The sequence below is a fragment of the Heterocephalus glaber genome, unplaced genomic scaffold (genome assembly GCF_053883595.1).
Source record: "Heterocephalus glaber isolate CG9 unplaced genomic scaffold, H.glaber_assembly_v1.0 deba00001472, whole genome shotgun sequence".
In the NCBI taxonomy this organism is placed as follows: domain Eukaryota; kingdom Metazoa; phylum Chordata; class Mammalia; order Rodentia; family Bathyergidae; genus Heterocephalus; species Heterocephalus glaber.
The window spans coordinates 41790811-41861673 of NW_028258315.1; the positions used below are offsets into that span (position 1 = coordinate 41790811).

At 48.5% G+C, this 70863-nt stretch overlaps 1 protein-coding gene across 5 annotated transcripts; it reads right to left on the reverse strand.

Annotated features, from left to right (window-relative positions):
• Positions 1-28322: 28322 nt before the first annotated feature.
• Gata3 (GATA binding protein 3) lies at positions 28323-57853 on the reverse strand. 5 transcript variants are annotated; one of them, XM_087181967.1, is made up of 6 exons: positions 57634-57853; positions 47488-48070; positions 44582-45118; positions 39162-39304; positions 34155-34280; positions 28323-30426 (listed from the first exon to the last, which is right to left on the reverse strand). In XM_087181967.1, exons 2-6 carry the CDS (start codon positions 47726-47728, stop codon positions 30142-30144), a joined length of 1332 nt encoding a protein of 443 aa, XP_087038093.1. In that variant the 5' UTR covers positions 47729-48070; positions 57634-57853; the 3' UTR covers positions 28323-30141. The 5 variants fall into 5 exon arrangements, with proteins under 5 accessions (XP_087038093.1, XP_004854601.1, XP_012931267.1 ...); XM_004854544.4 differs by having other exon boundaries at positions 39162-39307; XM_013075813.3 differs by lacking the exon at positions 57634-57853 and adding an exon at positions 48436-48665.
• Between the last annotated feature and the right edge of the window lie 13010 nt (positions 57854-70863).

Consider the following 70863-nt stretch of genomic DNA (forward strand, 5'->3'; position numbering starts at 1 on the left):
AAGAAAGGAAGCAATGTAAGGAAAAGAATTTTATTGATTTTTAAATACGAATATTTTCTGTGATTCAGAATCATGGTGACCTTCATATCAGGTTTCTTGGGGGGAGGGGGAATCTGAGATAATAGTCAACAACCCCAATGGAAACCACAAGAAAGTATATATTTTTTGTGCTTAAAAAAAAAAAAGAAAGGTAGAGAGCAGGGTGTGGTGTTGCACACCTGTAATCCCAGAATTCAGGAGGCTGAGGCAGGAGGATTGCCTTGGGTACCAGGCCAGTCTGAGCTACATAGTTAGTTCCAGGCCAGCCTGAACTACATAGAAAGACTATTTCAAAAACCAGCGAGAGAGAGAGAGAGAGAGAGAGAGAGAGAGAGAGAGAAAAGATGAATATAATTTGTGCATCAAGGAAATCTTGCAAAGCGCAAGGACCTGTGTTCGATCCTCAGTACCAAAAAAAAAAGAAAATCTTGCAGCCAAGGACAGGGTAAAAATGACCGAAGTATGGTATGTACATGTACAGACCTGCCACAGTGAAACTCATTGATCTGTATAACCAAGAAAGAGAATAGGAAGAAGAAAATCTGGGCTGGTAGGGTAGCTCAATGGTAGAGTGTTTACCTAGCATGTATAAGGCCATGGGTTTGATCCCTAGGATTGCAAAAACAAAAAGCAAATAATTTTAAATGAACACTTTACTGTTAACATTGACAACTTACAAACAATTCAGTTTGCAACTCCTCACCCTGTGCACACTAGCAACATGGCCAGAGGCAGAGAACATACCCTAGAACAAAAGTAAGATTCTGCTATTAGAGGAAAACCTAACTTTGCTCCCAAAATAAACACCAGGAGCATCGGATCATAAACATTTAAGCCACGAAGTCCCTCCTTGGCCAGCTATGAGCATTGTTCATGCAGGCCAAGGAGCTGGGCTTAGGGTTTGTTTTGTTTTCCTTTTATTGAATTAATGATCAGAATTAAAGCAATTAAATGCTATTAGTTTAACAGTTCTTGATTATTCTAATAGTCCAGGCTTGAACCAGGTAGGTTCAAGTTGGATTTCAGATCCCATGCATGTTCAGGCCTTGAACTCTGTTGGGTTTCTTTTTTTTTTTGGTACCAGTGATCGAACTCAGGACCTTGCGCTTGTGAGGCAGCACCACTGAGCTAAATCCCCAGACCTCTGTCGGGTTTCTTGTGGAGTGAAAGAGGGGCTAGGAAATAAATAGCAGGTGGCATAAAATGAAAAGACGGAACTGCACCAGGCGAAGAGCTTAAACACAATTGTGCGCTTACAGTCCTTGTGCATGGCCGTGTTCATGGCAAAGTCCCTGAGCAGAGATAAAAGAGGCTGAGATAAGAGGTTTGAGAGGATGCCTCAGAAGAGAAATAGACAGGCAGCTCATGTTCCCTGAGTGTCCTCTAAGTGGCTGGGGACATAACACTAGAGGTCGATTGAGTATGGAAAATCAAACTTTCGTCCACTATAGCAAAGGCTACCAGATAAGATGTAGGATACCCAGTTGCCCTGGAATTTCAGATAAGTGTTCAAAACCCTTTAGTATGGGTATATCCCAAACACTCCAGGGGACACACTTGCGCTAAAGCAGTAGCATCATTTATTTGAAATCCACCTTTAACTGAGTATTCTGTATTTTTTTATTTGCTAAACCTGGCAACCCTAATCCTAGCAAAAAGTTCACAGTGTATGTAAGTGAAAAGTCAAGGGATGAGAAGAAAAGCACACTCTTCGGAGATACAAAAGTAACTCTCAGAAGAAACAGCTAAAAGGGTTTAACATGGTTTCTCTGGGAAGCAGGGATTGAGAGTGGAGTTAGTTCCAGGCGGGGGACTGCTGTTTTCCTTAAGCCTTAACAGTAATGTTAAAATTTTCATCCATTTATTTATGTAACTTTGACAAAAATTAAGATTTAGTTGGGTCGGGGATTTAGCTTAGTGGTTTCGCTACCTGCTGTGCAAGTGCAAGGACCCGAGTTCAATCCCTGGTACAAAAAAAAAAAAAAAAAAGATGTGGAAGATTTAGTTTTTTAAAAAGGAAACAGTCCCCAATGACTTATTTTAAGTAACAATGGAGCTGGTTTTGGTGGTGCACACCTGTAATCCTAGAACTTGGGAGGCTGAGGCAGGAGGATCATTATTTTGAAGACAGCCTCGGCAACTGAACAATTTACCAAGACTCTATCTCAAAAATACAAACAAACAAATGGTATGCTGAGTTGCCAAGTTTCAAGAGAATGTGAGGGAAAAGGAAAGAAAACATTAAAAATAAAAGAGAGAGTGATTCCAGGAGTAGTGATGCACATCTATAATCCCAGCACTCAGGAAGTGAGACAGGAGGCATCGCTGCAAGTTCAAGGCCAGCCTGGGCTACATAGCAAGACCCTGTCTCAAACACACACACACAATGCCACTGTGGAAACCAGCATGGAGATACCTCAAAGAACTAGAACTGGAAGTCTCACTTGACCTAGCTATTCCTCTGCTGGGTATCTTCCCCAAAGAATTAAAAGAATCATGCCACAGTGATATATGTGCACCCATGTTCATAGCAGCACAGTTTGTGATAGCTAAAACTTGGAAACAGCCCAAAGGCCCATCAGCTGGAGACTGGATAAAGAAAATGTGGGTTTTTTATAAAATGGAGTACTACTCAGCCATAAAAAATGGGAAATTAGGGCCGGGGATTTAGCTCAGTGGTTCTACTGCCTGCCTCGAAAGTGCAAGGACCTGAGTTTGATCCCTGGTACCACAAAAAAACAAAAATGAGAAATTAGAGATATTTATAGCTAAATGTAGACACATTGAGATGATACTCTTAGGTGAAATAAACAGGACACACGTGAAAATACCGAATAGCTTCTCTAGTGTGAGAAACTGAAAGTGTAAATAAGGACTAAAAGGTATAATAGATAATGTGAATAGGAAGAAAAGGGACAAAGGGGAAGGGGAAGTGGGAGGGGTAGGGGAAAGGCAAGAAGGGAATGGAATTAATATGAAAAAAGGAAAAAATGGAAATAGGGAGGGATGGAGGGGTTGAAGGGAGGGCAGGGGAATGGGGAAAAAGAAGAACCAGAGAGATTATGTAAAAGTGCAAATTTCCAGTGATGAATGTCATTATATTGTATACCTAAAATGTACCAATAAAATTAATTTTTAAAAATCAATTTTAAATTTATTTTTTTTTAAATAGAGAAAGTCACCTGCTCCTTCTTCTCCCTACCTAGTCCACCGCCTCGTTCCACTCAGCGTCTCCCCTCCAGTGGGAGGTGAATGCCAGCCTCCGGCTTGCAGGGCCCTCAGGGTGGCACTCAAGGGGGTGGACGAAGTGGGAGCTGGGGGCTGTGCTACCTTGCGAGTGGGGCCTGAGGGTTTAGTTGCTAATGGTTGAGCCCTTGCTAAATGCCAAGCACGGTGTGAAGAAGTGAGCCATGTGGCCACCTCCAGCCCTCCCCACGCTGGTGATGGGGACTCGCCGCCATCTGCATCTGCAGAGGGAGAGGTGGAGGCCCACTGAGGCCCAACGACTTGCCTGACTTCGCCGCGCTGTCTCCGACTCACTGTGCCCAACCAAAATATCCTTCCATTCCCCCGGTGATGTGGAGCTCTGGACTCCGACAGAGTCACAGCTGGAACTCAGGGTCTCGGAGTTCTGCGTGGTCACCAAAGCCTGGTGTCCTAGAAAGTGACCTGGCTGTCCCCACAGGGCACCTAAAGCTTCTGTGGTGACAGAGAAAGCAGTGGGGTTCGGGGACCTGGGCGCCGGCGCTTTGACTCTTAGGGCCCTTGATGAGCCCGTCCGGGAAGGAGGTGCGCGCGGGACACTTCTGCAAGGCTCTGCCTGAGCCACACCGCATGTGTCCCACGGTGACAGCGGGGTCTGGTGTCACTCGGAGGTTTGCCTCCCTGCGAGCCTCTCCGAGGATGTCCGGAAACAGCCCCAAGGAGGCCCACAGCCTGGGGTGTGCCCCTTCCCCTTACATTCCTGGCAGAGGGGGCCGGGAAAGGAGATAGGACGATCCCCGGGGACGGGGAAGGTGGGGGCTTTGGGGAGGCTACAGCTCACAGCCCGAAGGAGAGAAGGCCGAGCTCCTCGCCCCGCGCGTGGGTGGCTCCAGCGTGTGTTTCTAGAGAAAACAAGCTCAGGGCAGCAGAGCTGTGGAGACAACCCGGGCACCTAACAGCTGCCACTCAAATGAACAACTTTCATCTGGGCTCTGGTTCCTTCCCAGCCGCAGCTGAACAAGACGAGCAGATGAGTTATCACTCAGATCAGGGTTGGGGTGGAGTCGGAGTTCTGCTTCCTCCTGTGGTGTTGCAGGTCCAAGGCTAGGGAGAGGGCTTGGTGGGGCGGCACAGAGGCTACCACTGCTATTCGTGATGATTATTATTTGCAGAAAGCCCAGCTGCACAATCAGCAGGTTACACAGCCTAGACCTTCGTGCGGGATGCCCCCTGGTCATTCTCAGGAAGTCAGCTCGAGTTCCCCTTTGCCAGCATCAGATAATGGCGAGATGATAAGTTTCAGCTACCTGGGCTGGAGCCTCCTCCAGTATTTGATCCAGGGCATCTGATTCCCTTCTAATGTGAGTTCTCTTTGATGTCTGAGATTCTCCTGAGGATAAGGAGTCTTCGGAGGTGACTCCTTGCCCCTGCCCAGGTCTGTACCCTGCCTGGCTCCATCTTGACGCTGCTGCTCCCTCAGAAGTTTCTCCCCTCCTGGGGCCCCTGCGTCCAGCGGCCTCTTCCTCATGCACTGCAAGGAAGTTCACAAAGCCTGCTTCTAAAACACACATCAAGGAAAATCTTCTTTTTGTCTATGCTAAGGACACGAGTCTTCACAGGAGTCTGTTTTTGTAAAAAGCCAAAGGTGAAATGTTAAGACTGGTTTAGACGAGGATCCATGGCTTTGCCCACTTGTCTTGCTCTGAAGAGAATTTCTGTTCTATTGTTGGTGCCTCTCACTGACTGGTTTGGCATTGTGTGGCCTAGGAGATAAACTCAATACCCTACTTAATATTTAATCACAAATATTTATGAGTTGGCCAAACTGGAGGCCTCCATTTCCATCTCTGGCCGATAACTGGGAATTGGCTGGCCCTCTAGAAAAGGGTACTGGCTGGTGGGACTGGGCCTGCCCCGCTGCTTGCCGAGTTACTGAAAACCAACTTTGCAGCCTGAGTTAGAAACCATAAGAAATAAGCTCTTTAGGTAGCCAGCCCTTTCTTTCTTCATCTGGTCATGTACAACTGTTTGCAGCTGTTGTTGGGGGCAGGGGTGCTTATTCCAAGTTCTCGATTTCTGGACAAAAAAATCCATATTAATAAAATTCACACACACACACACCAAAACCCAGACACAGCTAAGAATAACTGGCAGGTCCTATGATGACAAGATGAGATGGGGGTCTGTCTGATAAGCCTAGGGGGAGTGAGTTGTAGAGGCCGGCATCAAACAGCTGCCGAGAGTCATCCTGCTGCTCTGAGCTGCGGGACTCCCATCAAACCAGGGACTCGATTCCTCCAACACTGGGATTCGGCTACCTGTGTGTGGGAAGGTCAGGGAGGTCAGATGGGCCAGCAGATGTCCTTTCCCCCTCCCACTAAGAATGAAGGTGGGGTGGGGAGAGAGAACAAGCTAGACCATAGAGCAAATTCCACCAGGCAAGAATCCAATGACCTTCTTCCCCATTCTGACCCATCTAAGTCAGGGACAACCCCAGTGGCCTAGAAAATTCTAGACAAGATTCTCCAGGGAACTAGCCAGCAGTCTGAGATCCGCTCCAGGCTTCTTGAAACCTTGGCAAACATCTCCCACTGCCAGCTCTCCCCTGGGGGTGGGCATGCAGCAGCTCGAGATAGCAGCTCCCTCCCTAGCTCCCTCCCTCTTCCCCAGGGAGGGAGGAGGCGGGCCCAGCAGGTGTCTCTGGCTTTTCTCCTGAGGCAAGAGGCAGATGCAGGTGCCTCCTGCCACTCCCTTTTTCCTAGGAGTGGGTGTGGGTGGCTAGGGAGGTGCCCAGCCACTCCCTCTGGCCCCCCAGGGCTAGTGGATCAGGGAGGGCCCTCTACTACCAACTCTCTTCTCCAGTTGAAGTCTGGAGTCCAGAAACCAAACCACACCCACCCTCGCTGCTTTCCCACCAACCATCCCATGAGCAGGCTCCTCTATAACCACCTCCAAGGAGCTCTAGAATTCTCCCCAAGAAGTGGCAGCTCTCCCTGACTGTTACAGACTCCTTGAATACTGCTTTTCTACCTCCATCAGCCTGATACCCATCCATGCCTCCAGTGCCCAGCAGGGAGGCAGGAGGCAGCCCTGAGCTCCAGAAGCTGTCCCAGGAGCTCACAGTTTGGGGAGCTAGATTTCACCCCACCCACTGCTCTGGCCTGATAAACACTCAGGAGTCTTATGCAGCCTGAACCAGAACAGGACTTTGGCAGAACAGACCTCCTCTCCCTCCTATCTGCTCTCTACACTGGGAGGATGAAGAAAGAGAATTCCCCATGAGTGTGCAGGTCAAAGGTAGAGGATGGCAAGCCAACGTTTCTCCAAAGCCCTCTACAAAGACTTCCAGTGTGGAGTCTTCTACACACACACACACACATGCATGTGCACACGCACACACGTGAAGTGTAATAGCAGAAAAATGAGGAAACAAAATATAGAGGCCCCTTCCAGGAAATAGCTGCTGTGTATGTGTGGGGACCCCTGGCCTCATTTCTGGATCATTCAAGGCCAGCCAGAGAAACCCCAGGCAGACTGAAGTAAACCTCCCACAGACGCTCAACTGCCCCAAACCCCAACCCTTCCACAAAGGATCTCCTGCTCCAGGACACTGTGGGTCACCTTACCAGGAAGCACCCTGACACACTAGCAGGAGCTACTCAAGAAGGCTGCCTTCGAAGGACCTGGAGGAAACCCTAAAGATCCAAGCACCCACACACACATTTGCCCTACAGGGAATCCTGGAGAGGAAGGGCAAATGGCAGAGAGAAAATGCTCCCTGGAAAGACAACCTGCGGGGTGGCAGTGACCTGGTAACAGGAAGGTGAGAAGGGGTCAGTAGTGATGGCAGAAGTACCCTTCAGGAAAGGACCTTAAGGCTTAAACGTAATTATAATTTTGGAAAGATCAAGAAAAGTCATTGTCCTAATCCAAGGACTAGTGACTTTTTTACCCCTCAATGCTGGGAGCAAAATTCAACCAAGCCTGTGTTCTGGCTGACCAGACATGCACACCGGAGCAAAGGAAAAAGAAGACACAGGAACAGGAAAGCAAGCCACAGACTAGAACAGGGCTGGAGCTGCAGCAGAAAATGGGACAGAGAAGGGAAATGGAGAAGCAGACAGCGTGCATGGGCTAGGCCCATTCCACTGTGGATGGAAATAAGCCCAACCCTCGGTCAGCTAGGCCCAGCTTGGGCAGAAACTCCAGGAGGCCTCAGCTCCTTTTTGCTAGAAATCCAATCACTAGACATGCAGGTCAAGGCGACATTTTCCCAGAAGCAGTCAAACTGGGATTTGGGGATTACTCTCGAAAATAATCTCTTAAAGCCACTGGCTGTATCTGGTTGTCCAAGATCTGTCTGTGCAACAGTTGAAATTACATTAGGAAAGCATCTCTTTTATTTATATATATATATATAAAATTTCATTCAATGAATCTTTCTTAGCCCAGAGCAGTTAATAATCATTTTCTACTTTCCACAAATGTTGCACGAGTCAAGTTGGCAATTGACAAATGCACCATGGTACAGACAAGGAAACTGAGGTACTGAATAGGGAAATGTTCCATCTTGAGTATAGTTGGAGTCCTAGCAAAGCAGAGTCCTCATTTTCAGGAACCTGTGTGCCCTGGAGTCTTCACAGACCTGTGTCTAGGGAATGATACCTTCCATTTCCTCCTAGTGCCTACAGAGAGAATGGGGGCATCTGGGATGTTCCAGCTCTCATCTGGGGACAATCAGGCTGAGTTTTCAATATCTCTCCTGACAGTATGTTGCTATGAAACACCACTCTCTTCTAGAAATGTGGGTTCTTAACTCTATAACTTCCCATGAAGTTACTTAAAAGCAATAGAACTACAATCAGATAAAGTAAAATTCCAAAAATCACTTGTGCAACTCCTAAGCGATTCCTAGCTTCTTAACCACACAGGGGCATGGGATCAAAGAATAAGTAAATAAGACCTAGAAGGGCCCTCAAGACTCTCCAGGCCATACTTCTAAGGCAAGAAATGAACAAAGGGTATCCCAGGTCTATTTGACACCCCCCCACCCCCCCCACCCCACCCCCGCCACACACACACACACACACACAGAATACTCCCTGGGGATGGAATGAGCCAATCTTAGGCTCCTGATTTCCAAGTCATAGAAGAAGAAATTAGCATCACAATAACTGGGTAGCCCCCTGATACTGGTTTATATGTTATAAAGCTGTTAGCACTCGCTCATTAGCTTAACCTCACAACCACAGTTTGAGTTATTTAGTATTGTCAGCAGCCAATCTTGGTAGTGCACCCTTGTAATCCCAGCAATCTGAAAGGCTGAGGCAGGAAGATCACAAGTTCAAGCCCAGCCTGGGCAACTTAAGAATACAACAAGACATTGTCTTAAATTTCTTAAAAATGTAAAAAGAGCCAAGAACTGTGTGAACTTAGGCAGGTAATTGAGCCTCTGTACACCTCCATGTTCTTATCTGTAAATGGTAACATTTCCCTCTTAAACCTGTTATGAAGATTCAGTGAGATGATACAGGTTCAGAACCTGGCACATAAACACTTCTTGAATGGTCCTTGTTAATCCCCAGCAACTCATTCTCAGACAGTCATTTGTTGGTGGCCAGCATACCTCTGATGACCTATGGTTTCCGCCTTCAAGGACTTTACAGTCTAGTGAGGGAGACAAAAGTTAAAAACAAACAATGATTACATCCACCATCAGGCCTGGGAGGCAGACGTTACAATCACCCCTGACAGATTACCTTGTGTCTCTTCCCAGTAATGCCACCAGGTAAATGTTACTGTGCCCACTTTGTAGGCGATGAGTCTGAGGTCTAGAGGTCACCTTGTGGACTTGAATCCAGGTCTTTTGAGTCCAGCTATATACTCTTAATTCACATTCACCAACTCCCTACCCCCATTTTTTTCTTTCATCCTCTCTTACAAGGGCCACCAAAGTTTCTGTGCCTTTTGACAGGTCACTCTGTAGACCTGATGCTGGGCACAGCTCTAAATCTGAACACAAGAGTACTCACTTATTAGGTACAGTTTCACCTCTGCCAGGTTGATGCAAAGGAACCTGTCATCAATCCTGGCTCCTGTGTCAGTGTTGTGCTATTCTTTGTCATTATAGCTTTGCAGCCCTGAATGCCACTCTGGGACATATGGCCCGGGGACTGTAAACTGCCACTAAGCCATTGCTGCTGTTGGCCACTCCTCATGGCCTGACAGTGATGATTAAACATTGCCTATTAAGAGAGCCATAAAGAAGCCAGACATCCTGCTCTGCTGAGTAGTGGGGAGCATGAACAATGGGCCAGATTTTTCTGTCCCCCAGGGGAGTCGTTCTGTCATCTTTCAGAGAGGTTAAAAAAATCATGCAAGGAGAATCTGGCAGGATAACCTTAAGAGGATGGCGGGACAGGTCAGGAAAGGTAGCCTGCACAGGAAGTTGGCTGCCATGTTCCTACCTCAAGCTAAGAAGTGGAAACCGATTTTACTTCTGAATTCCTAGCATCTTGCTGGTTTGCATTCTTGACTGCCCATGAAGGTGGAGATCCCTGCATCCCAGCCCTGCTGGCTGGGCATTCCAGACCAGTCCACACTCCCAGTCTATTTCCCCAACCTGCTGAGCCTCGCTGTACAAAGTTCCTCGCTTAACTCAGCCTGCCCTGCTGTGTGTCGAGCCTTTAGTCACCTTCTCCGGAGCCTCTCCTACATTCCCTGTGGAAGCTACACACAATTCCCAAGGGAATTCCTTGGCATCCCCAAACCCCTTCCTTCCTGAGGACAGCCTGGCTTCCCCTCTTCTTGAGAACATGGTTCCTGCCTTGACCTCTCTCAACGTCCCTGTCTGTCATCCACTCCAAGAACTGGCCAGGCCACCTTTGCATGGGGACACAATCTTTGCTACCCTCCTTTTCCAACTTCTGAATCTTTTCCCATCTCCCCAGTTCTACCTCTTTTCCCAAGGTCTTTGTTCCCAAGCCCCCTCTCTCATACACTCTCCACTCAGCCCTATCTGTCTTGCCCTTCTCTTTCTTCTTCTTCTTCTTCTTTTCTTTCCTTCTGTTGTTTTAACTGAGGACCAAAGCCCTGTATTGCCGAGCCACATCCCCATCCATTTTAATTTTTATTTTGAGACAGGGTCTCACTAAATTGTCCACACTGGCCTCAAATTTGCAATCCTCCTGCCTCAGTCTCCCAAGTCTTACACCTTTTCATCTTGTCTACTTTCAATTACACCTTCTCTTCTGCTTAGTGACCTGACTGGGTCTCTTCTAGCCTACCAGCCTGATTGTGACCCACTCCCTTTCCCAGTTTAATGCTGCTGGCTTCGCTCGGACAGACATCTCTGGGAAGAAGTCTGCAGCTCCCAGGGTTCTTCCCCTCCTCCAACCCATGCTTTCACCTCTGCCAACCCCACAGCCACCACAGCCATTAACTGAAACTCTTTCCAGGTCGCAAGGACTGCCCGACTCCAAGAGCTCATGATCTCTTCTCAGTCTTTAATCTCAATTTCTGCAACTCTTTCTTCCTTCTTTTCATCTTTCTTCTTTCTTCCATTTTGCTTCCTTCTTTTGTGAAACTGGGATTAAATCTAGGGCTTTCACACTGAGCTATCTTCCCAGTTTTTTGTTTGTTTGTTTGTTTGTTTGTTTTATATTTTGTATTTTGAGACAGACAGGGTCTCACTGAGTTGCCCGGTCTGAGCTCGAGCTTGTGATCCTCCTGCCTCAGCCTCCCAGAATGCCAGGATAACAGACATGTACTACCATGTCTGGCCCCTTCCTTTCTGGAAACATCTCCTCTCTTGGCTTCCAGGAGGCAGTTCTTCCCGCTCTCTCCTCCCTCTCAAACAGCCTTCTCTGCCTATCCACCTCCTGTTCCATCTTCCACCTTTTAAATGGGAGTGAACTTTAGTTTGGGCCCCATTCCAGAATGCGCAATCTTTCTTTATGATCTCTACCATACCATGATCGATAGGGGAGTTCTACACAGACACCCCCTGCCACATTTCATCTCTTCCTTTAATCTTGGCCCGTTGATCAACTTGCTCAAAACCCCACGATGACAGCTCAAAATCCTTGAAGCTAGGTTTGTCATCTTTTCTCCAATCACTGCCTCCTTGGAAACTGACATGAACTTCTAAGCAGCTTCTGGGATGTTTGGGAAAGCAGATCAAATGACTGCAGTGGAGTCATTCTCACCAGGTCCCGCTAATTCTTCCTTCAAAAGCTCTTGGGGCCGGGGACTTAGCTCAGTGGTTTCACCGCCTGCTGCGCAAGCGCAAGGACCCGAGTTCGATCCCTGGTACCAAAACAAAAAAAATTAAAGAATTGAAATTTCTCCTTTGGGGGCCGGGGATTTAGCTCAGTGGTTCTGGCGCCTGCCTTGCAAGCGCGAGGTCCCAAGTTCAATCCCCGGTACCAAAAAAAAAAGCTCTTGGTCAGATGCCATCTACTCGGGCTCCCCAATGGCTCCCCAACTGCTTTCTCTTCTTCCCATCTCTCTGTTTCCAAATTCTTCCTATCATCCTTATCAATGTACGGCTGTTACCTGTCTGCTAAAATACATTTCATGCCTTCATATTGAGCACTGAAGAAAGTCCCAACTCTTTGACCTGTGGTTCATGATGTACACCCAACTTCTCTTTCCAGCTTTTACACATTCTCCACCTTTGCAAACCTGGACCCACACCTGAAATCTCCTCTGCATGCCAAGCCCTTGCTTCCCTGCACCATTCTGCCTACTGCACTCCCCCCAAACTCCAAGTCAAATGACATTCGCTCTCCAGAAGCTTCCTCAGCCTCACTCCCAGTCTGCACCGCCCTTATCCTACAAAATAGTCTTGTTACTAGTGCATGATTCACTTTCCCTGGTGGATTTCAACCTTCTTGTGGGCAAGGGCCAGGGCTATGCTTCTCACGTCCCTCCTGGAAGGCAGCGCTATGCTCCCTTATGCTCATGCCCAGGACGTACGCTGATTCCACATCTGGAAAGGGTTCCCATCTTTAATTGTGTCCACAGAATCCTTGACTTAAACTTCTGGGTCACAGACATCTTTGCTCTGGAGAAATCTCCACAGCTGCATCGGTCTCAAAGGCTCTCAACTCCTACACTGATCGTTGGCCTTTCTAGTAGTAATTAATATAGGAGTTGTCATCTGCTGACTATCATATGCCATGCTCTGGGCTAAGTGTTACATAGAAACCTCCACTGGACACATGAGAAAATATACTTCCTACAATCTGAATATGTGTGATTCTGTGATTCTCCACCCCCGCTCTACCCTTCTGAGCTCACCTTAAGCTCTAGAAGTCCAGGGAGTTACATGGCAATTAGCCTCAGTGCCTAATTTTCAGAACGTCTGAGTTTATACAGCCACTAATTCTCTTTATGAAGAGCCACTGGTATGGAATTTGCCACTGCTATTAATCAGCACCAGTCAATCAGAGGCAGGAGAAGCCGTCAAACCTGTTTGCCTTCATGTGCCTGAATCACTTCTTTCTCAGAGTTGAAGTTTTATCCATCTTTCATACCATCAGGTCACCACTGAATGCACAGTGCAATATACAGACATCATGGACACTTAATACTTTCATTAAATTTCTTCTTCCTTTTTAGGATGGTATTGAATGTGCATATGGAACTATGATACATAACCACACAAGTTCACCTTACTCACATGGAAACATAACTTCCAAAAGGGCAGAAGATAAAGTATTTGCCTCCTCTTGCCCTCTTGGATTCGAAGACTTCCGTATTTGGGAGTCAGAGATCTGAGTCCTATACAACAGCTAATCACAGTGCTAGCCTGGATGCCTTAGGAAACTGGTTTAGGTGAGAGTTGAGGGGTTGATCAGCTCTTGCACAAAGTGTCAAGGACTCTTCCCATTCTCCCTGTGCTCCACACAAAGGATGAGGCAGCAACTCTGCAGAGAAGAAATCTGCCCACAACTCGGGCCGCACAGCCCCTGTGCAGCCCCAACGACAGAAAACAAGGCCCTGAGTCCTTCGAGTCCTTGTCCAAGCTGCTCCCCAGGCCAGACAGCATGGATCTGGCTGCCCTCTTTCTCCTCTACTTAAAGAGAATGCAACCCTAAAAAACATTCTTCTCTATCCAAATATTGAGCCTCTATTTTCTCTCATAGAAAAAAAGAAAAATACAGACACAGTATTTCAAGATCATGAATAAACCTACACTAATTTACATATGGATTTGGAATGTCAAGATGAATACACAAACATGTAAACACAAGCACATGTATTGAGAAAGATGTAGTCACCCATACTCTCAGATGTAAACACCCACTTTTGTAACCATCCTCCATAGAACTTGCCTCTGATCCTACTACTAGAGGCCAATCCCCGGCCCATATGAATGAAGCTTTGCTAACTTTTACCTCTTCTGAGGACATCCTGAATATACATGGGTTTTATTCCAGGCTGATGTCCATATCCTCAATGTTTTCCTCTGGATGCAAGTGTACATTTAGACATTGGGTTCAACTGCACATCATATTATAACATTTTTTAATGTTGTCCAACCATTTGATCTCATTCTGGGGTAGACTAACAACCCTTGGGGAGTAACAAAATAGGCTGAGATGGAGCTGACCACACTTTCTTATCTGAACACCATTCACCAAAGGACCCATTATTGCCATGCTGTTATTCCATGGTCCTGAATTAAGGAAACTGGGGCAAAGGAAGTGAGCCCCCAGACTGGTATCACATAACATGTGAAAGTGAGAATGAGGACTAAGAATCGCTAACACTCCGCATATTTTTCATCACTTTCTTCCATAACCCTAGTGCTTCCAAGAGGGAAAAGAATAGGAAGTTGAAGGATCAAGTCCAAGCCCTTGGCAGATATCCACTCTCTTCAGGCTGATCATTTCACTCTTACTTTTTATAGCACTGCCAAAAAAAAATACCAATGAAAACCTGAATTGTACTGCCCATTGCAGTGCCAAGCTTTAGCATTTTGGGGACTTAAAAACTTTCAAAAAAGGAATTTCAAACAATTGACTTTTGGGGGGAGGATTGAAACAGTGTCTCATTATGTAGTTAGGCTGGCCTTGAAGTCAAAATGTAGCACACACTGGTCTCAAACTCAGGGCAATCCTCCTGCCTCAGCCTCCCAAATGCTAGGATTACAGGAGTGTACTACCATACCCAGCAGTCAAACAGTTAACATTTTCAAATGTGCCTTTATTGGCCAATCCCTGGTATGTAGCAGCCTCCATATTCCTGCTGACTGCCTTTGGGCTGCTTTTTTCACTGGCCAACAACTGAGTCCTTTCAGAAGGCAAGTTGTTCTCATTTTCACATGGTTTAGGATTCTTATGAATGTCTCACTGTGTCCCACCATCCTCTGGTGGAGATTATGTATGGTAATACCAAGTGCAGCCCTCTGGGATTGCTCAATTTTGGAGGTGCTCTGCCTTCAAGAGTAATGCACAACACCAAATCATTATTACCCAGCCCTATCTCGCATTACACAAGTACTGTAGTAACTATTCTCCCTCACAACCCTGGGAAAGCACAATGGTTAGCCTCCTGAGAGGCAGAAGTCTGCTCTTTAATAGGGCTTCCTATGTGATTGGCGTGGATTTAACACACTTGGAAACGAGCGCACTCCCTGACTCTTCCCCAACAACTCCCCCCTGATTTAGCTGCCTTCTCAGAACTTCCTCCCAGCAAGATACCCACCCACCCTTCATGCTTTCATCTTCTATGTTGACTCTGGAAGCTTCTCCCAGTCTAGGATGTTTATTTCAAATGAATTTCTTGGACTCTTTCTCCAAAGAGTTGGATATGGGGCCGTTGAGCATCTCACCCTCCTCACTCCTACCATTGGTCAGGAACATGAGAGAGCAATTTCCACATCTGCCACTCAAGGACTTCAGAGGCCTCAAACAGAGGCCAAATGGCAGAGGTAGGGCCAGGTAAATATGCCATGGTGGCCCCCACTCTCCCTACCACAATGACCCTTGACCATTCAGGATATCTTTCCTGTGCCCTGCCTTTAACTGATGCTTGCTTGGTAATCCACTGGTAACTAAACTTCAAAAAGCCTGGAGTGAAATGGATAATAACAGCATTTCAATACTGTAGGCTGAATTGACACCTGGCATACATCTTCTTCCTCCCACCCCTAGTACTGGAGATTAAAACCAGGGCCTCTGCACAGAGCTACAGCTCTGGCCCATTTTTTATTTTTTAATCTGAGACTGTGTCTCACCAAGTTTTAGTTGCCCAGGCTGGACTTGAACTTGTGATCCTCCTTCCTCAGCTTCACAGAGTGCTGGGATTACAGCACCACACTCAACATGGTACTCAGCATAATTCTAAGGACATTGCATATACCGATAATATTTACTTAATCCCCACAGTAACCAAATCCATGGACTATCTCTTTATTTCAGAGGGTGAAACAAAGAAAGCCTAAACAGGTTAAATCCTTTGTTTTGAGGTGATGGAGCCAGAATTTGCATCCCGGCCTCCTGGTTCCAGAATGCTTGCTCTTTATCACAGCCAGAAAGGCGAGATGACAGGTGACTTCCTGTCCCAGGGCTGACCTTGGCTTTGGCAGCCCAGTTTGCACACCAAGGAGGTCTATTTGGGCCTCCCTATCCTGAGCTATCCCCAAATGTCCCATCTGGTAGTGACTCTGGAGAGTGCATCCCCCAAGCTCATGAAGATTAAAGAAAGGGAGCCTGACACACCACTTTGTGAAAATTAGCCACATGTGCCCCTCCCCACCCCCACCTTCCATCCCAAGGCAAAGCATGCACAATCTGGGCCCCTGAGAGCCCATTTCAACCACTAAAGCAACTCAGCTTCTTGGCCAAAGCCAAAAATTCACCCAACGGTGAAGCACACAGCCCCATAAGATGAAAACAGGCTTCTAAAATCCTGTCTTCCTATTAACACGGCAAGCCCCGGGACAGAGAGCTATGTAAAGCCCACTACCTTCACCACCTGTGCCCCCAGACAGACAGAGAACCGGACCCAAAATAAAAACAAAATCCCTGCTTTATTTCCCCCACCTGTTTATAGTTCCAACAGGGCCAAACCGCATTAACTGACAGTAGCCAGCCACTCTCAGATCTGCGATGAAAGGCAAGAGACCATGCAGAGTCTAGCACTATTAATATTATTGTTATAATTATATTTTATGACAGTTTCCCTAACCTCTATGCTAACCCTGGTTAATTTCCACACTATATAAAGAGGGTTCTTTTATTGGACTGTTTTGTGATTAGTTTGCTTGGGTTTTACCAGCCTAGACATAATTAATACGGCAAGTCTCCATGCAGTGCCTGCAAGCCCGTTATCTATCCCATGCTGAGCTGGTGAGCAATCTGAAGGGAAATGATCACTCACAGTTGTCCAATAAGAGAACAAATCCTCCTTCGGTCTGAGAAGGGGATTTTTTGTTTTTTTCTTCATTACTGGGGATCGAACCCAGAACCTCTACTTTGAGCTACTTGCCCAGCCCCTTGGTATTTTTCGTGTTGAAAGAGTCTCGTTAACTCACTAACATGCCCAGGCTGGACTCAAACTTTCAATCCTCTTGCCTCACCCTCCCAGAATGCTGGGAGTACAGGCATGTGCCACTACATCTGGCAGAGGGGGTTTTTAATCCAGAGCCTCAACATTAGAGATTATGCTGGGCTCCTTAAACTGTTAATGAGCACCAAGCAATCAAATCTAAACATAACCTCCCTCTGCCAAGAACATTCCCCCAAGGACACCTGGCCCTGAGTACTTAGGCTGTAAGTTTTCACCCCAACGTTGACCTCTGCCTGCCTCTTTGCCTGCTGTGAGATGTTGGGCAAGTAACTTAACCTTTTGAAAGGAAGGGTTAAATGGTCAGGCTGCCTTACAAGGGGAAAACTGCAAGACAAGCACTTGACAGAGAGAACCAATGGGAAGAGCGCTAAGAGAAACATTCAGGGCTGGAGGTGTGGCTCAGTGGTCAAGCTGTAGCCTGGCATTCACTGGGGAAAAAAAAAATTTAAAAATTAAAAATCCAGAAGCCAGAGGACATAAGGGCTCAAGATCCTTCCTTTGACTTCTATTTTTCATTGAAGAGGGAGGTGTCTCATGGAGCACAGAGGGTAGCAGCACAGTAGAGACAACTGAGTTAATTGATCAAGTTAGGTTCTCTAACGTGCTTTGTCCTCTCATATGTACAACAGGGAGCTGATAATCCCAGCTACTCAGAGGCTGAGACTAGCCTTTTTAACTTAGCAAGACCCAGTGGTAAAGAACATGGAATCGGGCATGTCGAGTATGCAGTAACACCATGGCATACTGCTGGTAGCAGTGAGGAGTTTTTAAGAACTCTAAAGAGAGCAGCACCCAAAGAAACTGATTGGTTGGGGGCCGGGCAATTAGCTCAGTGGTTTTGCTGCCTGCTGCGCAAGTGCAAGGACCCAAGTTCAATCCCCAGTACCAAAAAAAAAAAAAAAGAAAGAAAGAAGGAAACGGATTGGTTAAACCAGGCATGGTGGCACACGCCTGTAATCCCAGCACTTGGGAAGATGAGGCAGCAAGGACAGGCTTCAGTTTGAAGCCAACCTGGGCTACATAGTGAGTTCAAGGCCAGCCTGAATTACATAACGAGACCCTGTCTCCAAAAAAAAAAAAAAAAAAAAAGGGAAAGAAAAGAAAAAGAAAAACCTGATTGGTTATACCCAAGAACAGATGGCCTATTATTGCTGAAGCGACAGGTACAATGGATGGAAATTATCACAAAAACCTCATACAAGGAAAAACTGAAGTGCAGTTAATCAGACATGATCATCTCTAACCAAAACTTTGGTCATGAGCCACGGATGCTCAGCTGCAGGACCTCTGTTGGAGAACACTGTGCTCTCTTTGCCTGTCTGAAATTGGACTTGAACTTTCGTTCAGTGAGTGACCTGAACTCTTTAGTCTCATATTCATGTGAGTGACTGAGATTGGAACCTTGTACCTGTGTGTTCCTTATAGAGTGAGGGTTTGCTGTGGGAACTGACAAATGAATAAACGACTCATTAGAAAGACAGTATCTGTGTCGTTGTCTAATCTGTTCACACCCCTTACTATTATAAAGCATTCACAACACCAGTCTCAAAGTAAAAAACACACAAAGGGCTGGGGATGTAGCTCAGTGGAAGAGCGTCTTGGGGTTCCTTCCCCAGTACCACAAAAATGGGGTGTGAGCTGGGGTTGTAGCTTAGAGCTACAGTATTTGCTTGGCCTCTGTGAGGGCTTGGACTCAACTCCAGGACCGGAAAAAGTAAATAAATAACAAGGATGATGATATCTGTATCTTAGGGCTGCAAGTGCTCCACATTCAGGGTGGCACCCATGTCTAGAAACAGGAGAGGACATAAATGGTTTGTTGACATTAATTTCCTTACATGATAAAATAACTTCATGTTTCTGGACCTGTTGGGAACCCTGGGTATAAGCTGGTAAGAGTTATCCAACAAATGGCACCACGTTAAGTGTTCGGCCCCTCTCCCCAAAAGTACTCTATTTCCCTAGGTACCTAGAACTCCCACAGGATTCACCTGCTTAGTTCAAGTTCACAGGCATTAGGGCCTCTTTTACATGCAAAGCTCAACAAAGAAGGATAACATTAAGCCACTAAGAGTCATCAATACTTCAGCTCAGAGTGTCAGCCCAGACTTAGCTGGGGAGGACTCAGCACTGCTGGACTAGTTCTGAGAGAGAAGGAGCAGTTGACAGCATCCCAGAAGACAGCTGTGCTGGTGACAAGTTCTGCAGCTGAACAAGGACCCATGCCGGGGCTCAGCATCATGGCGACAAATGCCAAAAGGGAGCCTGAAAACTGAGGGTGGATCCGAAGTAAACGTTACCTTTACCTGTATGAGTCAGTCACCTCTTTAAAATCCAGGTCACATTCATGTGGGGTGGGGGGTCCTGGAGATTGAACCCAGGATTTTCATACTGAACTACATCCCCAACACTTTTCATCTTTTATTCTGAGGTGAGGTCTTGGTAAATCACTAAATTGCCCAGGCTGGGATTGAAATCAAGGTCCTCTCTTGCCTCAGCCTCTCAGAGTAGTGGGATTATAAGCATATGCCATCATGCCCACCGTCTCACAAAATAAACACTTAGCATTTCCCATCAACCGGCATGGCGGTCTGTTTTGACCTGGCCTTCGAAATCTCTTGGTGAGATTTCTGCACTGCAGCAAGCATCACGGTGATCCCTAGGAATTCATCTCAGACAGGGAACAAATAACTCCGCCCACCTTCAAATAGCTCAGGTAAGCTGTGGACTGTTATGTATTCTATTCTGTTTTATTACCTAAGACTCCTCCAAAGTGGCCTCCAGATGTACCAGACAATAACTGGAGCGAGGCCATGCCTACACTACAACTCTGAGCAGGGCATATCCTACCTGGAGCAGGAGCCCTGTTAATTATAGGCCAGAAAGGTTGCGCAGCAGAGGTACTGGGAGCTTCTGTATCAGACGTTCCTGTATTTCATGTGGACAAGTTTGACCCTTTAAGCTCTGCAAACACCCAGAGGGCAAACTGTGAGCCCCATGCCCAAAAAATGTTGCCCTGAACAAAAAGACCTTTACGTTCTTAACTGGTTTCATACTTTTAGGCCTCTGCATACATAGTCCTCTCTGGTCACTCCCTAACATCTTACATGCGTTTATTCACTGCTAGAGTTTGCCCTCTCTGGCCAACAGCTGCTGATTAACATCTAGGCTGCAAAACATGTGGAAATGTAATCCTTAACAAAATGTGTCAAGTTCCCAGCAAGCCGACACGTTGTGCTCATTTGCAGACTCCGGCCCAATTTGAGCATCCTTTCTTCAGGAATTACGGCTGTCTGTCTCCAGGAAAAGTTCATGTTGCTGCTCAGACTGGAGGACCAGGTGGGGACTTCTTCTTGTCAGAGCCTCAGCAGACATTAAATTCAGTGGCAAAAGCACAGCTCGAAGATATGTAGTGGGACACCCATTAACAGGAATGGGACTTCTTTATTTTTTAAGGCATGAAATCAAGGCGACAAGGTTACCTTTATCTAGATATCAAACATCTTTTTCTCAATGGTACACTAGTACAGTATTTTCCTTAAGTTTAAGACTTACATTGTAGGCTTTGGGGGGCTGGGGATGGTATTGGGGATTGAACCTAGGGCCTTTGTACTGAGCTGCATTTCCAGACCTTTTTTATTTATTAAGACAAGATCTTGTTAAATTGCCCAGCTTGGGCTCAAACTCACAATCCTCCTGCTCGAGCCTCCAAGAGTGTTGGGATTACAAGCATGCGCTGCCACACAGGTCTTTTCTGTCTTTTATTAATACTGAGAACAGAAAAACCAACACTCCCACAAGCTAGGACAGGCCCTTGGGGACAGGTCTTTCCGTGTCCTTGGGTAACTCACATATGTCCCCAGAGCTCCAATTTCCCAGGTCGAGACAGACAGGGAACACAGGCCAGCAAGCGACCTTAGAGGGCTGTGTGGATGGAAAAAGTGGATTGGTACATGCCTCTGTCTTCCTCCTCCCCTTTCACCTGTGGCCAGCCAGCTGGCTTGGAGGGCAGACATTCCGCCTGGGCTCTTCTATCTGGGGTAATGGAAAGCAGGACACCTAATCCCCAAACTTCATCTTAGACACAAGTGTAGTTTAAAACCTCCTCCTCCATCAGGGCTGCTCATGATTAGTGGACCGACAGCATGAATGCCACAGAAGCCTCTCCCCTGGGCTCAGGATGGCTCAGGAGCAGGCAAGCTAGCCAGGTCAGGAATCACAGAGCACAGCTACAGAGGTAAAGGCTCTGTCCAAGCTAAAAACTGGAGAGTCCATCCCTGGTGGGGTGGAGGGTGTGGTGTGCCAGCTGGACAGCCAAAAATGGTCCCTCATGCCACCACAATCACCTTAGAGTCCAAGTGGCAGCTCCAGGGCCCCTGATCCAATTAGAGAGGCCTGGACCTCCTGTCCTCTGTTATGAGCACAGAAGTGAGCAACTTGCTCAACCAGTGAGCCAGAGCCTCATCTCAATTTAATTGTTCTCAGGCACATCTTGTCACCCCATAGCAATGGTAAACCTCTTAAGGGAAGGGCTGACTCCACACATAGTTGGATTAAATGCTCACTTACTTGGTGCAATTTATCAGGAGCTGAGAGAAGACCATCTGCTACCCAAACACATCCTGCTACTCACCTATGATACCCTCTGAAATTCCATTCAAGAGAGAAAGAAAGAGAAGAAACAGAAAGAAAGAAAGAAAGGAAGAAAGGAAGGAAGGAAGGAAGACACCTTTGGTTTAGGTGAAATCTCATTATGAAAATGTCTTCACTTGGGGCTCGGGATTTGGATAAGTGGTTCTGCCGCATGCCTTGAAAGCACAAGGACCCGAGTTTGATCCCCAGTACCAAAAGAAAATGACTTCACTTACACAGTTTTAAAAAGGTAGCCAGGAACAGTGGTGCACACCTGTAATCTCAGCTACTTAGGAGGCTGAGGCAGGAGGATCACAAATTCAAACCTAGTCTGGGCAATGTAGAGACCTTGTCTCAAAATAAAATGGGCTGAGGATATAGCTGAATAATAGAGCACTTGCCTGGTATGTATCAGGCCCTACTCAAATACCTCAGTATGCACGGGATTTAGCTCAATGGTCCTGCTGCACAAGCGCAAGGACCCAAGTTCGATCCCCAGTACCAAAAAAGAAAAAAATCAAATACCTCAGTACCACACACACACACACACAGAGAGGCAGAATAACAGGAATCTCTATTATTTTGTTACATGCCACCATTATAAAACGGTTCCTAGCAGCAGGAAGGTATAGAAAGTAGGCTTTCTTCCTGAGCTATTGAGAGATTTTGCTTGAAGCTATATAGTCAACATATCTGGAGACATTTGTCAAAAAATGAAAGAGGGCTGGGGATTTAGTTCAGTGGTGCAACCACCTGCCTCGCAAGCGCAAGGTCCTGCGTTCAATCTCCAGTACCAAAAAGAAAAAGAGTTGGGTGGGGTAGCACATGTCTACAATCCCAGCACTCTGGGAGGCTGAGGCAAGAAGGCTGAAAGTTCCAGTCCAGCCTGGGCAACTTAGTGACTTAGCAAGTCCTTGCCTCAAAATTAAAAAAAAAAAAAAAAAAATCTGAGGAAGTAGCTCTGTGCAAAGGCCATGGGTTCAATTCCCAGCAGCAAAAAATAAAAAACAAAATGAAATGAAAAAGCTTACACTTCTACCTCACTTTGGGGACCAAGGAACCAGGGTCACCTGTGTGACTGGAAGCCATGTATAAAACTGCCTCGACTTGGGTAAAGGAATTTCTTTATTTGTTTATTTCTTTAACCAATACCGTGGAATCCGTAGAGTACACTCAGTGAGGCCTATTTCAGCTGATTCACACTGAGCAGAATAAAGGTGAGAGGGTGGGGCCGCCTCCAGCTGGGCCTTGTTAACTCTGCAAAGCAGAAAAGCTCCCTGCCTAACATTTCGAATTTGCCGCAGAGGGAGGGAGCCAATCCCCTCTCCCCGGAACTCCTCCAACCACCTCTCTCCCCAGGGCACAGGGCAGACCCAAGGCTTTGACAAAACTTGAGTCGGGACTGTGATGTGGAACAGAGGGTGGGATGGCCAGGGACGGTGGTCCAAGCCAAGGAGTGCAGGCAGAGTCCCAGACAAAGACAGGAAAGCTCAGGTTCTCCCAGAGAGGTGAGCAGAGACCGAGGTGTAGAGAGCTAGCTGTGTCCTTGCAGTCCCCCACATGGGCGATGACAGGAAAATGACACCACTGTGGGGACCACAGAGGCACGGACCGTGATTATTGGAAAGAGCTGCCTAGGAGAAAAAGATCTCAGGGTTCCAGGGGATCTTTTACCTGGCCTCTGTCTGCATCACACACCCCTCACCACCTACTGCCTAACCAGACTGAGCCAGGGTGGGCTGGTCACAGTGGTGCACACCTGTGATCCCAGCACTCTAAGAGGCTGAGGCAGGAGGATGGCAAGTGTGAGCCCAGTCTGGGCAACTTTGGGCAATTTAATGACTTAGAAAGACCTCATCTCTAAAAATTACAAGGGGCGGAGGGGTCCTGAGGATGTAGTTCTGTGTGAAGGCAATGGGTTCCCTAATACTTAAAAAAAAAAAAAATGGGTGGCCTGGGATTTGGCTCAGTGGTTTCGCCACCTGCTGCGCAAGCGCAAGGACCCAAGTTTGATCCCCGGTACCAAAAAAAAAAAAAAAAAAAAAAGAGTTAGATTGGTAGCTACTATATCTAGCAGATAATTTTGATTTCTCCTTAGAGAAAGCGATCTACTTATGTTCAGAGCAGAAAAACATTAGCATTTGCATATTTAACAAAATGTGTGTGTTCATCATACAGGCCAGGTGCACTGTGCTGCTAGTCACAGCCTTCAGCAAGGGTCCCTCTACTCATGCCTTGACTGAGCACTCCGGGCAGGTCTGGGCTCACGGGGTCCAAGTTTCCACTTCTGCACTTAGCAGATGTGACTTTGGGCAAGTTACCTGCCTTTTCTACCTCACAATTGGTTGGGGTGGGGGTGAGAGGACTCTCACACTGAGCTATGTCCCCAGCCTTTTTTTGAAACAGGGTCTCACTAAGTCACTGAGTTGCCCAAGGCTGGGCTGGAACTTGGACTCCTTCTGCCTCAGCCTCCCAGAGTGCTGGGGTTACAGGTGTGTGCATCATCACTCCTGGCCTCACACTTCTTTAATCCATCAGATAGAGCTGATAATCTTCCCACGTTACAGAGCTTTTCCAAGAGTGGAGAGAGAAAGGCTGAGTGAAGAGCTGAGCACTGTGTCCCGCACCCCAGCTGGCCGGGCTCCAAAGATTCATGGCTTTTACTTCCTGGTGCCTGGTGTGCTGCAGGCTGTGCATGCCGGCCTGTGTCTTTTCGGCTGGGGTTTCCATTGCAGTCCTCTCACTGTCAGGTCCAAGCAAGTCCCAAGGGTTGGACCAAACAAACAGTAGGTGCCCTGTCTTTCTTGAAGGTCCCACGCTTCCAGGTAGTTGGCAGGGTCCCCCAGGCCTCTGGGAGAGTGAATCCAGTCAGTCGCCTGCTGGGGAAACTAGAATTCTCTGTAAAGGCCCTGGGGTCAGAGATGGTCTAAGTGGACAGCAAGGTAGCCGAGCAAGCAAGCCAGTGGCGTCTCAGCATGAAAGATTATAAAAAACAGTCAGCTTAGGTGCCCCATGAGCCACAGTGGAGGAGCCACCTATCCCGGCCTCAGTTTGTCAGGCTGTCACGGGAGGGAGGCCAGGCGGTCTTGCTGCCAGGGCCAGCAGCTGCAGCCCCAGCTGGGATGCCTTTGAAGTGCTGTGAGCCACTTGCTGTTGGCCCACAGGCTGCCTGGGAAAGGGTGGTCCCGACAAGGAGGGGCAGAGCCTCCCCTAACAACAGGGGCGGGTGAGGGGCTGCCTTTTATAAGGTGACTTTTATTTAACTACCGCTTCCAGTTCATGAAATGGACTTTTAATGACCCTTGGAAAAGCAAAGCTATGCTCAAGCCACCCCCAACCCCACCCGAGGCCCCATCAGATTGGTACAGACATTCTTGTTTGACTGATTACTCATGGCCAATTCAACAGGAATGAAGAAAATCTATTTCTTCCGTGTCCTTTAAAAAAAATGTAAAAAAAAACACTTTTGGAAATGTACAATTTGGTCAGTAAGTATTAGCTAATTTCTTCTCTCTCTCTCTTTTTGTTGGGGGGGGGGGTTCTGGGAATTGAACCCAGAGCCTTCACACTGAGCTACATCCCCAGCCCTTTTTTATTTTTTATTTTGAGACAGGGTTTCACTAAGTCACCAAGTTGCCCAGACTGGATACAAACTTTCGGTCCTCCTGCCTCAGCCTCCCAGAGTGATGAGATTGCAGGAGTCCACCACCAGGCCCGGCAGTATTAATTAATTTCATCATCAGAGGGAAAAAAAGAAAGAAAACAAAACTTTCATTTTTCTGGAAGTTTCTTATGCCCACAGGGCTTCCTTCACACTCCCACTCCCCACCCGAGAATAACCCAGATAGACTGGTTTCTTCATAGACTACCTTGTAGGCTCTGTGGTGAGGTCCCCTTCAAACCAAATCACTGAATTCGGACCCAGTTCCGGGAGCCTGGGCCTGATGTCTCCAGTCTGCACCCCTAAACTATGCCATTCTAGGCTGGAGCTGCTTCCTGAGAAACACAACCTCCCTCCAGGTGTTTACACAGCACTCTGTGGGCTCTGGCTGGGGACCGGCCCCTCCCCAAGGGCAGGAAGATGCTGGCTTCGGAGTGCAGGACCTCTGCTTGCCCTGAGATCGGTGGGGGCAGGGTGGACGAGTGCCCCGCCCCGCCCCGGTCCAAATCCCTACGCCAGGGCGCAGCCTGCCAAACTGTGCACCCAGACATGACAGAGGATTGCGAAAATGCACCGCAGACAATGTAGCTAATGGACCAGGGTCCCCTGCAAAGGGCCTCGTGGGACCTAGGGATATCCGAATCTAATAGAGCACCCTGAAAGGAATGGCTGCTTTGGAGCATTGATCTGCTTCCTCCTTTCATCCCCGTCTGCAAAGGGAAAGAGAAAGAGGACACGGAAGAAGAAAGGTTGGACTCTGGCTATATCCCGAGAATAGCCTGTAAGCAATTCAGGCAGAATTTCTTTACACAATGGATGAGAGAACTGAGGACCAGGCTGCCAAAATCAGCAGGACAAGCAAGTCCTGTGTATTCAGCTCGAGAAGAGCCTGGACACATTTCAGAACCGCAGAGAATCCAAAGACGGAGACGCTGACTCCAGTCCCGGGTTGACAATCAGAAAATACAAGTTAATTTGTATTTCACAAGGTAGCACTAAGGACAGACACAAGTAGGCATACCCTGACCCAGCTGGAAGCTTATGGACCATAACTACAGACCTTTCAAAAACCACTTTTCAAATTCTGAACTATCTTAATAAAGAATATTCTGAAAGAAAGAAAAGAAAGAAAGAAAGAAAGAAAGAAAGAAAGAAAGAAAGAAAGAAAGAAAGAAAGAAAGAAAGAAAGAAAGAAAGGAGACAGAAAGAATCCAATTGCATTGTGGTATTTTTTCCCTCTCAAATAGGTCTTAAAGTTCATCTTGTCTAATTATATAGATAAGGTACCCACTCCCAGAAAAATCAAACAGTGGCCGCAGATCTCTCTACGACTTAGTGGCAGAGCTGAGAATCAAGCCCAACTTCCCAGGCTTGTGGCTCAGGGCTTAGTCGTCACAACACATTCCAGTGATCAATGAGTTCCCCCGAATTCCAAGGTTTTCCCCTTCCTGGGCTCTTTACAAAGGGTATCCAGGATCCTGGGACAAAGTCAAATCTAAGGATGCATTCACACTGTTTGAGCTAAACGGTATTAACAAAAAGGAAAATGTTTTACAGTTCCGTTCACTGAGTGCAGGAGAAGGGCCAGGGTATAGCTCAGCTGATTTAGAAAAAAAATGACTAAAACTTTTGTCCCTTGAATGAAAGAATAGGTCATCATTCCAGTGTTTTCCTTGGGCCTTTTAATCTCTTCTTAGCTTGGAAACTTAGAGGTTCAGCAGTAGCTTTTGTCCTGGAAGGATCACAGAAATGGCTCTAGGATATGAGGTGGATTTGGGGCTAAGGATATGGGACAAGGGAATAGAACAAAAGAGAAAATGGAGTAATAATGCTAAATCTTTGAAATGTAAATAGGACAGTTTACCATTGTGAGGAGAAACATCGAGGGTGGGCAATGGATTGCATCTGAGTTAGTGAGTTTGAAATTTGGGAGCAGGTGTTTACTAAACTCAAGCCAGGTATACAATGTTTGGAAAGAATTCATTCCCTTTCATAGTTTTAGGCTTATGAAGTACTACAATGAAATCTAATGATGACGATCTGCTGTAAAAATTATTCTTAAACCTTAGAAAACAGATAGTGATCTCAGAAAGCAGACTCTGGGTCTCCCGGCTCTGTCACAACTTCTCTGCTTAGGGACAAACCCAGAGGCCCTGTCGGGGAACATCAGCACGGTACCTATAGTTCATTTAAAAGGGGAATAACAACATAAATGTCACAGAGTAAGAACTACATCACCGAAGTCTTTGTTTTGCTACTGCCTGATCTCCTTTTCAACAAAGATTTTTTAAAAAGTGATCTTAAGAGAACTTCAGCCTAGACAATCAAAAGGTGTTTGTTGAATAAATGAAAGAAGTACTTAAATCCAAATCTTTTACTTCAGGAACATCTACCTTTAGCTATACTAGGAGTTCATAAACAGAAAAACTAGCTTTTCTATTATGTTAGCTTTTAAAATATTTTACAGAACTAACCCATACTACAATACATTTCCCACAAACATCCCACATTTTTCTCAAATATTCTGTGGATAAGCTAATGCAACTATTTCAAAAGTGAAATAAAACATATAGAGTATTAATTAGGGGAACAATTTGCTCAAAAATATGTTAACACTACTTTAGATCTACTATCTTGTCCTACTTTTCTAGCTTACCTCCTTGCTAATATTGCTTTTCCATTGTGTTTTATTTTGTAAAAAACTTTAAGGACCAAAACTATTGAAGCCATGAAAATATAACATTCTAAAGAAATGACATCAATATTCTCAATTTAGACCCATACATATATTTTAAAGCTTTTGCATCATCTTCTAGAAACATTGCAGAAAGGTTAAATCAGCGTGCACAGTAAGGAAGAACGTGCCGACATCTCTCTGAAGAGTGAATAGGGCGAAGCGTGCCATTATGGCTATGGCACCTAAAACGAAACTGAGGAGAGGTACTGACTTCGGGACTTTTCTGTGTGCCCCCTCCCTTCCCATTCCAAGAATGTCAAGAATTTGAACTCCTTGTTCTTAAGGTGAAAGGGCATTAACTCAAATCTGTTCATGAAGAAAAGAGGTGGGGAATCCTGAGACATGGAACTATACAATAAAATCTCCCAGGTTTAATATGGCAATAGGTGATTATTTCCTTTGGTGCTTCAAAAGTAATTGGAAACATTTGAATTATAGGTCACGAATTAGGAGTCGGTGAGATCGCCATTTGCATCTCAGTAATTCTCTACTCCTTTATTTCAACATTTAGCTTTAGGTTTAAAATATTTGCTAAGAAAGCAGAGAGGCGAATAACAGATTTTTAAATGTGTGCCATAGTTACACATTCTGTCAACAGAGTAAAAGGAAACTATACAGCATAAGTTACAAAATGGTTATTTCATGTTTCGCAAACATTCCAATAAACCTTTCACTGTGGTGTTATTCAATTCAACAGTGGAAAAGCAAAACAGAAATCAAGAGCAGCCCAGCTCGTTTACAGCCCCAAGAGCAGTCCACCGGCTGCAGTTTTTGCCTGTGAATCTCAGCCAGGAAATCTTCCCACTTCTTGGAGAAGAGTGAGGGAGCCAGCAGAGAAACTGCAGCTCACTAGGGGACCCCAGAAGTTGTTCCAGCCCTAGGATAAATTCCTCTGGGCTACTCCTGGCTTCTCTTCCCAAAGGAATAGATGTTGCCTATCTGGGGTAAGCATTGTCTCCTAGTGAATAACTTGGCATGTCTGTTTGGTTGTGTTGTTTTTTTAGGAAAGCTCCTTTCTCTTAAATCAGCTAGAGCTACCAGATTCTATAAGAGCGCAGTCATCATTCTGATATGATGTTATTCTGTTGTTTTAAAATAGTTTAACTTTATTACTATTTTTACAGTATTATTCCAACAGACTGTAAAGGCAGTGATCACTAACACAGAACACAACAGGGGCTAACAGTCAGCCAGGCTGCTCTGGAGCGAGGCCGATAGGCTGGGGTCACAGACGTGCACATTGGTAGCTCATACACTGCTACCCTGATAGCTCAGGCTGCAGGGGGAATGAGTGAGAGGTCAGATATTGCTGACCCTTAGAAGCTATTTAATAAATATCACCCAAAAGCAAAAGGGAAAAATAAACCCTCCAGAGCACAACCACCTTGGGTCAACTGAATGTAATCTAGTTTATTCAACCAAAAATTGAGAGAAGGAAAACATTAAAATCAAAAAAAGCAGTTCTTAACACTAGCAGTAAATAAATTTGTACAACAATTCAGTCTGTATAATATGATGAAATAAATCTACATCTTTTCTTATTTTGGTGCTTTGAATTATACATACAAACAACAATTACAGAGACTTGTTCACAAAGCATGTAGGCCTAGAAGTGACACTTCAAAACCCTCGGTGGCAATTTGTAAGCTTTAACACGGATTGCCCAGAACTGATATTTCCTTTGCAGAGGCCCACAGCTTTGAATGAATGATTTGCCTACAATTTTTTTCTTTTTTCTTTTTTCTTTTTTTTTTTCTTTTTTTCTCTCTCTCTATATTTTTCTTTTAATGCATCGAACAACTGTGGCCAGTGAAAGGAAACAAAACTGGCATTTTGTCCATTTGGATATCAGACCTAGTTTCTTCTGAACTTCCATATTTTATTTCCCCCATATTCCTTAAAATTCTTGGCGTCCTTCATGCCTTTCTTACAGCTACCCAGGTGCAATAAAGTCTTCCTCAAATGTACAGTATTTCTTACAATATAAGTTATAAGCAATGTTCAGCAATTTTTTTTCACAGCACTAGAGACCCTGTTAAATAGGGAATGTGAGTCTGAATGGCTTATTCACAAATGGGATCCAGATTCAGTGGTTGGAACACAGACACCACAGTGAGCTTCTTTGCAAAAGTGCCAAACATCATTTTGCTTTCTGCCTTCAAAAACATACATCCATCGCTTTTAGGCTTCATGATACTGCTCCTGCAAAAACGCAAGTAGAAGGTGTTGGAGGGACTCTCGCTCACTCGCTCACTCGCTCGGAGACCTGTGCACATCGAGCAGGGCTCTAGCCCATGGCGGTGACCATGCTGGAAGGATGGTGAGGTCCGAAGGAGAGGCCGGAGGGCGGGTGCATGGGCGTGGGTGTGGTCAGCATGTGGCTGGAGTGGCTGAAGGGGGAGATGTGGCTCAGGGAGGACATGTGTCTGGAGAGGGCGGCTGGGTTGAAGGAGCTGCTCTTAGGGAAGTCCTCCAGCGTGTCATGCACCTTTTTGCACTTTTTGGATTTGCTAGACATCTTCCGGTTTCTGGTCTGGATGCCTTCCTTCTTCATAGTCAGGGGTCTGTTAATCTAAACAAAGATCAATTTTTTTTTTTTTTTTTTTTTTACTTTTCTGCTGCCTTTGAAATGGCACAGGTTTTCACAGCAACTCAGGCTCTGCCAGCTGATTCAGGCCAGGGATCTATTTCAGTTTCAGTGGCCACTTCCTTCTCCCCTCTCCCCAGCCTGTTTCTTTCTCCTTTCCAGGACCAGAGTAGCTGTGCTAGGTCTCTGGGGGAGGGGGTTCTGACTGTCAACTTCTATCGCCTACAGAGACCAGAGACCCTAAGCTCCAAGGACAGCTTACCAACTAAGTTCATCAATAATTTGGGGGACAGTTTTCCTCCAGGAAATTTGCATCTCCAGAGACCCACTTAGCATGACTATATTTCTCAAGTAACTAAAATAGAATAACTTGCCTTACTTCATTACCATTTCCCTAGAATATTTCATCAGACTATAGACTGTTGTGGAAACTTCCAGAGGGAAATACCTTTTGTATACTTGTCTGAAAATTCTAAGATTTGAAAAGCACTCGCTAGGTAATCAGTCTTCAGGTGTTGAGGTCTAACTGCCTTGAAGAAACTGGGGTGCACTTCTCTGCAAAGAAGTTTTTGGTTGTTTTTCTTCCACCTCACCTTTTTGCAGTGGCAAGTGCCCTAAAAATTTCCCTAGAATGTGTATGTTCTGGGACCTGTATTAATACAACATTGCTTTCCTGAAAGATAATCCTTTGACTATCACCAGACAGAAACTTCAATGGTTGGAAGTTGCTACTTCTCCCTAGTTCTAACTAGACCAAGAGCTGAACAACCAATCAACAAGTAGTTACTACCCACAGGGTCTGGGGCACTTTTTATTGTTAGTATAAAAGTGCATTTATCCTAAAGATTACAGGCCAAGGATGAGCCAAGTGAAGAGACAGTGGTAGGACTCCACACTAAGGATGACAGGCTTCGCTTTGCAACAGTTTGCTGTCTCTGGCTTTCTGATAAACCTCTTTTATCCTTTGTAAATACATCTGCTTCGGGGGCTAAGAAGCAAGACCTTGGACTTTACAAAGCAAGCAGAGGCTTCTTCTGACACAGCACCAGGCTCAAGTCAACCTCAAGAGCACCCATCTGCCGCCAAGAGCCAAATGCACATCTGGCCATGTTCCCAAGGGATTGCAGCAGAGACTCAACAAGTGACTGTCATGGCCCCAGTCATTCTACACTTCCCAGGGGGAAACAGGGTGAAGGAAAAAAGAATCCAAATGTCCGTGAAGGACCAAATTCCCAGACACAGCAAACACCAGAACCTGGGAGAGGAAATGCCTGAGAGGGGGACAGAGCCCTACACTAGACCTGAGACCTTACTACCCCATCCTTGTGCCAGAAAAGCAACATGAGTGTCAGCAGAAGAGCCAAGAAAGGTCACTGCCAGGAGAAAGGCTCAGGGTTCCTTCTTCAAGTCATCATCAAGATAAAGATGCAGTCTACAGGGATGACAGGAATCTACTCCCACATCAAATCTTCACCAAGATAATGTCTAGATACACTGGTCTGTATGCTGATAGCTAGACATACACTGCCAGATATCTAAATATAATATCTAGTTACACAGATAGCCACACAGCTCCAGATAACTAGGCACAACACCACCTAGATACACTGATGCTGAGATAGGCAATTATCTGGACGCTCAGATAAGAAAGCAGCTTATGGCATGCCTGTGTAGAGATTTGCATGGGCAGAATAGAGCGTGAAACCCTGAAAATGTTAATAGATTATTATCTCTTATTGTTACATACACACAAATCACTTCCTCTGACAAATCACTACTAAGCCAGAGCAGACAGCAAAAATATATGAGAGGATATTCTCCCAGTCACTGGATCCCAGCCCTGAAGACAGAGCTAAGGAAGAATAAGGTAAGCATGAGCATTCCTCAGACACTTATAGATATTGGATTGGATACAAGTGAAATCATATCCTGACTATTCAAAAAATGTAGAGCTAATTTCCCATAATTCCTATGCTTTCATGGAAACAGAAAGAAATATATACATGTGCCTGATTCATTATGATTCTGTTGTACTCCAAGGTAAGACAGTATACTTTCAAGCCTTCTCCTCTCAGTTCTGATGCCGGTGGCCCCCGGGGAAGGAGACTGATGCTCTGAAAACCGTCCTGACTCTTCTCCTCTGTCACCCACGTTGCCTTGCATAAGCAACTTGCTTTTCTGAGTCATCAATTCTTCAAGTCAAACTGAAGTAAAAGGAATTTCTGCTCTGTCTACATAATGGGGCTATTTGAGGCTCAAATATGATCGAATAACATAAAAGTTCTTAGAAAATCATAAATTAAACTCAAAAACTAATTTCAGGGGCTGTGCTGGTGACTGGGGCACTAATAAACACTAATACCCCAAGCCTGCCAGAGTTTTTAATCATGAATCCTTCTGTCTACACTACAGTGAGCAAATAAATCCTCCAAGGTGAAATTAGGATGAGGACTTAATTGCTGATAAATATGCACGTGCCACAGCCCCAGGACCTGAGGGAGCACAACAGATGCCCACAGGGACATGTCAGGAGTGCAGGACACTGAAGGCAAGGAGAGAAGTTTCTAAGTTCCCTGGGAATCTCAATGACTTGTTCCCAGTAAGTGAAAAAGGTGTGGGGTGCTGGTGGTTACCCTGAGAAATTCTCTGTGACTCAAAAAATCTAAACAGAAAAGCTTCCACCCCAGTTCCTAGGTAAGATGAATGTACTGCCATGAGGGCCACAAGCAAAAATTTCTGCCTCTTCTCCTCAGTCCCAGAGTCAGGTTAGCAAGGAGATTTTAGGAGAATCAGAAAAAGCTGAAGGAGGAGGAGAAAGAGAGACAGAAAGAAAGAGGACAATTTCTTCTTTGGGATCAAGGTAAACTTGAGGCCTTATTCAGGTCGTGGTCTATAAGCCAGAATTGCTTCCAAGACAAAGAAAAGTCTGAAAAAAATTTTAAAGTAAGGATATAACAAAATTGACAGACTCCAAATTAAAAGATTAGAAATGACACCAGTACACCTGGGTGGGTGGTGACTGTCATTCTGCTAATGTCACAGGGAAGGAGAAACCAGGAGTTTCTTGGTGCAGTGTGTCAGCCTCACCCGGGCAGCCCTCAGGAGTTCTCAGCTTGGGAAAGGTGGTCAGGAAAGAGGGCAGATAAAATCTCTGCCATACAGAGAATCCCCCGGAACTTCACAGCACAGGTTCAGTCAAGACTTTTTACCCCGCAGTAAGTGAACAGGTCGTCTACGTTCAGGAATCACCATGCCACGCATTACAATTCCATTTACCTTTCTCTTTCACTCTCTTCCTCAAGCGAGTCCCGCTTCTCTCTTTTTTTCTCACTCTCTTTCCAAAAAGTTTAAAATGCAAAACACCAAAATAGAACCAGTGACTTTTTGTGTTTTCTAAGGGAAAGATTTTTTTCACCCCTTAAAAAAGCAGACAGATCCACATAGCATATCAGATTGCCACATCGAGGATAGCGCATTCAATACATACTAAGTGGGTTGTGCTGCTGTCTTTGAGCCCTTATGGTCTTGGCCAGGCTGACAGAGACAAAGTAGTTTTCTGAACTAATCCTTCCTGCATTAGGTATCAGGGGCCCATGGCTCAGCCCAAAAGAGGGCGATTCACATCGACCAGGGACTCTGCACAGGCCCTGTGACTTGGTTTACTGGGCTTTGCTGGAAAGGGAACCCCTTCTGCTGGTCCCCGGCCCACTTACATTGTGGAGCTTGTAGTAGAGCCCGCAGGCATTGCAGACAGGGTCCCCATTGGCGTTCCTCCTCCAGAGGGTGGTAGTGGTGGTCTGACAGTTCGCGCAGGACGTGCCGGCCCTCCTTGCTGCCGACTGAGGTGGGGAGGAGGGAGGGGAAAAAATCAAAACAAACGTTAAATGTGTTGTCAGAACTACGCAGACAGACGAGCTTGAAAAAAAAGACACACATTATCATTGAAATCAAAACTAGCAAGTGGCCCACATGAAAGTAATAAAGATCCCCAAATCTGCCTCAAGAAGAAAAATGTAGCCGATCCACTGGATAGGAGCAGATGAGGCTACAGCAATTTAACCTGTCACCTCCGTCACTCCTTCCCTCCACCCTGCAAAGCACACTAGAAGATTCATTTTTATGGGTAGCAACTTTGAATTCACCAGACTAACTTTAGTACCTGACTTTTAGTCATTTTATTATCTAAACCCAAGCCTACAAGAGGTCTTTTTCAAGCATAACTTCTGAGAATGTCAATCCTTCATTAGGGTCCTGGCCATTGAGTTGCATGAAAAGCAAAGGCAGAGGAAATCCAAACAGGGAAAGCAAACACTTGCTAGATCCCAAGTGGAGAAAGGCTGGAGTATGTATGAAGAGAGAGAACAAACTGAGTGCTAACAGCACAGTGCTGTAGCTGTCATTTTCCGAGATGTTCCTGTGCGTGTGTGGCGCTCACTAACTGCTGAAGCAACTTAGGAAGCACCAAGCTAAGACGTCCTAAGTCAACAAGCCCTCGTCCACTTTGCAGCTGGCCTAAATTCACACAGCCCACGCTTTAGGGCTTGGGCACCTACTACTCCTGGACAGCCACTCGGCCTCCCCCCTTAAGTGGCCGTCATTTAATGAGATGAACTGAAAAGAATAAACAATTTTGCTCTTCAGCCAGAATTCTGGACCCCCCTCTTGCTCTTATCTCATGTCTCCTTCATGAAATGAGGAATTTCCTATTTGCTGTTCACCAAGGAGAAGACCCGAAGCCTTGATGGTGAATGCCCATAATCCCATCACTCTGGGAGGCTGAGGCAGGAGATTCAAAAGTTCAAACTCAGCCTGAACAATTTAGTGAGATCTTGTCTCAAAATAAAAATTCTTTAAAAGGACAGGAATGTAGTACAAAGACCCTGAGTTTAATCTCCAGTATATCCCTAAAATAAAAAAGTCGGCCTGGACTTATACTTTAATTCTTTAGTTGTGCAACTCACTGCCTTCATTATCTTTAAAATGAGGAATTTTTTCCTTCTTTTTTTGATGCATTTATCAGGTGACTATATTTGATATCCATACTTTAAATAAAAATGAAACTCAATACTATTGAAAATAAAATGGAGTTGAACTACCTCTAACATACTCCATCCTCCCCTTCCTCACCTCCTATCATAAAATGAAACCTTCAACTGCCAAATTACTTCTGCTCCTGGATGCAAAATTATTACCAAAGAAAAGGCTTAGTCTTCATCTGTGGTCAAGAAAGTTCTGGTGTGCGGGCAGGCAGCGCAGCTAAGTGTTAGCTCAGTGCTTAGTGTGCACAAGAGCCTGGGTTTAGTCTGAGGGAAGGAGGCAAGGAAGGAAGAAGAAGGGAAAGGGAAGGAAAAATGGAAACCTTGATATAAGAATATGGGACAAAAACTACAGGGCTCCTGGTGCTCTTTCCTATCAATATTTCATTAAACAAAAAGTTGGGCCAAGCACACGAAGCTACCAGATACGGAAAAACCAGTGGCAATTTTGAATTAACCAGACTGCCACAGCCACTCTCTAGCTCCACAGATATGTCCCTTTAGGCCTTAAGTAGCAGAGCTCGGACTTCTTTTTTTTTTAAAGAAATTTTTTTTTCTGTATTCTAAGGAAATGGAAATTAAAAATGGCCTTCATCTTTCATAATGGAGAAGGTGCTACTTTTTTGCTGTCCATTTTGAACATAATTCACTAGCGGGTGCTAATTTCACAGGCCTATGGCCACCTGCCTTTGTGAAATGTGATAATACTTAAATAACTTTCATTTTCTTGGGAAGAAAGTACTATATAAATTAATGTTTACTGATTTTTGTTTGTTTGTTTGTTTGTTTGGTACCAGGGATCGAACTCGGGACCTTGCGCTTGCGCGGCAGGCGCTGGAACCACTGAGCTACATCCCCAGCCTGCTTACTGATTTTTGATAATTATGTTACATGTGATTATTATTATCTTCCTGCAGCTCTGTTTTTCTTTAAATATACAGATATAGTGGGCACCCAGATTTCCCAGTGCAACAATTCTAAATTTATAATACAAATACATAATGCCAACTGATAAAAGTACAGTTCCAAACAATGAGGTTCACTATATAATCCTTTGCAGTACACTGAAAATAGCATAAATGTTTTTTTAAAAAAGAAAATAACATAAAGACAGGCTCAGAATATGTTTTTAGCGCTACCAACTTTATGCAAACTTACACAGGGCCTCTCAGGGCCACAATGCTTGGTTCTCAGGCAGAAGCAGAGAATATTGATAAAGCAGGCTGCTCAGTCTTTTGCTATATATGAGATTTATGAAACCCCTGGCAATACCAGAGTGGTGGGAACCTATGGATTTTCCCTTCCATCATCTCTTCTATCCCTTGCATTAGTTTATCAGTGTTAGATATGCATCTCACAGCAGAGCTAGTTACATTAGGGGCTGGGAGGGCATCAGTGACTCCGCAAAGGTATAAAACAAAAATACCAAGGTGGAAAGATGGACCTGAAGACACAGGAAATATAGGGAAGAGGAAAATTAGAGGTCCCAGGCCTCAGAGTGTAGCTCAATGGTACCACATATGCTTAGCATGCACAAGGCCCTGGGTTTGATCCCTAGCACCAAGAAAAAAACCAGAAAACGAAAGCCTATGTGTCCAGAAGTCAAATACACCTAAGAGCTAAAAAACATAAAACAAACAAAACAATCTCTTAATGTCTCTCTACACTTTATTAATTCTATGGAACTAAAAATATCAAACCACTCAGGACAGATGATTAAGATAGAAAAGAGCTTAAAATGTGACAGCCAGTGAGCCCTAGAGTTAAAAGCAATTATTAGTCAGAGTTCTACAGATTTCCTAGGAAAGGTGAGTGAAGACAAAATTATGTAAAATGGAAGTAAACCCTCCACTGCAGTCTGCACAGACAGAAGAAAATGTCAAATGAACTCTTGCTCATATATCAGCCTATCATACATATGAGATATTTCCCCTCTTTTTCTTCTTTATTTTTACCTTAAAAAACACTGTAATTGTACCAAGATTTATTTTAACAAGAAAATCTCTCCTCTCTCCTTCTCTTTCTTTCTTTTTCTTTTTCTTTCTCTCTCTCTCTCTCTCTCTCTCTCTCTCTCTTTCTCTCTTTCTTTCTTCCTAAGGCCAGGTTTTGAGTGATTCAGAACATTCTTTCGTAGTGTGATCACATTCATTCTGTGTTAACACCTCCAGTCATTTTTTTTTCAAACACTTCTTGTTCTGATCCGTCCAAACATCTTGATGTTTAGGTTGGGGAAGCTGAGTTGTTGTTTATGAGTTATCTCTAGAGCTCAGATATCCGGCAGCTTTTTCCTAGGAAGTTAACTTTGTATGTGAGAGAAAGGAAAAGAAAAAAACCAAACTGCGTGAGAAGTGGGGGAGGCTGAGAAAGTTGGAGAAGGGGCAAAGATCAGAAAGAATCAAGTCAAGAGATCTAGGATTGCCAAAAATTAAAGTCATGTGGGCACTTCCATCCCTAGAAAGTTTTCCCTTTTTCTAAAGAGGATGTGAAAGGTGTTGAGTTGCGCTACAATCTGATGGAGAGGATAAATAATGCTCTAAAAAAATACAGAGGCTTTTTTTTCTTTAGAATTTGATGTTAATTCATCCATTAATCTACAAGGGGAAATTCCCCTCCTCCTCTCTACACTTGGTGAATTTCAGCACCACGAAAAGCATTTTGATCCCGGACTGTGGTTAGCTGTCATCTGCTAAGCCCGCTTTTATTTGTCACTGTTGCATACACTCAATGTTCTATCCGCCCTAAGGTTCTGAAGATAAGCTTACAAATGGATCCCTCCTATTTGACAGTGCCAGGTTTTCTCAAGTATTCCTAATGATCAAGAAGTTTAAAAAAGAAAGAGAAAAAAAGAAAGAAAGAAAGAAAGAAAGAAAGAAAGAAAGAAAGAAAGAAAGAAAGAAAGAAAGAAAGAAAAAAAAAAACTACCACCCTATTAATAATAGTTCAAAGAGAAAATGAGACCAAATCCTAGGTGAGACCAACAGGCAAAAGAGGAATCACAAAACTTTTCCCACTAGAAGTTCTCAATTCCTAAGACCAAGGAAAGAAAAAGTGCAAAAATCTCAGTGGCTGCTACTTCTTAAATTTAAGTAATTGGTCCCCATCAGTCTCAAAGCATTAGCCCAAGAGTCACCCACACCAATGAATTCGATTACTTCCTCAGTGCCCACCTTGAACTACTTCCGGAGCATGTTCCCAATGCTTCCTGGGACATTCCATCCTTATACTAAATTTCTCTGTCTGAGACACAGTGATTACCAATATATTTTGAATCAGTTGCCCTGTTTCTGCTAAACATAACTGTTCTACTGGGGAGTATATTTCAGATGTGATAACCTAGAACAGAATCCTTGAAAATGTGAGAGGCTGTTTAAGCAACATAAAGGGGAAAAATAGTTTTCCTATATCACTAATTTTTTACATTATTTTTTGAGACAGGGTTGTGCTGTGTTGTTCAGGCTGACCTGGAACTCGTGGTGATCCTCCTGCTTCAGCCTCCCAAGTCCTGGGATGATAGACACGCACCACCACGCCCAGCAGTATAGCTCATTTTAAAAAAGCAAAGAAGCTGTGCTGACCAAATCGACATGATTTGGAGCTGCCCTGTCAATTTCCTGGAGAAAGCCCTCCTTCCCAAACAGAGGAAATGGAAACACAAAACACCTCGTTTTTCCAAGCAGAACTTACCAGTCTTCGCTTGGGCTTGATGAGGGGCCGGTTCTGTCCATTCATTTTGTGGTAGAGCCCGCAGGCATTGCAAAGGTAGTGACCAGTCCCATCTCGCCGCCACAAAGGGGTTGAGGTTGCCCCACAGTTCACACACTCCCTGCCTTCTGGAAACAAGAAGACAGATAAGTCACTTATGGAAGGAAAATACACAGGAAGGCAGACAGCATTTGGAATTAGCAGGAAAAACGTTAAGCTGGAAACTCTTCTTTCTTTCTTTTCTTTTGGAGGTCATTTCTGTCCCCACCTCATTTTTGCTAAGCTCCAAACAGTTATTATTGCCCTTCATTCCTCTCTTAACCATTCCCAGGACACAAGCTGCTGTGCCCAAGGAAGTGAAAGATTAATAAATAGCAGCAGAACCTTGTTCTTGGCCTGCTTCATTTGATGGGGAGAAGCAGGCAGAAAAAAGGGAGGAAAGCAGATTTCACCTTGAAATACTTCCCTGAGAAAATTCTGAGCCCTAGATCGTGGCAAAAGCCAAACATTCCTTTCATTTCCCTCAAAGGAAAACAAAAAACAAAGGTAACCCATTTCATCACCGGGTCTGTCTATATAGCTTGATTAAATAATGAAGATTAGGATGAGGAAAAGGAAAGATTAACCAATGACTAGATAGATAAACAGATAATAAATACATACATAGATTGATCAATTGGCTGGCTGATGAACAGCTGGGGCTCCATGCTCCTGATTGCAAGATAGTAGATTAAGAATAAGCAAGGTCCACTCATCCCCCACTTTCTTTTCTATCTAGAAAACACCAAGGTTTTCCACTACTTTCCAGCCACTGCTGTAGGAACTAAAGTTGAGTGTGACCCCAGCCTGACCAGCCAGGGGTTGCTGGAACGAAATACAGAGCAGACCTGGAGTGGGGAATGTGGAAGAGAGACTAGAGGGTAGAGAAGAGGTGGGAAAGAAGAGTTAGAAGGGACAGAATAAAGATGGCTTGAGGCTCAGGAGAAGAGAGAAGTCAGCCAAAGACAGCAGGGCAGTTGGTGGGCTCATCAGCCATGCCAACAACACAAACCAAATACACAGAAAACCAGCTAGGCCGGGTTTGCTCCAGTGGCAATTTCTCCTAGAGCTGGAGCTAAAGAGGATGTTCTCTAGGAGAATTGCCTCCCTGTGGTACTTTTTTCTCTCAGTGCCCAGGAGGGACCTGGAAGGGGCAAGGGGCTTGGCCCATGCTGGTCCACTGGGGCAGGCCCAGGTGCTGGGAGGGTGACAGGGAGGTGGGCAGGAGAGAAAGATGAGCCCTACAGGTGCTTTGTCCTGAGAGATTAGTAATTAATACTAGTCTACCAGGAAGGCTGAAGTGGGAGAAGAGAACCCAGAAGGGAGCTCGGGAATTTTGACTCTTCTAAAAGGAAGAAAAGTCTGCTTTGGCAGGCCTGAGACCTACTCGGCCTTTGGAAACCCCCAGATCAAGAATGAGGGAATTGGGGAACTCACATTCGTGGGGCTCTGGTCCTCTCCAGGGGAAAGTTCGGCAGGAAAATTAAATCCTTGGAAAACAGAAGACGGTCTGACCCCTTTCTCCCCTAGAGTCCAGGATAGTAGTGGTGTTTTTGTTTTTGTTTTGTTTTGTTTTATTTTGTTTGAGACAGGGTCTTGCTATGTAGTTCAGGGTGGCCTTGAACTCACAGACCATCCTGCCTCAGCCTCCCCAGTGCTGCACCAATACCCCTGCACCGATACCCTATAGGCCTGCACCAATACCCCTGGCTAGGATGGTAGTTTTTGTCTTTCAAAGAATTTTTTTTTCAAACAATTTTTAAGCAGAGATTTTTTTCCGCTTGCTGGATTCCAAAAAGCTTCTTAACCTGGGGTCTACAGATAGCTCTATGTCCAAGAACTTTGTACTTGGAAGCCAAAAACACTTTCCCGATATTCAGCAGCTCTTCTTGGTTCTCTAAATAACCCGCAGAGTGCCTCACATCCTATACCTTTCACTTGGGGTCAGAGCCCCAGGGGATGTGGCAGACTGGATGTGGGGGAGGCATGAAGGAGAGAGGAAAGGGCAAGTGGGCGCGTGCTGGCTGCAGCGCATGTTGGCAGCAGCCGAGAGGCTGCAGGCACCAGTTTCCCTGCCCAAGTGGCACTGGGTCAGCCCCTTTCTGGGGGCAGCAGCCCTGGCCCCATCCTGTCCAGGTACAGCCACTTAGGTTCCTGCCTTTCTGGGCCACTGGCCGGGCAGAAGGGCAGAGCGAAGCCCTGCTGTCCACCCCTCCTTGCTGGCTCCACAGCCACCAGCAGCCACCCAGACTGGTGTGGCAGCTGTGGGGAGCAGTATGGATGGCGCCCTGCTCCTAGGCACCCTAGATGAGGGGATCTCCCCACCTGACCTGACCAGTCTGATTTCCTTTCCTTTGTCAGGCAGGAGGTAGGATGATAGCTTCCTTTTCAGAGGCCCTTGATAGCAAGAGAGTAACGGCTGTGGCTGCTCTTCGGAGGGCTCTGCACACTAGAGCAATTTTCTGTCTTGATTCACTCCGAAAGTTTGCGATTGCCTTGTGTGGGCTTTTTCTTTCTCTTTTTCCCTTGTTGCCTCCAGTCTGTGACATCAGCCCACAGCCAATTTTCCTAATGGAGGCCCTGCCTCTCTACTGCTTTCTGTCTTCCCCTCCTTCGCCCCCTGCCTATATGTAGTGAGCTGCTTGGGCAGACACCTCTCTCTTAGGTGACAAGAACCACAGAGCTGTGAGGCTTTTTGACATTCAACAGCCATTTTCAAATGCCCCTTGTGCTTCGGGGACTGAAACCCTGACAAGCCTGGCACTGTGTACAGAACAGGGTCCAGGGCAGGAGATTGCAGAGGAGCCCAAGGGAGATGCCCACAGTCAAAAGGTGGTTGGGAAGCCCAGAAATGGCCCTTTAGTGAAGGCTTTTGTCAAATGTTTGCAGACATATCTCAGTTCAGAAAGCCCAGGCAGTAAGACAGCCATGGTGCCCTGACCACAGCTTCTACCAGTTCTCCAAATGTGGCAGCAACAGTCCTGACAACCCTCTTTTCTGTCTCCTCCAGCAGATGCATTTACAAAGAGAAAGGAAAGACAGACAGACAGACCCAGGAGAAACCCTTCCAAAAGAATTCCTACCACTGCACCCTCTGCACACAAGGGCTTTCCAAAACTTCCCCTCCACTTCAAAAGTCCCAGCTCCCTCGCTGGCCAGGTGTGCAGTTCTTGGTTTTTTTGTGGCTGTGAGAAAGGAATAAGGAGGAGGAAGTAAAGACCCAAAGTTCAATGGCCTCCTCTCCCTCTTGCAAAAAACTAAAATAGAGGTGTAGGTATTTCCAGCTCTGCTTTAGGGAAACCCCAGCTCTGTTCCCCTTCCCTCTGCTCCCAGTCTTAAGGAAAGAAAAGAGAGGCCAAACTGCAGACAGAAAGAGCGCACAGTCAGAGGGGTGGAAATCAAACACGGAAAGGCGGCCAAGGAAACCAGAGGCTTTGGGAAAAGTCACTCTGTCCCCTCCCCCACACAAACCACCGCACGGGCCTCAGAGACCTGGATCTTCCCCCAACCTCACGGCCCTGTCAGTAAAGAGAACTTTAAAAAAAAAAAAAAAAATCCCATTATGACCTGGTCTGCTCCTTACATGAAGCCCTCCGACCCACTGTTCTGAATCTGAGCTCTCCCCATTTCTCTGCAGTCCTCCACTCCCACCCTAAAGTCTGACCAGGCACCAAGGCCACTGTGCTCTAAAGTTCTCCTTCCTTTGAGTGCGCGCGCGGGCGCGCTCTCTCTCTCTCTCTCTCTCTCTCTCTCTCTCTCTCTCTCTCTCTCTCTCTCTGACTCCACCAGCCAGCCTACCTCCCTCTCCCTTCTGCCTACTTTCATGTACTGAACATGCAGGTCTGAGTTTTTCTGTCAGCCTAACCGCATCCGGACTCTATTAAAGTTCCTGGCTCGGGATAAACAATGCAACTGTCGCGTGCAGCAGTCTGAAAATAATTGGATTAGCTAAAACATATCAACTAAATAGAGACAGTCCTGCTCAGGCAGTCGGAGTGAATGTCACCCTGGAAAAAAACCCTGAAAACTGATCTCATGGTCACTGGGCTCCCAGAACCCTCTCCTCTGAAGTTTTTCAACCCGGAGCTCTGGGAGCACTGTTTCAGGATTGCTCGTCTCATCCTTAAAAGACAACTAACTCTGCACAAGTGCAAGGACCTGAGTTCGATCCCCGGTACCAAAAAAAAAAAAAAAAAAAAAGACAACTGACTTTCACCATCGCTTTTTATAGGATCCATGCAGACAGAGGGCAGAGGCAAGACAGTTGCAGTGGAAAAGGGAATAAATGCTCACCCTGAAACGAACACACCTGAGAAGACTACAATCTTCATAAAATCATACCCCAAAATATACTTAAACCTTATCTCAGAGAATCCCTGTCTTTCTTGTGACTAAGTGTTTCTGTTAGAAACAAAATAGATGATGAGCTCTTCTCTTTTTAGGGTAAAAAAATCTCTGTGTGTGTATATTTGTTTTAATGCAAGTGACTGCATCAACAGAATAAATATGCAGCATGCCGCTAGACAGATAACAAGCAGAGTTAACAGAAACACACACCTGGAGAACCTTTTTCTGCCCTTTCTACATCCTCTACTTCGGATCAACAAAGGAATATGCCCTAATACGGCTTCCTGCCCCTGCCGCTCTAAAAGATGGTACAGGTAACTAACTGGGCCACTGGACTTTGATTTTCATTCAACTCCGCTTCCCCATCATGCAGCCACCTCCTGCTCTCAGAAGTTCAGCTCAGAGTCTTCCACCAAAAAAAATAGGTACTGTTTTTGCCTTCTTCCTGCCTTTTCCTCAAAATTTCACTTACACACACACTTTATTTATACCTGTCCCCTAAAGAACTGTCCTATGCTATAGACAGAATAACCCTCTTTGAGCTGGGCGGAGAGGAACAGTCTCAGACTGACAGGGGCCAAAGGGGTCACAGGAGGGACCTGTGTTTGTTTAGGTTTGAGGTTTCGTTTTAGCATTAAACACTAAAGATTTATTCCCGCGGCCTTCCATTTGGTCTTGGAAACAGACTAAAAGTTACCAGCAGTATCCAGAAGTCCTGCGACAGGCGGGAGAGCTCATTGCTGTGCTTTTGTTTCTCTCTTTCCTAGTTCCTCGTTCCCTTCCCAGCTTACTGGGGCTTTTAAATCAGGTCCCCTTTCCCCTCTACCTCCTAAGACAGGAGTGATGGAGGACATACCTCATTCTTCCCAGGGTGGAAGAATGGGAAGAAAACAATCTCTCAATCACCTGCCCCCATCTCCCCCAGGGGCCCCTTTGGTGGTAGCCTTTGCCCTGCCCTAATTTAGGAGAAGGAGGCAACAGCAAGAGAAAGATCCAGTGGCAGAGGTGGTTCCTACCTGTGCTGGATCGCGCCTTGGGCCTCGACTTACATCCGAAGCCCGTGGGGGAGCCCCCCAGTAGGCTGCTGGGCGGGAAGAGTCCGGGGCTGTACTCGGGCACGTAGGGCGGGTAGGTGGTGATGGGATGGTGGGCCGATGATGAGGCGCCCCCCAGAGTGGTCATGCTGCCGCGCGAGTGTGATGCCTCCAGCTTCATGCTGTCGGGCAGCGGCACCTGGTACTTGAGGCACTCTTTCTCATCCTGCCTGGCCGAGCCAGCCGAGCCCGGAGTGGATAGCGACGGGTCCGGGGAGACGTCCTTCGGCGGGGTGGGTGGGAAGGTGAAGAGGTGCGGGCTGGAGTGGCCCGCAGCCAGAGACGAGGAGGAGGCTGGTGGATACACAGAGAGTGGCCCCGGGGAGCCGTGGTGGATGGACGTCTTGGAGAAGGGGCTGAGGTTCCAGGGCGAAGCGGTGTGGTGGCTGCCCAGGGCTTTGCTGCCGTCCAGCCAGGGCAGAGATCCATGAAGCAGAGGCGGGCGGCACACTTGGCTCCCTGCACCACGGTGGCCAAGGGAGAAAGGGAAGGGACAGGAGAGAGAAATGCAGGTGAGAGCGGCCCTTGACACACCTGCGGATCAGCTTCCACACCCAGCACCCACCAGGACCTGGGTCAGGCCTGCTGTCTTGCAGTCCCTGTGGTCGGCCACCTGACCACACACCTTGGGGTCCCCGCAGACTGTCCACTGCTCTCTCCCATGCCCTGGTCCCATCAAACCCAGCAGAACTAAGGGCCCATGCCTGACACCAGAGAAGCACTGCAAAGAAGTGGAGAAAGGCCTCTTGGCTTATCTGGCCTCTCCAGATACACAGTCTAAATCACATTCCCTAAGGTCCCTCTCTAGAACCTGACTTGATTTATTGGTTTCTTTCAATGGCCCAGAGTCTCCCATCCCAGACTTAATCCCATGCAGCCTGATAAGAGTCAGCTGTGAATGATGAGGCCTGAAAGATGGAGCCTGGCCACACCAAGGCTCCGTACCAGGAGATAACTCTCCACCTTCAGGAGGCCCAGCTCCCAAGGTGGAACTAAGGCTCTAGAGCAACACAGGGAGTATTGCAGGGTTAGCTCCAAGAAATCAAATTTCAGTGCTTGCTCAGAACTGACAAGGCTGCTTCCAGAAGGCCTGAACTGGGTTTTGCAAAGAAATTTTCATTGCTCAAGCAATTGAGAGAAAGTTTCCAAGGGTGAAACTTGGGATGAGAGTTTCCCTGCTTTTCTCACCCTTCCAAATTCGGTAGGAGAAGAAAATATAACTATAAGCCCTCAAAGCAGTAATTCTAAGTGTGCTAAGTGTGAATTTCCACCTGAGCCCCTGAGATACAAAATTCCTGTTTATGAGTATATTTGAAACTGAGGCTGATTCATGCTGAGTATATTTAGCCTTCATTTAAAATGCACAGTTTTAAGGCAGTCATAACATACATGTCCATAATCTCTGAGAGGGGTCTGTTTAAACTGCAAGTGCAAATCCACACACTTATTCATCTTTTAATCCAGTACCTGCCTCACCAGTTAACACTCTATTCAACCACTAAGAACAATACTGAAACTAAAATCTTAAGAGGAAGGGGAGGGGAGCTGAGGCGGACGGAGAGTTCTTTGAACACCAAGGGTTAAGATTCAGTGTATGCAGGAAGTAGTATAGTAAATAATATTAGGTCTGCATCTACTGCCTTTCCACTTAACTGCTGATCTGCAAAGAGCGCCCCATCCGCAAAAATGATTGTTTAAAACCTGGCGACTGTGGGGCAGAGGACTCCTGCTGCCTGACGGGCTGTGTCATCAGGCGCCAAAGCAGCTTTGAGCAGAGGGACCAGGGCTACCCCGTGTCTGGCTGGATTGAAAAACCTCAGAGTTTCTCCTTTTGAATTCTTGCTATTTCTTCTTTAGGAACAAATTTTCAGCTGGAAAGTATTAGAGCTTTTTTCCCCCTAACTACCCTGAGTTGCATTTCTTTCTTTACATTTCCAAACTCTCCAAACTCAAGGTGAAAGAGGGGAAGAAAAAACTCAAGAGTCGATCCTTCTTAAAAGGAAACCCTGATATATTCTAAGACTTTTGTAGGAAACTAAGGGGACTGTGATAGGCCAGAGGAGAGAATAGGGCCAGCGTTGTAGCAGGCAATGAGACAACCTGAAAGCAAAGACGCAGAAAAATTCTGTGCAGCCGGGAAACTAGGAAGCCTAAAATTCCTCAAGTTCAAGACAGTAGTCTTTACCCTAAACCGAGTCAAGCACCAGAATTCCGTTCCTGGCCAAGAGTAGGTAAGAAACCTCAAAATCAAATGCACTAACTGTGGGGTAAACTCAAGGAGAGAAATGGGAATAAATAACGTCTCTTGGGCCTCTCTGAAAAATGTACCGGGAGAAACAAACTCGGGGTCACTGACAGAAGCTCCCCTAAGGAAACAGCTAGAAAACAGGGAGCTCCAAACCTGTGGAAGAGCCGAGCCCGAAGCCGTCTTGGCCGGTGCCGGCTGCCCGGCCCGGCAGCCTCGGCCCTCGGAGGCAGCACCCGGGCGTCCCGCGCCTGGGACCTCCCGGCTCCTTAAGGCTCCTTAACCTGCGACCGCGCGGGACGAAGGGCTGCATCTCCGCGCGCGCCAGGTGAGCGCCAGGCCAGAGGGACCTCAGCCACGAGAAACGCCCGCTGCGACTCTTTTCTAAAAACACACTCTCACAGCGAGCGAGACGGCTTCCTCGCCCATTTCCGGGCCCCAGTATTTTTTTTTCTGTAAATGAACTAGTAACTTCGCTTAGGGGATTTCGCTCGTCTCCCCAGCCTGAGTCCGCCCAGTCTCCTCGACCGAGGAGCGCGGGCGGGCAGGGCAAGGGTCTCAGCGCCCGAGAGAGCTGACTCACCGTGGTGGGTCGGAGGGTACCTCTGCACCGTGGCCCGGACCGAGTTGCCGTAGTAGGACGGGACGTGGTTGCCTTGGCCATCGATGTTAAAAAGTACATCCACCTCCTCGGGCAGGGGATACTGCGCCGGGTCCATGTAGGAGTGGCCGAGGCCGGGGTGGTGCGCGTCCGGATGCTGCCCGTTGAGGACCGCGGGGTGGTGGTGGCTCACCCAGCGCGGCTGGTCCGCAGTCACCTCCATGTCCTCGACTGCGCTCGCGCCCTCTCGCTGGGCCTGGAACCCGCGCGCGGAGAGGGAGGGCGGTCGGCCTGGGAGGTCCGCAGGCTCCGGCCGTCGGAGGGCCGGGGATTCGATTAATGGTCTGCTTTCAGTGGGGAATTAGGAAGACTGGGAAGGAAAAGTGAGCAAAGGAGAAGGTTTGGGGAGTGGGAGGAATCTTCAAATTATAGTTTGACAAAAAGAAGAGGAAGGGGAAAAAAAATCCAAAAACTAGGACTAAATTGTAAAAAGGGGGTAAGGATGCTGGAATTCTGCGAGTGAGGTTCCTCTCTCGGCGCCGGGCTCCTCAGCGCCCAGAGTCACCTGCAAGGGAGAGAAGGAGAGACGTGGATGAGCCGGTAAGCACTTGAGCACCTGAGTTTTGGAGGTGACCACCGCCCCTGGATCCGCCCGCCCGGCCGCCCGCCCTGTGTACGGGGCCGAGGACACGCACAGGCGCGCAGGGACACCGCCAGGGGGGCCATCGGGCTTCCGAGGACATCCCGGGGCGGACCGAAAGGCTACAACTGGAGGACAAGTCCCTCCCTCAGGGACCCCAGTCCCGGGACCTTCCTTCAGCCACTAGAACCCCTCCCAAAAAAGCAGACTTGCGTTTTAATTTTTAAAAAGTCCTCCCAGGTTGGGGGAGGGGAGTGAATCAAACTTTTTAAAAAAGTCACAGTACCAACCTGGGTAGCGAAGAGCAGAGAGGAGGAGGAGGCGGCGTGGGACCTGCCCGGTCAGATTGCGTAGCTCGCTCTGTCTCGCGCTCTCTCCGTCTCTCTCTCTTCCTCTCTCTCTCTCCTCTCTCTCTCTCAGTATTTTTTTTTTTTACAGGGAATGCATTCTTTCTGAAAGTATCAGGACGGCGCCAGGCAGCTCAGTGTTCGCAGACAGCTGTGGCGCGACGCAACTTAAGGAGGTCCTAGTGTCATCCGCGCCGAGGGGGAGGAGCCTGGCGCTGGCGAGGAGGGGACAGGATCCCCGGCACAAGGAAACAGCAACCCAAACCGCTTCAGGACTTCACCCCCACCCCTCCGCCCCTCCTCCCGCCCCGCCACTGACCGGAAAGGGGCGCCGCGGAGGGCGGCCGCGGGCTAGGGGCGGCGGGCACGGTGGGCGAGGCCGGCCGCGGCGAGGGCGGAGGGGCGCGCTGGAGGGAATTCGCGCTCTGGCCCTTTAAATGTGGCCTCGGCTCCTGCCGGTGCGTACGGACTGGGGAGACGATTCCTTCCCGGGGAAACTGTCCTGCCCCATTCATAAAGTTAATTTCCACCAGCAGAGTTTTCTCTTTCAGACTTTTTAAATAGGCACAATTCTAGTACTATTAGTTCAGGGAATTTCGGAGAGTTTTATCAACTGGGAGTTATGTGCACGTCAAAGTGATCAGAAAAAACAAATGTTGCCTGCTAAGGTTCTTTCAGATTTGCCCCTAGGTCCAGTTTCCCTAAGAGGTTGAGGCATCAGGCATAGGGAATGTGTCCGCACCACTTTTTGTTGTCGTTGTCGCCCTTTCCCCCCGGCCTTTAGTTTTCACAAGCCTCTCCTGTGAAAATACCTCAGCTGTTGCAGCTGTCCTTTGCAGCCCTAATAATATTTGTAATCGATGTGTGCTTAAGTCTTGAGTGACAATAGTGATGGATGACAGTGGGAAGGGGGAGATGGAGCCTCGCTTGCTCGTGCGGGCGCCAAGTACAACCCGAGGAGGTAGAAGGGACTCGGTCTTCGCTCCAGTTACCAAACTTTACCCTTCCCCCTGCCTGGTTGCCTCCTTACTCCAGTCCCCGGCGTTTCTCCTCCAGCCGGGGAAGCCGGTCCCCTCCACCGACCCTCACCCTAGCCTCCCGGGTGGTACGCGGGGGCGACCCCAGCAGGGCTCCGGGTCTCAGCCCGGGTTGGCCCAGTGCGCAGCCCCGGGGCGGAGGGAGCGCAGCTCAGAGACGCCCAGGGGCGGGGCTGCGTGTGGGCGGGGACAAGGGAGAACCAATCAGCGGGCGGGGCTGCGGCCAGGCCGGGGTGGGCCCGCCCAGAGGGCTGCAACCTCTGCGGCCGCGTTTGGTCCTTTGAGCCACTGCATCCCCTAGTGGTGCTGAGGTTCCTGCAGCCACAAGGCCGAAAGTGAGGCCTGGGCGGCGGGGTCAGGCGGGAAAAGAAGACTCCAGGTCCGTTGCAGGGCAGTGTATGCGAGGAGAGGATGTGGGTTCTCCTCGAAGCTTTCCCACTTGACTGGGCTGAGAACTAGATTTGGAGGATCATTTGAATGAAAGACATTATTTCTTCTCTTCACTCCTCTACCCATAAAATTCCTCACAAATTCTATATACTGTATACGAGAAGCCATCCCTACAAGTCAGTTCTGAAGGAATCCTTTCAAGCGATGAAGGGAAAACATCAATAGTCAGCTTCAACTTCGTGTGTGGAGAAGGCCTTGTTTTAAAATGCGATCCTTGTAGAAAGACGGGGAGATGTGTTTGGAAGAGTGAGTCCCTCCAGTCCTAGATTTGGACCTTCTGTGGGGTCCTCACTTTAAAAAAAAGAAAATTCTGATGCTTGTTTGAAGTCATGGTTGATTTTCTACATATAGAACAGGAAGAAAATCCCTAATATAAATTCTCCCTCCCACACGGATTTTGCGCCTAGTCGGTCTCCAGATAGGGTCGCCCTGTAAAGGAGCATCGATTTTCCTTTCACTCTTTGACCACGCATCTCTCATGGGCTAAACTACCAGCCTCTCCTCCAGCTCACGGTGCTCTCAAAAACCTTTTAATTATTTAGCTGCTGTCTAACATTCACCGGAAACCACTCCATAGACAAGGAGAGACAAATGAATCCGGGCATATGTTTTGCTAAGAGGCCCAGAATTAAGATTAAGGATGTAAGTGGCAAGAAAAGATGAAAAGTGCTTCTTCACATGTCCTTGAAGGCTGCGGATGCCAACCAGCCTGACCCTAATTCGCGACCTCTCTGAAAGCCCCAAGCATAAATTGTTGGTCCTGGGCACTGAGAAGCCCCAGAAAGGGCAAAAGGGAGCCATCCTCCAGACACACACACACACACACACACACACACACACACACACACACGAAAAAACTACTGACGCCAGTACTTGCAAATGTTAACTTCTGAAGCGAAGAACGAAGAACGATGTAAAAGACAAAAAGAAAATGTTGACGAGAGGAGGCCTTCCGCTGTAAGGGCCCCTAGGTGTTACCTTCCATATCGGCAAGGGCGGAATTTTTCTATTTAATTCAATCCTTTCCAAGTTGGACCGAACTGGGGTCCAAAAGGGCACACATGCACCCCTCCCTGGAAAAATAAAAGGTCTTGAAAGGCCCCTCTGGGTCTCGGGTGGTTTGGGCCAGGCAGAGAGGAGTAGGGGGCCTGGGGCTGCAGGCCCGGGGTAACAGAGCCAACCTGTAGGGGGTATTTAACATGTAATTCCCAGCCGGTCCGCCCCTGTTCCCGGACTGACAGTGGGTAATTGGGAAAGAGGACGTTGCTCTTTTGATGGCCCGCGCCGGCCAGTCTCGCCGACGCCACACTGGGTTTGACGTCACGGGCCCAGCCCCAGAGTCAGGAACACAGAGCAGGGGGGAGGGAAAGAAAGGGAGGAGGATGCCCAGGAGGGAGGGCCGAGGTCGGCCCCGGGACCCACGGGGAAGGAAGGGGGAAGGGAGCTCGGCCCGAGCGGCTGTGGCGCGTGGCCTGAGGCGGAGAGCCGGGCGGGCTGCTGGGGTCTGGGCCCGCCCGGCGCCGGCCTGACCCGCCTCGCCGGCAAATGCAGCCCGGGCTTCCTCCTCCCAGGCGGGCGGCGGGGGAGGGAAGGGAGGTGGAGGCCGGGGAAGGAGGGAAAGGTGGTCCTGATTCTCTCGTGGCCAGAGACTACAAAACTGATTCTGGCCTCCTGCGGAGACGCCTCTGCGCCCTCCAGCAGACCTGCTGTGCCCCCTCCCCAGGCACCCGGGCCCCGACAGGGTCCAGGATGCCCCCCTCCCAGGGAGCCGCGGGCGGAGCTCCGAGGGACAGAGGAGGCGACCGAGAAGGATGCTGCCGCCGCCACCGCCCTTGCCGTAGAGCCCGGGCTCCCGTAGTGCGCGAGGCTTCCCTTCCTAGGGCTAGGGGCTGGCGAGTGGCCTGGACGCCTGGGACCCCGCCTCTTGGAGTCGAGCGAGCGAGACACAGCCACCGCCCTCGGAAGAGCCGGGTTGTAGTGCGGAGCATGAGACAGCGGGAGGCACCTTGGCCTATCTGAAACCCCGGGCCTCGAGGCGGCTGCTTTAGGCGTCAAGTTGAGCGGGGTATGTGTGCCCTCTTGGGGAAAGGGTAAGAAAAGGAGCCTGACTTTCCCTCCTCGGTTGGGGCAAACTGGGTCCCACTCACACACACCCAAACACATGCCCATGTGCAAGTCCCTCCCACCTGCCCTCCCTGGGGCGCAGAGACCCTATCCGGGTGGAAGTGGGGAACCCCCAGTGCCCGCAGAAACGGAGTCCCTGGCGCAAGAAGGTGGAACGGGTTCCTCAGCCTGGACCCTGGCGTGGTGAACCCAGAAAGCCGAAACCCACGCAGCCAGCAACACCCATCCGAACCTGGCGACTGGCGTGACCAGGCGAGCTCCGCGGGGCCGCGATGCGGGAAGAGGTTGCCCTGGGGCGCGAACGCAGCGCACCGTGGGTAACCAGCAAAGCAGAGCCTCCGGGTTGAAGTCCTAAAGTTACTAATCTGGCTCAGGGGTAGAAAGCGTGCCTCAGACCGCCCGGGGCGGTCATTTGAGCGTGTTTACTTAAGGACTTTGCAAACCGAGCGCGCGCGAAATAGTCGAATTTCCAGCGAGGCAGCAAATATTTGCAGGCGGGAGAAAGAAGCGGAGCCGGGCCGCGCCGCAGCGTCCCTCCCCCCGGAGTCGCGGCGCCGGCCTGGGCGGACCCAGCCGAGCTGTTAAGGACTGAAATGAAGCCGGGAACTTGCGGGGCTGGGGGGCAGGGAGAGCTCAGAGCGGCTCCAAAGGCCAGCAGGGGAGCAAGGCCCGAGGCCCTGGCGAGCCTGGGCTGGGGGAGAAGTCCCTTCCCATTCCAGCTCGATCAATCTTCCTTGGCTGGGATCGGTCAATAAAAATAGTGTGAAGCGGTGGTGGTAGCAGAGCGTCTGGGGAGGAAGTGGAGGCCAGAGGTGTCGAGGCCGGCGCCGGTGCCCCTCACCAGCCGGGTGCGCGCCCCCATGGTCTGCAAACCTCAGGCCCGGGCCCAGATCCTCTCGGGCCGCCGAGCGCGGCCAGGCAAGGCCTTTAATTGGGTGTCTCCATTTTAACAGTGTCCATTGTTAGGGCAATTAGCGAGAGACAATCAGCACCGAGAGGCGTTTAATTCGATACTGTGCGCCCGCCGCAGCCTCGGCCGGGGCGCTTAGAACGACTGGCCGCGGCTTCCCCGGAGGACTGGGGAGGCGCCCGTTCCTTTCCTTGCGCGTTTTGTCTCAGGTGTGAGAGTGAAAGGTAGGCGACTGGGAAGAGAGCAACCTGAGACAGGCCTTGGCGGGAAACCCGTCAGGGCCTCAAAATCTCTGCCAGGCGCCCCTGGGTGCCTTCTGGGCGCGCGCGCCCGGGCTGCGTCGCTGCCGGAGTTCCCAGGCCTGCTAGGAAAACGACGAGAGGAACGCGACCTGGAAACCAGTTTCCTTCTCCTTTTTGTGGGGTCCTCTCCTCAGCCACCCGAACCAAGTCCGAATTTCCTTCCTGATCAGAGAAGGCGGAGCAAAAGAGAGACCCTGGTTTGTGGCACGTACACACCTCCTTCTCGTACGGAGCCAGCCCCACTACCCCCTCCTCTGCCTCGGCCCCCGGATTAGGTTACCGTGGTCGGGCAAGGATTTTTACTGGATACGAGAATAACACAGGTAAAGCTGTATAAACACCTCTCCGGCTGCCGGGCAGGAGGGTTACTCCGGGGACGCGGCCCAAGGCGCCACCGCCGGGCCAGGCTGCGCGGACCCAAACGCGGCGAAGCCCTCTCGGGAGCGGCAACCCGGCTGCACAGGTTAAACCATATCATATATCCACGCCGCGCCCACCAGTGCCCTCTTTCTCTTTCCCGCATGAGCTGAAATGCAGAGTAGGGAGCGGAATCACAGCGTGATGAGAACCCCAGTGCTGGCTGAGGACCCCAGCTCAGCAAGTTTGACCCTTTTAAAATAAAACACAGCGAGCAAGGACTTTGGGGATATGGAGAAAAAAAAGGCACCCAAAACTCACTCTCAACGGGAAGATGCGGGAAGTGAACGCGTCCAAGGAGAGAACCCGTAGGAACTGCTACGAAAAGAGCTATGTATACTCGCCTTTTCTCCCGGCTCCCACGCCCAACCTCACGGGCCTGGGGTCTTCCCCCCCCCCCCCCGTGTGGAATGAGCCACCTCTTTGGCAGTGAAATGTGGTTTGATTTACCCTTTTCTCTTTGTTTTTTGCTTATTCATCTGTCACTGCTTAAAACTCGGAAGGAAACCCGCCCAGGCCAGGAGGAGCGGAGAGCTATGTGGAGAGTCAAAGAGAGAAGAGATGCGCTCGGAGATTACCCATTCGCACTCCGCCCCCAGCCCCAGCCGCGGCGGGGGTCCCCGGTTTCGAGGGATGCTGTCCCTCCCTCCGCCCCTACCACCTTATTCCCAGGCTGAGAAAACCTCTGATAGTAGCAAGATAAAAATTGGATAGGTAGGGATGTAGCAGAACTGGGGAGCTGGACCTGGAGAAGACAGGGGATTTCTGCTTCAGGGTTTAACAATGCTCACGTGAAAGGGCGGGGGAGGGGGCGGGGTTGGGTAGGAAAGAGCTCCCCTAGAGGGTGGGTTGAAAGGAATCCCAGTCACCCGGAGCAAGGTCGCACCTCCCTGCTCTCCCTCCTGTCTGTGTAGGTTTGGGGAACAGGTGGGAGCCTTACAAGAAGAGGAAGAGATGGAGGTGTCCCAGGGGGCCAGCACCAGTCTCCGGAGCCGTGGCCTACTTATCCTCCCCTCGCCCCCTTGCGCACCTCTGATTCCCAGCTGCCTTCTCAGCCAGGGACTCGCTGTTCCAGACCTGGCCTCTCCTTCTGCAGGCCCTTCAGACGGAATCGCTGGAGCAACCTGGGCCCTAGACCCGGTGCCCAGGTCCTAGCATTCTTCGGGTGAAAGGGGGTGCCCTGTGGTTCTCAGACCGCCCCCCCCCGGGCTTCTGTCCATGCCCCTTGACCCTCCGGGGTGTAGCCACTACCTCTCGGCTACCCATCTTCAGACCCCCCTAGCAGCCCAGGCCTCTAGCGCCAGCCTTAGCCGCTCTCATTTGGCACCTCAGACGGAAAAGGTGGGCTTTATCTCGGGGGTTTTGGGCTTTTACTCCTCTAGACCAGCCCGAGGAAAGTGATTGTTGCAGGATAACGACCGTGGGAGTCCGGAGTGGAGGGGGGGCGGTGTTCCTCGCAGGGATCGGGAAGATGTGGGGAGGCTAATACTGTGCGGATCCTGGAAAGAGCACAGGTGGGCTTTTAAAAGCAAGAAGCTTTCCAGTCTCTGGGCTGGCTGGACGCTGCACAGCAAAATCCGTGAATGCGCAAGGAGCCGAGGTGCGAAGTGGATGGCCTCTTGCACACCTTTCGCGTGGCCCTCCTCCCACCGGCCGGCTGGGTATCAGCCTCTGCAGCTAGCGCCTCAGCGCGCGAGCGCTCGGCTCTCCACCGCCTGCCCCCTCGTGGACCTCCAGCAATTTGTTATATAAAATAAAACAGCAACCAGAAACATATGCCTCTGTTTCGCTAGCGCCTGCAGACCCGCAGCTGCGGACAACTGGGGGCCTCAGTCAGGGCGCCTTGGCAACTTTCCTTCTCCTCCTGTCTGACTGCTGCACCCAGCCAACAGCACCCGCAGGCCCAGTGGGCCCAGCAGCCGAGCAGAGGTGGCCCCTTGGCTCCCCTCCCCACAGCTGCTAAGCCTCTCTCTCTGGTTATTCCAGCCACTGAGAAAGAAGCAGGGATCAGAAGTATTTGGTCTGTCCACAGACTAACCAAGAGAGAAATAGACGCGTAGGTGTAAAATGGCTCAGACACGGAGAAGGAGACATCACCTCGACCCAGCCTAGGAAAGGTTAAAATAGCCTAGTACTAGTGAACAGAGAAGATTTTCCACTTGGACCCACAAATGTAATCAGGACCCCCAATTCCCTGCCACCTTTTATAGTTTCAGGACACAAAGTGTGACCCGGGGCCTCTCAGGAACCTGCCACTTCCCCAGCCTCTCTGTGTGGCTCCTGGCATCCCAACAGAAGGACTCTGCCAATGAATGCCAGGGCCCCTCTCCCATACCTTCAGTGCACCCCTGCCTGACTCCACCCCGAAGATCTTCTGCTAGAAGGCAGAGTGAAACAGGAAATACAAACAGATCATCCTGGGTCCAGGGTTTTGGTGGGGACAGTGTGGCCAAAGCACCGCTATCCCGGTGCTGGCAGAGGCAGCTTGGATAGAGAGGAAGGTGGGCTGTGGACTGAAGCCACTAACTGAACCCTCCAAGCCCAGCTCCCTTCTCAGCCAGGAACCTCAGGCCTCCAGGAGCAGCTGGCTTGAACCTGGAAGCTGAGCCCTCCGCTTTATCCCTGTCAGTCAGTAAACCCAGCCCAAGTGAACTGGCACCCACCTGGGTCTTGATCTGTCTGAACTGACGATAAATCTGGACCCATGTTCAAAGTAGCAGCAAACAATTCTATTCTTCACCTGGCACACCATTTAAGGGTCAGCCCCCTCCTCTTGAAGAGCAAGGCCCCCAAGCATCCAATTTACAGACACCTGAATGGACTCAACCTGCCTGGCTGGGACTCCTGGCCCAAAGCCTGGCACAGATCAGTACACCAGCACCCTTTCTCTGGCAACCACTAAAGGGTGGAAGGACCAGAGAAATCCTACTTCGTTGTTTGTTCCTTCAACATTCTTCCTCTCCCATGTACAACCCCAGGGACCTGGTGAATGTGGGTTGTGAGGAGGAGAGAAAGACCAGGAAATATGGGAAGCAAACCCAAACTGAGGGGAACGTGCTGCAGGTAGACTGACTCACTTCCACCCCTTCTCTGGACAGAATTGCCCACACCAGTTTCCTCAGGGACCCTATCATATCTAAGAGGAAGAATTGCATACAAGTGACATTTAAGATTATCTGTCTATAGGAGGAATTACCTCCACAAAAGGTCTTGGAGGTCTGTGAGTCCAGTGTCCTCAGATAAAGTCCAAATCATGTCCCCACCGTCCCTTCAGTTCCTCACAGCCCTGGTCACCCTCTCTGGGAAGCCGTGGTTTTCTCATCCACCTCTGGTGCTTCTGGAAGCAAAGGTGCCTCCTGACCACCACGTTCCCAAGGGGCCAGATGCCTATACATTTGGGCTCCAACTTTATCTTACAGTGTACATCTGTTTCTTTAATTATATGCAGAGACAATGAGCCTAAACATACACTTGTAAGCAAGGAAAATAAACATGAAATTGACACTTGAGCACTGCAGCCGCCTCCGGAGAAGGCTTTGGGGAAATGGGTTATTTTCTCTAATTTTGTGCCCTCCCTGCCTTGGAGAATGTGTCTCCAGCCCTTTCCAAGCATTCCCACTGGCTCTGAATTTTCTACTCAGTTTTTCTTCGAATTCCTGGTTCTACTAGCTCTTTCCTCCAAACAAGGACATCCACACACCCACACACCACACTCACCCAAGGTCACTGCAGAAAGCCAAGCATTTCTAGCGACCAGAAAGAACAATAAGGACTGGGTCTAGTCCACTTTTTTCTAGAGGCAGCTGTCCCTTTAGAGGCAAGACCTCCTCCTAATTCTCTCCACGTGGAGCAGGGAGAGGGCGTGCAGAGTGAGAGAGGGAAGAGATCTGCATTCACTGACCTGGGCAGCTCGCTCCTGAGGGCCAGCTGTTTTTTATTTTTACCCCCACTTGCGCAGCGATCTGAAGGAAGAAATGACAGGCAGAGCTCCCCCGTGGCCGCTGCTGTGTCCTCGCTGCTGGAACTGCTCACTGCACCTCCGGCTTGCTTCCAGCGAGAGGTAAAACCTGGGTGTTACGCATCCTTTCTCGGAGCCCCCTCCCCTCCGCCTTCCCCTGCTCACTGTGGAGAGCGGAGCTCTTCCGGGTTGTGACGGGGATGGGGAGGGAGGGAAGAAGAAAGAGGGAGGGAATGGATTTCACCCCCCTTTTGCAAACAAGCAAACCACACGACAGGGGTGTGTGAAACTGAGAGAGTGTTGGGGGGGGGGGAGAAAGTCTGCCTGAAATGTGACCTGTCCCTGGCGCCAACCAAGCCAGCCCACTGTCTTCTGGCACCATTGGAATTAACACTATAAATGTCATCGGTGGTGTTCAGCAGGGGTTACCATAGGTACAAACACATTTGTGGAATTTTCCTCCCATTTTTGGAATAAGTGGGGACCCAATGGGAACAACTAGGTGTACAGCCCCCTGACAATTGCTAGCAGTGGCAACAAACATTGCCTCTGCCTCACAGAGCTTTTTCTCTCCCTTTGCACTGGTCCTCATGTTTCTGTTTATGAAGACATCTGCAGAACGCGTGGACTCTACCTTCATCTCTCTGCAGCCGCAGCTGGCTGTAAAAGTTAGAGGCAGGATGTTCCTAAACTGGGCTTGGCTGCTACCCTCCGCCCTTTCCATGTAAGAGTGAAGGTAGAGGTGTCCTTGGCCACACAGGTTAGATGGGGGGCTCCCTAGGGTTCCTAACTCCTTTGAAGATGAATTCTAGGGGAAAAGTTACTTTCTTGGAGAGCAAGATAAAGGCTCAGGAATCAAAAGCATCTAGAGATAAAATATCTTAAGGAAATGTTCCCTCTTTGGTTCCCTAGGATTGGGTAGACTGCAGCCCTACTTCCCCTCCATCCCCTCACCCCACCCCCTTACTTTCCCCACCTCAACAGCCTGGAGATCAAATCATCCACGGAGAGAATCTGTCCTGAATAAATTTCAGCTAGAGTAAAATGAAACTCCATAAACATTGGGGTAGAAAGGTCAGGGTCCATTTGTTTTGACAGGTAGAGTTTTCTCCACACAATATTTATATAATAAGAATATAGAAACCGACTTTAAAAATAAATCAATCTTTGGGGAGAAATAAAACAAAATTTGTCCATGGCTGGGCCAGCAAGTCAAGAATTTTCAGGTGCTCCAACCGGTTGGGTAGGAAGGAGCTGCCCGGCTTAGCTGGACAGCGCATTGGGGGGATGTCCGTTCCCTGGGGGAAGACTGGGAAATGGGTGCTCCGGCTGGAGAGCGGGATGTGGACAGAGGTGGGCCGAGGCTGGGGCCCGGAAAGCTGGGAGGATCAAGGGAATGCAGGGCAAAGGTATAGCTGCAGGGGGAGGGTGGGGTGCACACAGCGATCCCTGGGCCGTGCCCCCCAGTGGGGAGTGAGTGGGCAGCACCCCTCCCCAAGGGGCCTTCTTGCCTCCTGGAGTGGGTCCTCGGCCTGCCTCTAGCCGCAGAAACCCGAAACCTCGCTCCCCCGACACAGCACCAGCCGGTCGTCTGCCAAGTGGTGCGCGCCCGGTCTGCGCACCTCGCGGGCGCGTGGAAGCCCAGAGTGGGCCTAAGGGAGCGTGTCATTTGGCATCCTGGCCAGGGGAAGAGAAGGAGGTCTCCCTGTCCTTTAGGAAGCCCCCAGCCCACCCGTCGCTCCGAACACAGCCCCTCCTCCACGTTCCTGCCCTGTCCCTCCCACCTGCCGCCACCAAGTGGCAGAGCCGCGCTCTTCCTCGGGTTTCGAGGACGCAGGGTAGAAGGCCGCTTTCCTGACACCTTGCGGTCAACCTGTTGCCCAGACGCCCCTGGGGTGGGGAGTAGGAGTGGGGGCTGGCTGGGCAGTGCCAGAGAGGCCTCAGCACCTAGGAAAGGGGACCTCACCGATCTCCCGGAACCCTACAGAGGGTCCCCACACTGCCTCGCCTCTCCTGGAAAGCTGCGGGGTGGGAACTAAGACAGAGACCCAGGGAGAGCGCGTTTATCACACAGGTGGCGCCAGTTGTCTCCTCACCCCGGTTGTTAGCTATACCCCAACTCGAGGTCCACTAGGCTGGTGGGGCCCTTTGCGTCCTTCCCCAAGCTTCCCTCTCCGTGCTCCGCTCCGGTTACCTGCGAGTTTCTCATCTGCCTTGCCCCCACTTCATTCTCTCCCCACCCCAAGTTCGCCTTCGTTGGCGGAAAAGCCTTTTCCCCTTAGAATCTGGATCCTGCAAAGGCACCATGTGAGAACCAAGTGGACTTTTCTCTTTGCTCTCCCACCCGCCCCCACACACAACCTGTCACCCTGTCCCTGAGCCGGCGCCCTTCCCTCAGCCTGGTTCCCGTCCAGCTGGCAGCCTCCTCCAAGTTCTTTTCTGCTGATGCGGGCACTTTCTTGTCTCCAGGTCTAAAGGGGCTTCGAAATGCGACTGGCAAACACTAGGCTCCTCCACCACCCTCATTCTGCCTTTAGCAAAGGAAGCCCTGACTGAAGGAAATGGGGCTGCCAAAGAAACTCAGGCTTAAGAAGAAAATCCAAAGGATTCCATAAAAATAGAAGGTTTTGTTCAAGGTAATGGTCAGACAGGGACAAGATTCTGCCAACTGGGCCAGTCTGGCTCTGAGGACGACGGACTTATGGGTGGGAATGCTATTGAGGCCAATTATTCCTGGAGAGCAGGGGGGAGCTTTGAAGATAGGGAGAAAGTGGTGTAAAGAAAGGAGAGAATTTATTCTGAGAAGTAAACAAAGTGGGGGATAGCTCCCAGCTCCTAGGTGCTTAGTCACACTTTCTGGGCAAGAGGACTGAAGATTTATTCCTGATCCGTGGACATCAGCCGGCACACTGCAAAGATACTGCTTTAATGAAGCTAAAAGTCGCTTTCTGAATTTTAAAAGCTACCACACTGGCTGGCTGATTTGTGGTTCAAGTCTGTGTGTGTGTGTGTGTGTGTGTGTGTGTGTGTGTGTGTGTGTATGCGTAAGTGTGGATCAGACAGAAGACTAGAAAAGTGACACTCTCTTCTCCAAGGGGAGACTGCCTGTGTGGTATACCCTGAGGGACAGTGGTGACCGGTGACTGGGTGGTACACAGGCTGCCCTAATTTAACCCCTGTGAGGAAACAGATGGGTTCTACTTCCAGGAGTTTAGTGAAACTTTTCATTGAGCTTTGTGATCTGAGGATACCAAGAGCACCAGCCCAAGGCATAAACTCGGCCTGAGGCCACTCAGACAGGAAGACACTTGTACTTGTTGCTTCCCGCTGCACTCCACACTCCTCAACCCTGGGCTCCCTGGTTCCATTTTCCCTCCGTGGCACCCCGACTGCTGGCCTCCTGGCCACTGAACCCTGGGCTGGTGATCATCCTTCTCAGAGGAGCAGCTGAGCCAGCTAGAGAGATAGAATGGCTTCTGGGCCTGACGACTTTTCCTGAGGGAAAGTTGTCATCTTAATTGGCACCAACATAAAACTGTTGTAAGTCTCGTGGTGCATTTAGCAGGTCTGCCAAGGCCACAAGCTAAGGCATTTGATTGGATTTTTAAAATAAGGGAAAAGGCACTGTGCACACGGAGGTACAGGATGGATCAGTAAATGATAACATAACAAAAACATTGGTCCAGATCTCTGCAATGGCTATGGAGATACAAAGTTCACCTGTTGGATAAAGAAGGAAGAGACTCTGTGGGAAGAGATAATCATTGCCAGAATCTCCCATCTTCCTACGACAGTGTGGTCACTTAGAGTTCTTCTGGGTAGAGCTAGGGAACTCATATTCATACTGTATTTCTTTTGGGGGGGGGTCCCAAAATCCCATTTCTTTTCACAAAACACAAGAAATATTTTTCATTTTGCCCATCAGACTTTAACATCACCCCTTTTTCAATTTTTTCAATCTTCCTATATTTACTTCTCAGATTGACTTAGGTCTTTAAAGTGCACTCTGCCAGAGGACAACACACTCAATATTGGCCTGGGTTTAAAAGTTCTAATCGTTTAATCCCATTCACAGAGATTTATTTTATTATAAATATGTAGGAGGAGGGGGAGTGTGAAAAGTCTTAAAGAAAGAATGGCATGGAACCCAGTTCTTTCATTTTTTCATTTTTTTTTTAACAGAACATTTTTATTAAACCCAACTTCCAGGACTGTGACTTCCAGGGTGTTTTCCTGACCAAGGACTGCAGCCTGGCTAGGGGAGGGCGACTGGGGGTCTGGGTGTATGGAACTAAGGATGTCTCAAATGAAAGTTTCAAAAGCAATGACTGGAAATTTTTTTTTTAAAAATCAGACCTATTCCACCCAGGCGCCCTAAATAAATAGCCCCGTTTGCAAATTCCTATCAATTATTACGTGATGGGAAAAAATCCTATCTGAAAATAAAGCACGTGGACGTGGAGAATTTTAATTAAATCTTACTGTGGATATAATAACATGGAAGTGATTTTTCATTCGGCGCTTGCCTGCTCACCAGTGTTTTATGGCGTTTTCTTGCCTCTGACTTTATTTTAAAATATTAGACGAGGTGGAGAATTATAAACGACTCTTTCCTTATCTGTGCTGCTCACATATCCAGGATCAGAGGAGCTGATTAAGAAAGAAGTCAGAGGCAACGTTGGATTCATAATGATTTGGAATAATGAATCCTTATCTCTGCTTTCCAGATTATCTGCCTTTCAGCTCCCAATGTTTTGTTACATGGGATAATTTATTGCATCTAATACATCACAATGAATCTGATGGTAGAAAGTGATGGCCAACGTTGTGAAAAGGGGCCCTTATTTTTTATCCCGGGGCAATGAAACTGCTTTTTGCAGTTTTTAATTGGGAAAATATAAGGTAGATCTGATAAAAAAAAAAAAAAAGCTGGGTATAATCTTGCCTGCTCCTGCTTTACCATGCTGCTCTTTAATTAGTGTGTCAATTTCAGGCTGAAATTAACAAGATCGACCTGAAACCAGCTCTTAGTTTTCTTCCCAGTTCCCAGATCCTAATTTTTAACATGATTTATTTTTATGAAAAAGGAGATAATTAATCATAAATACTGACTACAGCACAGGGCCAAGTTAAGATAAAATGCTATTTGCATCTTTGTATAGAAAGATACCAATAATGTTAATTTTTCTGAGATTTCTTTCTCCTCATTCTCTCACCCCCACGCATCCAACTCCCATCTCAGCTACCCAGTCCAGCCCCATTCCAAGTAAACAAACAAACAAAAAAATCAATTCCAGGTTCCTCTGGATAGTAATTGAAAAAAAAATATATATATATATATATTCAGCTTTCCTGGCTTTGTTTGTTAACACATGAAAAATATACATAGGTTTAATTTTTTAGAGAACAAGGGTGGGTAAATTCTCCCAGCCCCCTCACCCTCATCAACTTCCTTCCTTTTTAGGGTTAAAGAGGACACACAGCTCATTTAATGGCTAATTAGTTCCAATAATTGGCATTTTTGTTTCTTTTGTCTTTCATCCTAATGCCAAAAGAACAAAAGCCATCTAAATGCAACAGGCTTTACTGGCCTCTTACAGGACAGATTTCAGAATCCTGGGTTAAACCAGTAGTCCTCTCCCGACGTTTGACAACACCAGCAATATCTGGGCTTAGGGAAGCAGAGGGGCAGGAGTAGCTGATGATTCTCTCTTTAAGCTTTTTGTGCCTGTTGATTACTTTCTGGTTGCTTGGATTAAACAATCGTTGCAAATATGCAAACCAGTGAGAGGAAATTCATACATATTCGCTCTCCAATTGTTCCTACTGACGTCAGATCATAATTTCTTAGTAATTGGATGGCTTGCTCCAGAATACTGCTCTTCTGAACTTCTCCACATTTTTCTAGGTTGCAGTACATTTTTGTGCAGGGGAGGTAGGAAGAAGATTTGGTTATTTTTTTTTAAGTTATTTTCTGTTCACTGTAGTTCTTCTTGCCTCCCTCCCTCACACACATACACTTAAAAATTAATTTTATTTCTTGAAATGTAAGAATCTGGAGTTTGTTTCCTGGGATAATAATATCCCAGACAATTATTGAGTAGTCGAGGATGACGACATGGGCAGATAAAAATGGAGAAAATGGGGGTGGGTAGGGGCAGAAACAGGGGTGAGGTTCTGCAGAGATATTTTCCCCTCTGCTTAGATATACAACAGAGCCCTAGCGAGGTCACCCCTTCCCACCTTCCAATTTCCCTCTCTGGGTAACACCAAGGTTCCCATCTATCTCAAGTTCAAGTTTCAATTTCTGAGCCCTTCCCACACTCTTGAGCAAAGACTTCTTTAAAAGCTTGAATTCTGATGATAAAGATATACCAGGTTTTAGGTGATGGCAGAGGGAGACATCTAATTTTCTGGGCTACTTTCCCTTTATCTTTCAGTTCACTTGGGCCTTATTGTAGTAGACTTCAGACTTCTAGATCCCATTCTGAATTCAATATTGGATCCTTTCCCTCTTCTTTTCTTTTCTCCCCTTTCCTCTCTTCTCTTCCCTTTCTTCACGACACATCACTCCAAGAATTTCAAGTATCAATTATAAGTAATATTAATTTCTCAGCCCCAACCAGTGAAGTGCAGATGATCTGATAGGAGCAGAAGAACGGGGCTTCCCTAGATGAGACAGACCAATGGAGCCCACTGGGCCGTTTCCCATGCCCAGATGAACATTCAATTTTCCGGCATTATCTCCGCACTTAAACTCCCTTTCTCCATTTCTGTGCCAAGATAAATTTGCATAATATTTGCAGCTGTAATTAGCTGATGAGCATCTCCCAGACTCCCCCTTTTGTTCCCCATGCATTTGGTCTTCCATTGAGGCCACGTTTGATCTTTAATATCACAGGATTCCGGATAGAGGATTGCATATCTTATCTCCCCGGCTCCAAATTCTTTTAAGAAGGAAGGAGGCAGGGAAGGAGAGGGTTTGGGGGAAATTGTGAGTGAGGAGAATGAAGGTTCCACTAATCAGAGTTTGAAAAGGTTACATTGGAAGAAGGTATAGGTAATGACAGAACAACTAGATGAATGTTAGGGGAGTTAGGTGGGGAGAGGCTAGTCCTGCCTCACGGAGTGGGAGAGTCTGTAACAGCTGTGTTACTGTGTGGAACGCAAGGCTGGGGCTTGGGGGAGATTGGGCAGAGCCGAGAGTGGACAGGCGTGCAGAGTGTGGTCAGTCCCAGCCTCACCTGGGGAACTTGCTCTTTTTTTGGAAGGGCAGTAATTGCTCCTCAGTGAGACGTCTAGGTCGGTTTGCTGCCCTTTAGCAGAAACTGGAACTTTTGAAACCGGGTGACTCCCTTATCTGCCCATCTGTTTGTCTCTTGCTCATAGACAGCACAGCACTCCTGAATTACTAATATGCTACTGACACTTTGCATTCTCTCCAGCCCTGTTTAAAATAAACAAAAGACAAAAAAAAAAAACAAAAACGGGAAAAGAAAAAAGTGATACAAGGGACTAAAACAAGGAGACCGTGAGTTGGTGGCAGAGGAATAATGTCACCTTCAGAAGTAGAGAAAAACCAGAGGAGTTACCCCTGGCATCATCCAGGTTAACATTATTATTTTTCTCCAAATTGGGAGTTTTCTGGCTTGATGGCTGAGTTGTAGGAGAGAAGGTGGATTGGAAGAGCCACTGGCTGGATTAGTTTTTGTGGGAATCCAGAGCGGGGAGAGAAAGGAAAGGAAAGAGGGAGAAGGAGGAAAAAAGAAGACAAGAAAGAGTCGATTTTCATGCCAATCATTGGAACAAATAGCTAACATTTAACGTTTACACCCGCGCTGGCGGCGCCCTGGCGCTGCGCAGACCTGGAGCCGGGCTAAAATGTCCCGAAAGCCTTTGGAGAAAACGAGTTTCCAGCTATCAGGTTCTCCCCATCTCCCCCCTTTCATGAGGCTTCGGTTTCAGGCTGGTCTTGTCCAATGTCTGCGTTACCGCTGCGAGCTCCTAAATGAGTGTCAAGGAGGCAAATATCAAATAGCGCCGGGGTCAAGACGATTTAGTTAACCATTGGGGCGCTTGGGATTTGGAACTTGTGTAGGATGCCGCGGGGGAGGGGAGGCGCGAGAGGGAACGAATGAATGAGGAAGGAATGAATGGGGGCACAGCGGACCGCGCTCGGCCAGAGCAAAGGGGTCCAGACCGCTGGGCTGAACAGGGAGCCTGCCCCGCGCCTCGAGCCAGCCTCTCCACATCTCCCGGTCCTGAACAAAGTTAAAGCTCTCGGTTGGAGAGACGTTCTCTTAAGACTTTTTTTTTTTCCCTTTTAAATGAGGCCAGTTTCCTAAACCAAAATTTAGAAAAATGAGCTCCGGTGCGGCCCTATCAATGTATGGCTTTAATAACTGTCATCTCCAGGCCTCGATTTCCCTACCTTCTAGAGGAGAGACTGGATACCATGAAGGCAATCTTATCCCAGGGGAGGGAAGCGGGGAGTGGAGTGAGCCTCCATCCACGTCACCTGGGGTACCCTTGTCACGCCGAGAGCCTGGCCGCAGACGCGGGCCCGACAGACCCCAGGACAGACAGCCCGACCACCAGGCTTCACCAAACCCCAGCGCCCGGGGCTGCGAGCGCTGGAAATTATTCTGGGGTCACCACCCCCCGCAAGTCCAGATTTCACTGTTGCAACAGACCCCAATTCCTTAGGCAGCCCCTCCTCCGAGTCCTGTGCCTCACGCGTCCAAAACAGAGCCCTCTCTTTCGGGGCTGGGGAGCAGACTAGGTTCATTTCTAAATTCCCGACTGAAGTCGAGGGCGGAAGTCCACGCGGACGCAGCCGCTGGGCGGAGGGCGTAGAGGAGCCAGCGCCACGCACCGCCTTTGGAGTCCCTGAGCCGGAGCCCGCGCCTTCGCTGTGCATGGGGTCTCTTTGCTGGATCGAAACCCGGGTGTCACGTGTGCGAGGTCTGCTTGCGTGGCGCGTGTGCCTACAGGGGTGGGGGGTCTCTCCAGCTGGGAGGTGCAATGGACTGCGGGCTCGAGCTGTTGCCCTGGACCCTGACCGAAAACCAAGGCGAGGCATAGGCGGCCGGCGAGAGGTGGCTTCGAAGGATGTTGTCTGGCCGAGGCCGGGACCCAGGCCCGCACGACGCTCCGTCAGTCCCTCCCACCCCCCGGCCCCTCGGGGCGTCCCAGACCGGGCCGGAGGCGCCAGGCCCGCGCCCTGGCCGGGTGGACCGGAGCCGCGGAGTGGGAGTGGGAGTGGGCGAAGGCGCGGGAGGCCGGAGAGACAGCGAGAGAGGGGGTGCGGGAGCCGGGGTCCAGACCTGCGGGGGTGCGGTGGGGGCGCCCTTCTCCTCTAATAACCCTGACTTTAGGTGAGCCTTTCCCTCCCCTCGCCGTAATTCTCAGTGATAGTCATGAAGAATAATCATGATGATACGTCTCCCCCTTCTTTCTCATATTAAAAAAAAAAAAAGCCAGGAAGAAATACACACCCAACTCTACTACCGTTCGGGTTCCGGAGAAATTCTCCAATAGAGCAGTGTAATTTCTCAGTTGATTTTGATTGACATACTGTCCCTCGGATCATGTGTTAATCCCTTCTTCACTCAAGCCTTTTCATAACTCATTTCTCTCTTGCTAGATGGGGACTCTGATGGTTACCGAGGCAACGATGATAGCACTAAGCTATTTCCCTCTCTGCAAGGAGACCATTATTCCGCATGCATAGGCCATTTGCAACAGAGGTCGTCGCAAAGTCATCCACAACACAGCACACGTTTATTAAACTTTTATTCTCTTTTTTCCCCCAACACAGAAACTAGTTTGCACTTGTACTAGGGGTCTCACTGTCCCGGTCTGGATTGCTAACGACTGCCCTGGAGTGTGTGGCCCCACGCGGACCCGCGGCTGCAGGCGTCGCTGCCAAGCTCCTCCTGTGAGCGGTCTCTCCTCTGCCCCATCCTCCCGTCGGGTCGCTTCGGATGCTCTTGGACCTTCGAGATAAGAACAGGGAACCGACTTCTCGGGCCACGCCTCGGGAGGCTCGGCCTCTGCCTACCTTCCAAACTAAAGCCACCTCGCGACCCACTTTCTGGAGCCCTGCCCCTCCCGCGATGCTCCTTCACCCTCTCCTGATAGCGTTGCACAGCGAGGCCTCCCCAGCGCGCGGGTCTTGGGTTTCCTTCCAGTCTGGGCAGGAAACTTGACCAGCTGGTGCGCAGGTTCCTGGGCCTCCCTCTGTCCCTCCATGGGTCCGGGGTCCCAGCTTGATGGATTTGGTCCCTGCGGAGGCTGGGCTGGATGCTGGGGAGTGTAGAAAGAACAGGACCGCGAGGGACAGTGCCCCAAGGTCATCTACCGTAAAGGAAACATGGCCCAACCTGCAAGGCCACCAAAGTCTAAGGGCTAATGGAGGTCATTGATGGCCAAGACCTGTTTCCTCCTCAGCGTCCCCCAATTCCTTCTGTCTTCCCTCTCTCCCCTTTCTTCTTCTCCCTTCCACACCTTGTTCCATCCCCGACCTGCATTCCTATCCCATCTCCAGTGTTGGAAATTGAGCCCAGGGCCATCTAGTCTCACTAAATTGGTAAATTTCTCAGGCTGGGCTGGAATTTGTGATCTTCCTGCCTCAGCCTACCAGAGTACTGGTATGACATTACGGGCTTGTGCCACCAGCTCAGCTTTGGTGTGTGTGTGTGTGGGGGGGATGAAAGCAGTAGACCCCCTGGGGAGGCACTCTCTCACCCCTGGTGTCCTGAATTTGTCCTAGGAAGGTCTAGCTCTGTCAGCCTCCAACCCCATTCCAGTGAACATGGCTGTGTTCCTGGGTGCCCTGCTCTTGTGCCATCTTATAACCACAGCCATGCCTCCAAAGACCCCTCTCCGGGACGGGCTTGCTGGTGCGTGCCTGTAATCCCAGAACTTGGGGAGCTGAGGCAGGGGGATTGCTTCAAGTGTGAGGCCAGCCTGGGCTACATAATGAGTTTAAGGCCAGCCTGAACTACATAGCAAGACCCTGACTAAAAAAAAAAAAAGTAAACAAAAGACCCCTCTCTGGGTCACCCTGATAACATTGTCACAGGCCCTGAAAGCCAGGACCAGACCAAGGAGCTGGCTCCACACTAGGGTGAGGTCCCTAACTAAGCAGAGCCAGATGGGCGGTGTCTTAAAGGTGTGGGCTGCACCCCTAGGTGACAGGTGGAAAATGCTCCAGAAGGCTCAGGGTTCCCCCTCCTCCCCAAGGCCTGGGTCACTTGTGGCCTGGCAGTGGAGGGAAAGGAATGCACGTTCATAGGCACCCCCCAACTCTTTTTTTTTTTTTTTTTTGATACCAGGAATCAAACTTGGGTCCTTTCGCTTATGGGGCAGGGGGCGGAATCACTGAGCTAAATCCCTGGCCCTGCCCCCCCCAACTCTTCCTAAGGTCACGGACACTGCTTGGCCACAGCAGCCAGGTCGCCTCCCTGGTTTAGAAGAATGTTAGCTGTCCCCTTAGGGGGGCTCCCAATCCAAGACAATGGGTGCAGAGGGGTTCCAGGAAGAAGGAAAGGAGGGGACATCTCCCTGACTTCATGGTCCTCTCCTTTCTACAGCTACAACCCTTCCCAGTGATGTATTTAGAAATCACTCTGCAGACAGCCTCACTTTGGGGGTGCTGGCTTCTAAAGCACCCCAGGACAGGAGTGGGACAGAGGCCAAGAGGGGAGATGTGACAGGGGCCAGTGGGGCATGTGTGTGGCTAACCTGCTGTTTGGAAAGGGACCACCGAGCCCAGGAGAGCTTGCTGAGCACCAGAAGTGGGGCCCAGAGGCTGCAGAGAGAGTTCCTATCTAGGACGTTCCCACTGGGGAGATCCAGAGGGTCAAAGCAATGTCCAGGTCCTGAGTGGTGACCAGACTATAGTCAGCAGGGGCTGGAGACCTGGTGTGAGTGAGTGGCCACTGGAGAAAGGCCACAGTCCAAGAGGGAGGCTGGGCGATGCCCTGGAACCGCATCACAGGGGAGTGGAGATGGAAGCAGGATGCTTACTTAGCCCAGGGTCCGTCCAGCAAATTCCAGCCTAGATTTGCCCTGGTCTTCTAAGGCAACATGTGCCGCACACTCCACCACCAAACTGATGGAAATTCTGTTCTAAGACAAAGGCTGTCCAAATTACTGAAAGTGTAGGCCCTTGCACCAAAGAGAGTAATGGTATTATTATAGAATAACAGTAATCCCATCTCTCATAAACTAAATAGGTTACAAGCATTATCTCACTGAATACATGGAGCATCCTCTAAGACAAGTTGATCCCTTTTTTATAAATGACACCGTCTGACTATGACACCAGCTCTCGCCCTTGCCACTACTCCTTGAATTTCCTTCTCTCCTTCCAGCATGTCTCACTGTACATTAAGTCATAGCAGTAGGGCAAGGGCACTTAGACCTCTCCAATCATCCTCTGTTCCTTCCTAATTGGTATCCTGCTAAGCTCTGAGACTGCCAAGTAAGAAGCTTTCTCTGTCCTCAAGAGGCCCACAGATAGAGGGGGAGAAAGACAGGTAAATAGATCATTGGAGATGCAGTAAATAACTCCATGGAAATATAGCCTGAGCCAGGTATAGTGGGGCAGGCCTGTTATCCTGGCACTGTGGGAGGCTGTGGCAGGAGAATCACAAGTTTGAGCCTAGGCTGGGCAACTTAGCAAGTCTGTGAGATGCTATCTCAAAAAAAAAAATTATTTTTTTAAAGATCTGAGCATCTAGCTCAGTGCAAAGACAGAATGTTCAAATCACCCTTGGTACAAAAAAGAGAGAAAAAGAAAGAAAAAAGAGAAAGAAAGAAAAAGAAAAGAAAGGAAAGAAAGAAGTATGGAGTAGAGGAAGGAAGGCTCCTGATGGTATGTGAGTCCAGAGGCAAGAATGCCAAGGAGCACCTCGGAATTTTCCACCAGAGAGGGCAACTAGATCTGGCTCTTGGATGAGCACACTCAGGGCTTCCAGAGCAGAGGAAAGAGCTGGCGCATCACAGAAGGGTAAAGGCGGGCTCGATGGTACAAGCCCTGAGAAATTCCATGTGCCCAGAGTGAGAGAGGTAGGTCCTCCCACAGAGAAGTGTCTTCTAGGTCACGCTAAGTGGCGTTATCCTGCAGGCCTTGGGGACCCAGGGGTGGCTTCACACACAGGAGCA

Coding starts and splice junctions, on each gene's coding strand:
- Gata3 (XM_004854544.4), bottom strand. CDS start 47,728: ATGGAGGTGACTGCGGACCAGCCGCGCTGGGTGAGCCACCACCACCCC. Junction 45,119..47,487: donor GTACCCTCCGACCCACCACG/GTGAGTCAGCTC, acceptor ACCGTGGTGCAG/GGAGCCAAGTGTGCCGCCCG. Junction 34,281..39,161: donor TCAAGCCCAAGCGAAGACTG/GTAAGTTCTGCT, acceptor TCCCCACCTCAG/TCGGCAGCAAGGAGGGCCGG.